The following is a 64,222-nucleotide window of genomic DNA, read 5'->3' as shown; positions in this document are numbered from 1 at the left end:
GCAACAAGCCTCTTGCACTCCAGCCAGCAGCCCCACCCCTCCACCCCTCCTCACATGCAATCCACAGAGGGATGACCTGGGACCACAATGTGCTTCCCGCGTGGCCCCCAGTGTTTACGGTATCTCTGAGGGCACCAGAGATGGGATACATTCTCCTTCGTCTGGGATGTCGGAAAAGTCAGAAGAGTTATTTTCTAACCCTGGAATTGAAAGACTGGAAAATATCTTCCCCCTAGTGATGTCCCCCAAGACTGACAGCTTCTCGTGCCAGTCCCAATGTGGATTGCATCCAGGCATCAAGGTGATCTTCCTTCCACTGTCTCACACCTCAACCATCCCTGCCTCCCTGTGTCCCATTGTAGAACATTTAAAGGCTTGAAATGGACCCCATTTATGGGTGAGGAAACAGGCTTAGGGGTTGGCTTGCCTCCTCAAGTCTAAATTCGACCCAGCTTCCAAGAATGTCTATAATCAGGCCTCATTCTACCTCTCTAGTCATGCGGCCTTCAGAGTAGTAGCCTTCAAAATTTTTTGCCCCTCTACTTAAAAAATATATATATAAGAACCATGCAGCTCCTTGCACATTTTTAAGGTGACATCTAATATTTTTCATCATTAGTTTAAAACTCGATAGTTGCAGAGGATAGGTATAATTCTACTATTTTATACATACTGACATTTTAATAGAAAACTGCTGTATTATCCTTTAAAATGTATTGAATAAGACTCAGATCCCATAGTGATTTGATGCTCACCCTCATTCATCTTAAAAATACATGAACAAGCTCTTCTTTAGCAACCAAAAATTTTACATTGTCTCTTTTCTCCTTGTACTTGTGTTTTCATTCCACTTTCCCCTCAAAAATCTAACCTTAATGTAACATATGTGCTTGAAAGTCTTTTGTTGATCATCCTATCATACATCTGTGCAACCAAAATATGTATATAAGTTGAAATTTAAAAAATTTTTAAGTTTCATGTAACTATAAAGCTTTAAGTGAGACATTTTCTTCTGGTTTGAGTGGTCATTATAAATATTAGTAATATCCAATTGATCAAAACAACATAAATATTGTAATTTTTATAAATTTTTTTGTGTGTGAGGAAGATTAGCCTTGAGCTAACATCTGTTGCCAATCCCCCTGTTTCTGCTGAGGAAGATTGGCCCTGAGTTAACATCCATGCCCATCTTTCTCTACGTTATATGTGGGACGCCTGCCACAGCACGGCTTGATAAGCGATGTGTAGGTCCATGCTGGGGATCCAAACCTGCGAACCCCTGGGCCACTGAAGCAGATGTACGAACTTAACCACTATGCCACTGGGCTGGCCCCGGAAATGTATTTCTTAATGAAATGGACGAGGTACTTTATAGTTGAATATTACTTATTGCTATACTGAGACTGCATTCAGCATCAATTCTAGTCCCATTTTTTCATTTTTAAGCTGAGAAACTTTGTTCACATAAATAAGTAGATGAGAATTGAGAAAGTTTTGATATACAGTAGCAATGGCATGTAACTGAGTTGTTTGCCCAAAAAAATCACAGAGATCTATTATAAAAAAGTATTGTTAATGATTTTTCAGCTGACAATGCCATTCAGTCCTTCCAGCTTTTGAAAGCAAAGATTTGGAAACCTCCTGACTTGAAAACAAAACAAATTTGTTGCCCAGCTTTTGAGCCATTCACTTTCTCAGCACCCACAGTCCTACAGATATGTCCCTGCTTTCAAGGAACTTGAGCATCTAGTTATGGAGGCTGTTACGTGAAGTAAGGTGGAAAGGACAGCCAGTGTGCAGGCCCAGAGGAAGAAAAAGGAGGGAGCTGCTAGTAGATGTCTAGAGCAGAGGAGGCCCCTAGGAGGCCCTCCTGGGCCAGATCATCCTGGGCCTTGTATGCCATATATGGGAATGTGAACTTGACTGTCCAGGGTACCACTGAGAGACTGGAAAGTGGGAAGAGTCAAGAACAGATCTGCATTTTAGAAAACCCATTCAGGCAGCTGTGGAGAGAAGGGTTTAGCAAGTAGATAGGGTTACTGCTCTTATCTAGTCAGGAGTGATGAGGGCCAGAGTAGGGCAGTGGCCACGAGATGTGGCCCCAAAAGGGTGGATTTGAGAGTGACCAAGAAAATCCAATCAATCGGACTTGGAGACTGAGTAGATATGGGCAAGATGGAGAAGGAGTCAAATGTGCACATGCAGGTAGAGGATATAGAGGGCTCAGCCACGGCAGTAGCCATGGGATAGACGAGGGATAGAGATGAGAGTATGAAAGAGAGAGAATCTACTGGATTTGGTGATGATAGGTTTTGCATGAGGGGGATGAGAGGGAGGGAGCAAGTCATCCTACATTCCCAGATCTCCGTCTTAGGTAACAAGATCAGTGAGTCAGGTAATACGGGAAGAAAAGCAAGTTTGGAAGACTCTGAGCAAGTCGCCTGACCTCTCTGAGCCTCAGTTTCTCTGTAAAATGAGAATAATAATAATATCCACTTCTCAGGGTTATCATGAGAATTAAATAACCTGGGAAATTTCAGGGCATAGAATAGATGTTCAATAAACACTTTTGGGTGATACTAATAGTAGTGATTGCGCATATGCCAAGCACTTAATCCTCATAACAATCCTATAAGGTAGGTACTATTATCCCGATTTTACCAACATGGGCACTAAAGCAGAGAGGTGAAGAAACCTGACCAGAGTCACCCAGTTAGTAAGAGGCAGGGTGTCCTTTCCCAGCCACTGCACTACACCTTACGCCTTCTGGGACCCATCACTGGACTTGAGGGAGGAAGAGAGGAAATGACAGGAGAGATGGACAGCAGACTGATCCATAATTCATTCTAAAAGCAGTTTTTATTTGGAAATGTACCTCCACAACTTGGTGGCAGTCTAGGGGCAGATGGCCCCTGGCTTGCTTGTTTACTCTCTTTCCCAGCCTAGGGCATGGGGTCTTTGGAGTTAAAGCAGAGTGTAAGGTTCTTAAGGATCAACATCCCAGACAGCTTCAGTGGTCTGGGGCCTGGGGCTCGTGCAAAAAATGAAGGTTCCTTTCTAGATTGTGTAATGGTTGGAGGGCCTGGGCCCCTGGCCCAGGGCCAGGAACTTTGCTCCCTCTTCTGCAGGGGCCAGCTGTGGCCAGGTCCTGGTGAGCATGAGGTTGGGGAAAAAGGGGCTAGCAAAGGCTAATTTTCTGGTGCTGGGTGCAGTTTATCTTCCAGAGGGGTAGAAGCCAAGATGGGAGCCTCATCCCCACCATTGAGGGACTTCTGCTGTTCACTGCTGCTGGGCGAGGGCTCCTGTTGCCCTGGGATCCCCAGAGGGTGAGGCTCTTTAGGGAGGAGTCATGGGGGGGGTGGGGAGCAAGTAGAGAGGGCTGGGAGCCTGTGAAGGAGCTGCTGGGGCTGGGACATTGGTCTGGCAGAGAAAAGGCAGGCATGAACAAGGAGAAAGGTGCTGCGAAGCCGAGAGGCTGAGGGGCTGTGCCTCAGCCCTTGGGGGAGAGGAGAACCTCCTGACCTTCCATCCTAGGCTGGCTCTGTAGATGTGGAGGGATCCCTCTGTCCTTCCCCCCTCCCTCCCCACTCCAGGGTCCACCCCTTCTCACCTCCAGGCTCAACTGGATGCGTGAGCCGGTTCACCCGGACATCCCAGGGTTTCACATTGATGCTGGCCTGGCGCAACTTCCACTGGGCAGCCTGTGGGGGCAGGGCCAGGGCGAGTGGGTCAGAGCCACCACCCAAGACAGGGTGTCTTAAACTTTTCAGGTTCACAGGCCCTTTAGAATCTGACAAAGGCTATTGATCATTCCCCCAGAAAAACTCACATATGTTCATAAAGAGTTATGTATATGAACAGAATTGGCTTCCAATTTCAGGGGACTCATGGACCCCCAAAGGGTCAAAAATAATCATAATTATGGTTTCCATTCACTAAGCAGCTAAGACGTGCCAAGTATATTTATTTTCTTATTTACCCTCCAGAGCAGAAGTTAACAACAAAGTGCAAAAGAGGGCCAGGGACTTGCCCGGGGACACACACTGGGCTCTGAACCCCTGCACCACACCCCCTCTCCAGGACCAGACGCAAAAACTTCTGCTCCAGTGTCCACCCAGCCAGTAGCAGGGTTGCAGGGTGGGGGAATCACAGAGGAACTTTCCCTGTCTATGTCACCTATTTCTGTGTTTGAATTTTTTGAAATGACCACGTAAGCCAACAAAGCAAAATAAAATAACAATAAAAACAAAACATCAAAAATTAAAAAAAAAAAAGCACCCCTCTTCTGTGGAGATCTGGGCTCCAAGGAGTGGAGCCAAAGTACAGGGACAGAAACATGGGGGCTCGGAAGAGCAGGAGGAAAAATTTTGCCCAGATTAATAATAATGATAAAAATAGCAGCTAATGTTTCTTCAGCGCTTACTACATACTCAATATCACGTATTATCTCGTTTAATCTTCACAACAATGCTATTACCAGTCCCCTTTCCCAGATGAGGGACTTGAAACTCGGAGAGGTTTGGCCATTTGCCCGAGGTCACACAGCCAGGCGCTGACAGAGCCCCAGTGGGAGGGAAGCCTCCAGAGCCTGCGCGTTAACGCGCTCAGCCGCCAGCCTCCCTCCTCTCCTGCCCCAGGCCTCCCCTCCACGCGCTGTGCAGCGCCATCTCCTGCTGCAGCTCCTGCGTCGCAGCTGCGCCCGCTCCATGTCGCGCTCCTGTTCCTCCTTCAGCGGCAGCAGCTACTTCAGCTTCCCCTCCTCCTGCTCCAGCAGTCGGCCGGGCGTGCACCGCGTCGTCTCCAGAGCCAAGGCACCTCGCAGGTGCTCAGCAAGTGGCACGGTAGGGGAGTCAGAGAGGGGAACCAGAAGGGATCCCTCAGTCCTACCCGGTCTGGGCGAGGCGCATGCCCTCCTTGTCGCGCGGAGCTTTCACCTCCAGTTGCAGGGCCTCCTGAAGCCTCTGCTGCATCTCCTCAGCTCCTGGATGCGCTGCCGCTGCCGAGCTGCCTCCTCCTTCTTCAGCTCCGTCTCAGCCGGCCTGGAGGCCCGGGCCTGTGCGGGACGCAGGGCCAGGGCAATGGGGGCACGGGCAAGGGAGGCGGCGGGTATGCTGCCCTTTCCCCGGGACTCTGTTCGGCCGCCCCAACTAGCTATCTCCAGGTGAGGGTCTGGGGAGTTCTTTCATGTCGGGGTTTCCTGATCTGATTCCTATCTGACAGCTTGACTAGGTCAGATAATAATCAGCGAACAGAGGTTACATACGGGAAAGGGGCTCAAGTCATCCCCTTCCTAGCACCAGCCTTAATGATTATTATTATATATTTTAATATATTATAATTGTAGTTAGTGCTAGCAAGGGAGTGACCAATATAATTGTTACAACAACTAAAAGTGTTTCCTCATTTGATCCTCACCATACCTCTGTGAGCAAAGTTCTCTTAGCATCAGCATGTCCCTGATAGGTAACTGAGGCATAGAGAGGCTAAGAAACTTGCGTGAGATCACAGGGCTCTTAAGAGGCAGAGCTAGAATTGAACCCACGTGTCTCTGACTCTAGATCTCTTAATCGTAAATCTAATTGCCTCTGCACACCTAGTCCGCCTCCACATTCGCATCACCTTCCTCCTACCCTGTATTCCCCAAACTGGTTTCATTGTAAACTCAGATCAAGTCTAGTCTAACCCAGTCCAGTGTTGGTCCAAACCCATCCCCAATGCCTCAGTCTTCAGCGGCTCCTATGTCGAAGCCCTGTCCCCAGCTAAGGTCTCGGAGGATTCAGCTCCGGCTCCACCAGTCCGTCGGCTCAGGCCCCGCCCCACACCGGCTCTCATCTCAAGCCATCCTTTGGCCAGGTTCCTGCACCCCCCACTCTCTCCTTATTGCACAGGTCGCGCCACTGGCACAGGCCCGGTCCTATACCCATCTTTCAAGCGGGCGGGCTCTGTCTCTCCAGTCCCTCATTCCGAGCCCCGCCTCCACACCCCTGCCTCAGCCCACAGGCTCCGCCCTCGGCCCAGGCCCCGCCCCCGGCCCTCAGCTCCCAGGCCTCGCCTCCCAACATCGCTCAGCGCCCCGCCTCGGCCCCGGGTGCGGGCCCCACCTGCTCCGCCCCGCGCAATTGGTCTTTGAGCGCCTGCTGCAGCTCGCGGTGCTGGCCGCCGCGCCGCTCCTCCTCCTGCTGCAGCAGCGCCCGGTCTGCCACTGCGCCTGCTGCAGCAGCTCCAGCTCCTGGAGCTTCGGCTCCTCCTCCTCCTGCAGCTGCTGCTGCCGCAGCAGCTCCTCCTGCTTGGCTGCCCGGCGCCGCTCCCGCTGCTCCCGCTACTCGCGCCGCTTCTGCTTCAGGTTCTTGTGCAGCGACGTCTTCCCCTCGGCATGCAGCAGGATCGCCGTCTGGATGGCTGCCGAGGGAGCGGGAGGCGGTCAGCAGGGGGCTAGCCGGTGGCAGAGGGGACCTCGAGGCGGCCCACCGCCGGAAAGGGGCCCTAGGAGTTGCTCGAGTCCAGTCTCCAGCCTCCTGCTGGGCAAAGTGTTATCACCTCCTTCGCACAGACGGGGCGACTGAGGCCCAGCAGGACCCAGGCCACCCAGCCAGCACTCACCAGCCGTGCCCTCCTGGTGCCGGCGCCTGTCTGAGGCGTCGTCTTGTCCGTGCCGGCGGCCGTCTGCACACAGAACATGCCGCGCTTCCCTTCTCTGTGGGGCAGCACCTGGGAGAGAGCAGGCGGCCCCAGACAGGCTGGCTTCACTGGGGTCAGGGCCACACGCGCCCCAGAGCTGCTCCAGCTCGAGCTTCTACCCCTCCTGGCTGACCGTCTTCCCTGGGCACCCCTCCCACTCTGCCAGGAGCCTGCGTGGCCCAGCCTGGAGGTTAGTTATGGGGGTACTTGTGTCCCCGCAACTCTTGTAGCCTTTGCTCTTCGAAGGTGAGGTGGGGCTGTTTTCATCTTGGTATCTTTCGACGGGGGCGGATTTTGTCTTTTTTTAATGGCTGAGTAGTATTCCATTGTATATATACCACATCTTCTTTATCCATTCATCAGTTGATAGCCACTTGGGTTGCTTCCACGTCTTGGGTATTGTGAATAATGCTGCAATGAACATAGGGGTGCACAAGTCTCTTTGAATTGTTGATTTCAAGTTCTTTGGATAAATACCCAGTAGTGGGATAGCTGGGTCGTATGATATTTCTATTTTTAATTTTTTGAGAAATATCAATACTGTTTTCCATAGTGGCTGCACCAGTTTGCAGTTCCACCACCGGTGTATGAGGTTTCCCTTTTCTCCACATCCTTTCCAACATTTGTTGTTTTTTTCTTGGTAACTATAACCATTCTAACAGGTATAAGGTGATATCTCATTGTAGTTTTGATTTGCATTTCCCTAATGATTAGTGATGTTGAACATATTTTCATGTGCCTGTTGGCCCTCTCTATATCTTCTTTGGAAAAACGTCTGTTCACATCCTCTGCGCATTTCTTGATCATGTTGTTTTCTTATTTGTTGTTGAGTTGTATGAGTTCTTTATATATTTTGGAAATTAACCCCTTGTCGGATATATGATTTGCAAATATTTTCTCCCAGTTGGTGGGCTGTCTTTTCGTTTTGTTCCTGATTTCCCTTGTTTTGCAGAAGCTCTTTAGTACGATGTAGTCCCATTTGTTTATTTTTTCTTTTGTTTCCCATGCCTGAGTAGACATAGCATTCAAAAAGATGCTGCTAAGAAGAATGTCAAACAGTGTACTGCCTATATTTTCTTCCAGGAGTTTTATGATTTCAGGTCTTACCTTCAAGTCTTTAATCCATTTTGAGTTAATTTTTGTGTATGGTGTAAGATAAGGGTCTACTTTCATTCTTTTGCATGTGGCTGTCCAGTTTACCCAACACGATTTATTGAAGAGATGTTCCTTTCTCCATTGTATATTCTTGGCTCCTTTGTTGAAGATTAGCTGTCCGTAGATGTGTAGTTTTATTTCTGGGCTTCAATTCTGTTCCATTGATCTGTGTGTCTGTTTTAGTGCCAGTATCATGCTATTTTGATTACTATAGCTATGTAGTATGTTTTGAAATCAGGGATTGTGATGCCTCCAGCTTTGTTCTTTTTTCTCAGCATTGCCTTAGCTATTCGGGGTCTTTTGTTGCCCCATATGAATTTTAGGATTCTTTGTTCTATTTCCGTGAAGAATGTCATTGGGATTCTGATTGGGATTGCATTGAATCTGTAGACTGCGTTAGGTAATATGGACATTTTCACTATGTTTATTCTTCCAATCCGTGTGTATGGATTATTTTTCCATTTCTTTATGTCATCATCGATTTCTTTCAATAATGTCTTACAGTTTTCAGTGTATAGGTCTTTCACTACCTTGGTTAAATTTTTTCCTAGATATTTTATTCTTTTTGTTGTGATTGCAAATGGGATTATATTCTTGAGTTCTCCTTCTGCTAGTTCGTTATTAGAGTACAGAAATGCAACTGATTTTTTTTGTTGTTTCTTTTTTTTTTATTTTGTGAGGAAGATTAGCCCTGAGCTAACATCTGTTGCCAATCCCCCTCTTTTTTTTTTGCTAAGGAAGATTGGCCCTGGGCTAACATCCATGCCCATCTTCTACTTTATATGTGGGATGCCTGCCACAGCATGGCTTGATAAGTGGTGGGTAGGTCCGTGCCTGGGATTCGAACCTGTGAACCCCCGACCGCTGAAGCAGAGCACGGGAACTTAACCACTACGCCACCTGGCCTGCCCTAAATGTAACTGATTTTTGTAAGTTGATTTTGTACCCTGCAACTTTGCTGTAGTTGTTGATTATTTCTAATAGTTTTCTGATGGATTCTTTAGGGTATTCTATATATAAGATCATGTCATCTGCAAACAGTGAGAGTTTCACTTCTTTGTTGCCTATATGTATTCCTTGTATTCCTTTTACTTGCCTAATTGCTCTGGCCAGAACCTCCAGTACTAGGTTGAATAAGAGTGGTGAGAGTGGGCACCCTTGTCTTGTTGCTGTTCTCAGAGGAATGGCTGTCAGTTTTTGACCATTGAGTATGATCTTGGCTGTGAGTTTGTCATATATGGCCTTTATTATGTTGAGGTACATTCCTTCTATACCCATTTTATTGAGAATTTTTATCATAAATGGTTGTTGGATCTTGTCAAATGCTTTCTCTGCATCTATTGAGATGATCACGTGGTTTTTATTCCTCGCTTTGTTAATGTGGTGTATGACATTGATTGATTTGTGGGTGTTGAACCATCCCTGCATCCCTGGTGTAAATCTCACTTGATCATGGTGTATGATCCTTTTAATGTATTGCTGTATTCAGTTGCCAATATTTTGTTGAGGATTTTTGCATCTATGTTCATCAATGATATTGGCCTGTAATTTTCCTTCTTTGTGTTGTCCTTGTCTGGTTTGGGGATCAGGGTCATGTTGGTCTCATAGAATGAGTTAGGAAGCATTCCATCTTCCTCTATTTTTGGAATAATTTGAGAAGGATAGGTATTAAGTCTTCTTTGAATGTTTGGTAGAATTCTCCAGAGAAGCCCTCTGGTCCTGGATTTTTGTTTTTTGGGAGGTTTTTGATGACTGTTTCAATCTCTTTACTTGTGATTGGTCTATTCAGATTCTCTGTTTTTTCTTGATTCAATTTTGGGAGGTTGTGTGAGTCTAAGAACTTATCCATTTCTTCTCGGTTATCCAATTTGTTGGCGTATAGTTTTTCATAGTATTCTCTTATAAATTCTTTGTATTTCTGTGGTATCCTTTGTAATTTCTACTCTTTCATTTCATATTTATTTGTTTGAGACTTCTCTCTTTTTTTCTTAGTGAGTCTGGCTAAGGGTTTGTCAATTTTGTTTATCTTCTCAAAGAGCCAGCTCTTAGTTTCATTGATCCTTTCTACTGTTTTTTTGGTTTCAATTTCATTTATTTCTGCTCTAATTTTTGTTATTTCCCTCCTTCTGCTGATTTGGGCTTTGTTTGTTCTTCTTTTTCTAGTTCTGTTAGGTGTAGTTTAAGATTCCTTATTTGAGATTTTTCTTGTTTGTGGAGGTAGGCTTGTATTAGTATGAATTGCTCTCTTAGGACTGCTTTGGCTGTATCCTGTAAGAGTTGGTATGATGTATTTTAATTTTCATTTGTCTCCAGATATTTTTTGGTTTCTCTTTTGATTTCTTCATTGATCCAGTGGTTGTGCAGTAGCATATTGTTTAGTCTCCTCATATTTTTGACTTTCCCAGCTTTCAATTTCTAGTTTCATAGCATTATGGTTGGGAAAGATGCTTGATATGATTTCAATCTTCTTAAATTTATTGAGGCTTGTCTTGTTTCCCAACATATGGTCTGTTTTGGAGAATGTTCCATGTGCACTTGAGAAGAATATGTATTCTGCTGTTTTTGGATAAAATGTCTGTATATATCTATTAAGTCCATTGGTTTAGTTTTTCATTTAATTCCACTATTTCCTTGTTGACTTTCTCTCTGCATGATCTGTCCATTGATGTAAGTGGGGTGTTGAGGTCCCCTACTATTATTGTGTTGCTGTTAATTTCTCCTTTAGCTCTGTTAATAGTTACTTTATGTAATTTGGTGCTCCTGTGTTAGGTTCATATATATTCCTAAGTGTTACGTCCTCTTGGTGGAATGTCCCTTTTATCATAATATATTGCCCCCTTTGTCTCTCATTACCTGTTTCATCTTGAAGTCTACTTTCTGATATAAGTATGGCAACACCTAGTTTCTTTTGGTTGCCATTTGCTTGGAGTATCGTCTTCCATCCCTTCACTCTGAGCCTGTGTTTGTCTTAAGAGCTGAAGTTTATTTCCTGGAGGCAGCATATTGTTGGGTCTTGTTTTTTAATTCATCCAGTCACTCTATGTCTTTTGATTGGAGAATTCAATCCATTTACATTTAGAGTGATTATTGATATATGAGGACTTAATACTGCCATTTTATCCCTTGTTTTCCGGTTGTTCTGTATTTCTGTTGTTTCTCTTCCTGTGTATTTCTGATTACCATTTCAGAATTTGATGATTTTCTATGATGGTTTTTTCAGTTTTCTCTTTACTTATCATCTGTGTCTCTGGTCGGATTTTTTGTTTAGTGGTTACCATGAGGTTTGTATAAAAGATCTCGTAGATGAGATAGTCCATTTTCTGATAGACTAATCAGGTTCCATCTCTTTCCTCTTCCCCATCTAAGTTATTGTTATCACAAATTATTCTAATTTGTGTCATGAGTTTGTGATTAAAATGACGTTTATAGTTATTTTTGATGCTTTCCTTTCCTTTATCTTTTATGTTATAATTAAGCATTTGCTAACCTGTTCTGATAAAGAGCTGCAATCTTCTGATTTTGCCTATTTATCTCCTTGCTCAAGGCTTTGTGAACATTTCCCTTTTTGTTTCAGGTATGATGGCATTCTTGATCATCTCTTGTGGAGTGTGGGGTGGTCTTGTGCAATGAACTCCCTCAGCTTTTGTTTATCTGGGAAAGTTTTTATTTCTCCATTGTATCTGAAGGATAGTTTCATTTCATAGAGTGTTCTTGGGTGAATGTTTTTGTCTTTCAGTATTTTTTTTCCTTTATTGTGAAATTTTTGTTGAACATTATTGTTTGTCAGTCACCATCTAAAAGCATCCCTTCACCCCTTGTGCCCACCACCCACCCCTCCTTGCCTCTGGTAACCACCAAACAGTTCTCTCTGTCTGTGTGTTAGTTCATCTTCCACTTATGAGTGAAATCATGCGGTGTTTGTCTTTCTCCTTCTGACTTATTTCACTTAACACAATACCCTCCAGGTCCATCTGTGTTGTTGCAAATGGGACGATTTTGTCTTTTTATGGCTGAGTAGTATTCCATTGTACATATATTCCACATCTTCTTTATCCACTGATCAGTCGAGGGACACTTGGATTGCTTCCACTTCTTGGCTATAGTGAATAATGCTGCAATGAACATAGAGGTGCATAAGCTCCTTTGGATTATTGATTTCAGGTTCATTGGGTAGATACCCAGTAGTGGGATAGCTGGATCATAAGATATTTCTATTTTTAATTTTTTGAGGAATCTCCATACTGTTTTCCATAGAGGCTGTGCCAGTTTTCATTCCCACCAGCAGTGAATTAGGGTTCCCGTTTCTCCACAGCCTCTCCAACATTTGTTGTTTTTTGTCTTGGTGATTATAACCATTCTAACGGTTGTAAGGTGATATCTTAGTGTAGTTTGGATTTGCAATTCCCTGATAATTAGTGATGCTGAACATCTTTGCATGTGCCTATTGATCTTCTGTATATCTTCTTTGGAGAAGTGTCTTTTCATTTCCTCTGCCCATTTTTTGATCAGGTTGTTTGTTTTTTTTGTTCAGTTGTGTGAGTTCTTTATATATTATGGAGATTAATCCCTTGTCGGATATATGATTTGCAAGTATTTTTTCCCATCTGGTAGGTTGTCTATTCATTTTGATCCTGGTTTCATTTGCCTTCTAGAAGCTCTTTAATCTGATGAAGTCCCACTTGTTTATTTTTTCTTTTGTTTTCCTTGTCAGAGTAGACATGGAATTCGAAAAGATCCCTTTATGACTGATGACGAATAGTGTACTGCCTATATTTTCTTCTATGAGTTTTATAGTTTCAGGTCTCACCTTCAGGTGTTTGATCTGTTTTGAGTTAATTTTTGTGTATGGGAAAAGAAGATGATCTACGTTCATTCTTTTGCAGGTGGGGCTGTCCAGTTTTCCCAGCACCATCTACTGAAGAAACATTCCTTGATCCATTGTATGTCCTTGGGTCCTTTGTTGAAGATTAGCTGCCTGTAGATGTGAGGCTTTATTTCTGGGCTTTCAATTCTGTTCCATTGATCTGTGTGTCTGTTTTTGTACCAGTACCATGCTGCTTTAATTACTATCACTTTGTAGTATGTTTTGAAGTCAGGGATTGTGATGCCTCCAGCTTTGTTCTTTTTTCTCAGGATTGCTTTAGCTGTTCAGTGTCTTTTGTTGCTCCATATGAATTTTAGTATTCTTTGTTCTATTTCCATGAAGAATGTTATTGGGATTCTGATTGGGATTGCATTGAATCTGTAGATTGCTTTATGTAGTATGGACATTTTCACCATGTTTATTCTTCAATCCTTGTGCATGGAATATTTTTCCATTTCTTTATGTCATCATTGATTTCACTCAGTGATGTCTTATAGTTTTCATTGTATATGTCTTTCACCTCCTTGGTTACATTTATTCTTAGATATTTTATTCTTTTTGTTGCAATTGTAAATGGGATTGTCTTCTTGAGTTCTCTTTCTGTTAGTTCATTATTGGCATGTAGAAATGCAACTGATTTTTGTGAGTTGATTTTGTACCCTGCATCTTAGCTGTAGTTGTTGATTATTTCTAATAGTTTTCTGATGGATTCTTTAGAGTATTCTATATGTAAGATCATGTCATCTGCAAACAGCGAGAGTTTCATTTCTTTGTTGCCTGTGTGTATTCCTTTTACTTGCCTAACTGCTCTGGCCAGAACCTCCAGTACTATGTTAAACAAGAGTGGTGAGAGTGGTCACCATTGTGTTGTTCCTGTTCTCAGAGGGATGGCTGTCAGTTTTTCACCATTGAGTATGATGTTGGCTGTGAGTTTGTCATATATGGCCTTTATTATGTTAAGGTACTTTCTTTCTATCCCCATTTTGTTGAGAGTTTTTATCAAAAATGCATGTTGGATCTTGTCAAATGCTTTCTCTGCATCTATTGAGATGATCACATGGTTTTTATTCCTCGCTTTGTTAATGTGGTGTATGACATTGATTGATTTGTGGGTGTTGAACCTTCCCTGCATCGCTGGTATAAATCCCACTTGATCATGATGTATGGTCTTTTTGATGTATTGCTGTATTCGGTTTGCCAACATTTTGTTGAGTATTTTTGCATCTATGTTCTTCAGGGATATTGGTGTATAGTTTTCCTTCTTAGTATTGTCATTGTCTGGCTTTGGTATCAGGGTGATGTTGGCCTTGTAGAAAGTGTTGGGAAGTGTTCCATCTCCCTCTATTTTTTGGAATAGTTTGAGAAGGATAGGTATTAAATTTTCTTTGATTGTATGGTAGAATTCTCCAGAGAAGCCATCTGGTCCTGGATTTTTATTTTTTGGCAGGTTTTTGATTACTGTTTCACTCTCTTTACTTGTGATTGGTCTATTCAGATCCTCTATTTCTCCTTGATTCAGTTTTGGGAGGTCGTATGAGTCTAAGAATTTATCTATTTCTTCTAGAGTGTCAAATCTGTTCGTTTATCGTTTTTCATAGTATTTTCTTATAATCTGTTGTATTTCTGTGATATCTGTTGTAATTTGTCTTTTCTCATTTCTAATTTTATTTATTTGAGCCTCCTCTCTTTTTTCTCAGTGAGTCTGGCTAACGGTTTGTCAATTTTGTTTATCTTCTCAAAGAGCCAGCTCTTAGTTTCATTGATCCTTTCTACTGTTTTTTTGGCTTCAAGTTCATTTGTTTCTGCTCTAATTTTTATTATTTACCTCCTTCTGCTGACTTTGGGCTTTGTTTGTTCTTCTTTTTCTAATTCTGTTAGGCATAGTTTGAGGTTGCTTATTTGGCATTTTCTTGTTTGTTAAGGTGGGCCTGTATTTCTATGAGTTTCCCTCGCAGGACTGCTTTTGCTGCATCCCATATGAGTTGGTATGGTGTATTTTCATTTTCATTTATCTCCAGATATTTTTTGATTTCTCCTCTAATTTCATGAATGATCCATTGGTTGTTCCGTATTATGTTGTTTATTCTCCACATCTTTGTCACTTTCCTAGTGTTTTTCTTGCAGTTAATTTCTGGCTTCACGGCATCACGGTTGGAAAAGACGCTTGTTATGATTTTAATCTTCTTACCCTTATAGAGGCATGCCTTGTTTTCCAACATATGGTCTAATCTTGAGAATGTTCTGCATGTGCTTGAGAAGAATGTGTAATCTGCTGTGTTTGGATGGAGTGCTCTCTCTATATCTATTAAGTCCGTCTCATCAAGTTTTTCCTTTAAGTCCACTATTTCCTTATTGATTTTCTGTCTGGATGGTTTATCCATTGGTGTAAGTGAGTTGTTAAGATCCCCTAGTATTATTCTGTTGTTGTTAATATCTCCTTTTAGGTTTGTTAATAGTTGCTTTATGTACTTTGGTGCTCCTGTGTTGGGTGCATATATATTTAGAAGTGATATGTCTTCTTGGTGGAGTGTCCCTTTTATCATAATATATTGCTCCTCTTTGTCTCTCATTACCTGTTTCATCTTGAAGTCTGCTTTGTCTGATATAAGTATGGCAACACCTGCTTTCTTTTGTTTGCCATTAGCTTGGAATATTGTCTTCCATCCTTTCACTCTCAGCCTGTGTTTGTCTATAGAACTGAGATGTGTTTCCTGGAGGCAGCATATTTTGGGGTCTTGTTTTTTAATCCATCCCACCACTCTGTGTCTTTTGTATGGTGAGTTGAGTCCATTTACATTTAGGGTAATTACTGATATATAAGGGCTTAATGTTGCTATTTTGTTGCTCATTTTCTGGTTCTTTTGCATTTCGTTTGTTTCTTGTCCCATGTGTTTCAGACTACCAATTCAGTTTGGTAGTTCTGTATGGTGATTCTCGCAGTTTTCTCTTTATTTATCATGTGTGACTGATTATTTGATTAGTTGTTACCATGAGGTTTGTATAAAAAATCTCGTGGATGTGATCGTCCATTTTCTGATGGCCTCTTATTTCCTTAGACTAAATCGATTTGATCCCTTTCCTCTTCCTTTTCTAAGTTATTGTTGTCACAACTCATTCCATCTTGTGTTGCGAGTTTGTGTTTAAAGTGATGAGGTTATATTTATTTATGGTGTTTTCCTTCTCTTCATCTTTGGTTTTATAATTAAGTGTTTGCTAATCTATTCTGATAGAGACCTGCAATTTTTCTGATTTGATCTACCTATTTTTCTCCTTGTTCAAAGCTTTGTATCCCCCTTCTCTTATTTTCTCAGGCATGAGGGCCTTCTTGAGCAATTCTTGTAGTGGGGGTCTTGTGGCAATAAACTCCCTTAGCTTTTGTTTATCAGGGATAGTTATTATTTCTCCATCATATCTGAAGGATATTTTCACTGGATAGAGTATTCTTGACTGGAAGTTTTTGTCTTCAGAATTTTGCATATATCGTTCCACTCTCTCCTAGCCTGTAAAGTTTCTGTATAGACATCGGCTAAGACCCTGATAGGAATTCCTTTCTATGTTTTTTTTTTTTTTTTTTTTGTCTAGCTGCTCTTAATATTTTTTCTTTGTCATTGACTTTTGCCAGTTTTACTACTATAGGCCTTGGAGAGGGTCTTTTCTTGTTGATATATTTAGGAGATTTATTGATTTCATTCACTAGTATTTCTAGTTCCTTCCCCAGGTTTGAGAAGTTCTCAGCTATTATTTCTTTGAACAAATTTTCTGCTCCTTTTTCCCTCTCTTCTCCCTCTGAAATACCTATAATCCTTTTTTTTTTTTTTGTGAGGAAGATCAGCCCTGAGCTAACATCCATGCTCATCCTCCTCTTTTTGCTGAGGAAGACCAGCTCTGAGCTAACATCTATTGCCAATCCTCCTCCTTTTTTTTTTTTTCCCCAAAGCCCCAGTAGATAGTTGTATGTCATAGCTGCACATCCTTCTAGTTGCTGTATGTGGGACGTGGCCCCAGCATGGCTGGAGAAGCAGTGCGTTGGTGTGCACCTGGGATCTGAACCCGGGCCGCCAGTAGCGGAGTGCGCACTTAACCACTAAGCCATGGGGTCGGCCCTGAAATACCTATAATCCTTGTGTTGCATTTCCTACTTGAGTCTGATGTTTCTCAGAGAGTCTCTTCATTTCTTTTTTAGTCTTAGTGCTCTTTCCTCCTCTATCTGGAGCATTTCTGCATTGCTTTCCTTAGTATTGCTAATTGTTTCCTCCATATTGTCAGCTCTGATCCCTAAGGCTTCCAGATTTGTCTTTATCTCCTCCATTGTCTTTTTCATCTCCAAGATTTCTGACTGGTTTTTCTTTATAGTTTCAATCTGTTTTGTGAAGAAATTCCTGATTTCATTGAATTGTCTATATGTATTTTCTTGTATTTTGTTTAGCTTTTGTAAAAAACTTTTTTTTATGGTGAAATTTTTGTTGTACATTATCATTTGTCAGTCACCATATAAATGCATCCCTTCATTCCTTGTGCCCACCCCCACCCCCTTGCCCTGCGTCTTTTAGCTTTTTTATGATAGCTATTTTGAATTCTCTGTCATTAAAGTTATACATTTCTGTGCTTTCAGGGTTGATTTCTGGGTGCTTGACATTTTCCTTCTGGTCTGGATATTTAATATATTTTTTCATAGTGCCTGACAGTGTTGGCTTGTTTTTCCTCATACTGAAATTATCTGGTCGCAGTTTCCTCCTGCTGCCACTGGATGGGGGTCAAGAGTTGTGTATTCTGAGCCTGGCTTGATCCTCCACACTCGGGTGGGCCCACAGCTGAGCTGAAGCACTGCTGAGCTGAAGCATTGCTGAGCAGAGGCTGCTGGGGCTGGAGCTCAGGAACAGCTGGGACTGGAACATGGCTAGGCTAAAGCAGCTGGAGCTTGGGCGTGACTGGTCCGAAGAAGCCAGAGCTGGAGTGCAGCTAAGCCTCAGCACAGCTGAGCAGAAGCAGTTGGAGCTGGAGTCTGGGAACTGCTGGAGCTGGCGCACAGCTGGGTTGACGTAGCTGGTGCTGAAGCAGCTGGAGCCAGGGCACGGTCAAGCCGAAGGAGCTGGGTCTGGGGCGAGGTCAAGCTGATGCAGCTGTGGCCAGGGCACCAGGGAGCCAGTGCCACTGGGGCCAGGGTGTGGGTGCACCTCAGCCACTGGGGCCAGGGCGCCTGGGAGCCACAGCCTCAAGGGTCAGGGTGTGGGCGCTCTGCAGCCGCTGGGGCCATGGTGTTGGGCAGCCGCCGCTGCTGGGGCTGGGGCTGGGGTGCGGGTGCTGGGGGGCCTCTGCCACCGGGGTGGAGGTTCGGGCACACCACCACCACTGGGGCCAGGGCACTGGGGAGCCGCTGCCACTGCCGCTGGGGCTGGGGCCGAGCTGAAGCACTGCTGAGCTGAGGCTGCAGGGCTGCTGTGCTGAAGCGCCAGGCAGGCACATGGGGAGGTGCTTACTTTCACCTCCCTGATCCCAGTGGTTTCTCGCTTCCCTGTCACTCTCTGCTCTCCTGAAGTGCTAGCTTATTGAAGGCATCTCTGCAACAGTCCTGCTCCCTCCATAGGGGACTTCCCCATGGGCTGTGAGGGATTGGAGAGTGATGGTTTTCCCACAGAGAGCTGCCCCTACCCCCTCTCTCTGAGAGCCGTGTGGTCTTGGTCTCAGGGTCGCAGTCCTTAGGGAAGGAGGGAGCTCCTCTTACCCTGTTCCACTTCCCTTGGGGATTCCAGCTCCTCCACCCTCGGATGTATGGCTGTGTGGGTCCCTCAGATGTCCCTTGTGTTGTGTGAATAACTTCTGTTGGTATATGAATGTCCTTTTTGTTGTGTCTTAGAGGGGGAGAGTTCATTGGGGAAAGCTCAGTCTGCCATGATGCTGACATCACTGCCCTGTCTTTCAGTATTTTGAACATATCATTCCACTCTCTCCTGGCCTGTAAGGTTTCTCCTGAGAAGTCTGCTGAAACCCTGATAGTGGTTCCTTTGTAGGTTATTTTCTTCTGCCTTGCTTCCCTTAATATTTTTTCTTTGTCATTGACTTTTGCCAGTTTTACTAATATATGCCTTGGAGAAGATCTTTTTGCATTGATGTAATTAGGAGTTCTATTGGCTTCATTTACTTGTAATTCCAGTTCCTTCCCCAGGTTTGGGAAGTTCTCAGCTATTATTTCTTTGAACAAGCTCTCTGCTCCTTTCTCCCTCTTTTCTCCATCTGGAATGCCTATAATCCTTATGTTGCATTTCCTAATTGAGTTGGATATTTCTTGGAGAATTTCTTCACTTTTTTTTTTTAAGTCTTAGTTCTCTCTCCTCCTCCATCTCAAGTATTTCTATAATTTTCTCCTCTAAATTGCTAACTCTTTTCTCCATAATATCAGCTCTTTTTTTTAAAGGATTCTAGATTTCTTTTTATCTCATTCATTGTGTTTTTCATCTCCCGCATTTCTGGGTTTTTTGTTTTTGTTTTTGTTTTTTAGATTTTTAATCTGTTTTGTGAAGAGCTCCTTGTCCTTAGCAATTTTATTTCTGAGTTTATTGAGCTGTCTTTCTGAATTTTCTTCTAACTTATTGAGTTTCTTTATGATAACTATTTTGAATTCTCTGTCACTCAGATTGTAAATTTCTGTATCTTCAGGATTGGTTTCTGTCTTGTCATCTTCCTTCTAATCTGGATTGTTAATGTGTTTCTTCATGGTATTTGATGAAGTGGATTTTTGCCAGGACATAGTGGTAGTGTCCGGTCACAGATTCCACCTGCCACCACTGGGAGTAGGGCAGGAGCTGTGTTTTCTAAACCCGGTGCATCAGCTGGAATTTGTGCCTGTCTGCTGGAAGCTGTGTTGGTAGGGCTCATCTACATTTGCTGGCTGCTGCTGCTTGGTGGGTCCCACATGCAGGTGCAGGTGCTCTGGTGCAGGTCTGCTGCCCTGGCTGACCAGCTGAGCTGGTGCACTAGGTGGGAGGGGAGGGGTGCTTTCTTGCACATACATGCACCCTCTCTGCACTCACTGGTGGCATGCTTGGGCCGCTGGACTTGGTGGGAGTGCCCATGTGGTGGCCTAGCCACCTTGGTGTAGAGCATTCCTGTGGGCTGGGATGCAACTCCAAAAGCAAAAGTGTCCCCATGGAGGCCTGCCTGTTCCTTCACCTTCTCCCAGAGTCATGCACCAGCTGCTGTGAGAGGTCCTGCACCACAGATTGGTGCCACTGGGGAGGGGGAGGAGATCCGCTTACCTCCTTCCTTTGCTTCCTGGGGATCCAGCACCCCCACCTTCAGATATATGGCTGCATGGATTTCTCAGACGTCGTATTGTGCTGTGTGGGTATCCTCTGTTGGTTAATGAATATCCTTTTGGTTATATCTTAGGGGGAAGGGGCTACAGGAACAGCTCACTCTACCATGATTCTGACGTCACTCCCCTAAACAAGCTGTTTTCTTATAAACTTATGCAGATTTTTCATTCAATGGAGTAGGCTTTTTAAAAACTCTGACACATGGAGAAATATCTTCATTGTTTTGAAGTTGAAATTATTTGTGTAATTTCTGCCAGGTTTATTCTTCTCAGGTTTGTTTTGTTTTTGTTTTCTGTTCGCGTGTAGTTCATGGTTTAGGTGTGATAATCCTCCTCTCACAATGCAAATTAGTTCAGAGCCAAAAACAGGAATAAATAACACTATGAGGAGGCTCCCTACCCACCCCCTTTTTTATGCCCAAAACGTTTCCTCTCCCAACACCACCTGTTTAATTCCCACTCTGGCCGAGAATCTTCTCTGCTGCCCTCTTACTCACCAGATAAGAACACTGAGTTCCAGTATTTAAAAGGAAATCACTTAGAAAGAACTTATAGAGCCAGAGACCACTCCCTTGGCATCGTCTCTCAACTCCCAGGAACCTCCCAAGGAGATCTTTCTGACACTCAGTCTACAGTGGGCCCTCCCAGCTCCTCCCAGATCTTCTTCCACCATTTTATTTTCTTTACAGTACTTGTCACTAACTAAAATTATATTTTTCTTTTCTGTCTTAATAATTTGAAAAATGCAAATTAAATCAAAATGGGAAACCATTTACCACCTACCAAAATAGCCAATATTTATAAGTGTGTCAATATCAAGGAACCTACTGCAGTTCTAGCTGTGGTGGGGGTGTAACTTGGTACTATCTCTTTGGAAAGCACTCTATTATGACCTGGTACAGGCTGAAGAATATAAGCTTCTTGACAGAGTGATTCCACTGCTGGATGTATGGCCTAGAGAAACTCCCACAGTGTGTAATAGCAAAAAATAGGAAACAACCCAGTCCAATCAAGTAGAAAGTAAGTACTCTGTAATATGCTTGAATGTCTTACGCAAGTTAAATGAGCTACAGCTAAATAGCATAAGAGTAAATCACATAGACAGACTATTGAGCAAAAAATTAAAAAATGACAAGTTGCAGAAAAACTGTATAGGATGATTCCATCCAAAGTTCAAAACTACACAAAATGAAATATATTATTTAGCAATGCATTTATTTTGGTAAAAATACAAAGGCAACAATGAGATTAATGAATGGGATTTGGTGGAGGGGACCTATAGATGCCTCCAAAGATGTGGATGATACTGCATTTCTTAGACAGTTTGGGATGCCTATAGTTTTTATTTTATTATTCCTTACATCTTCTACATAACTTATACACATTAATTTGTAACTTTTAAATGCTAAGGCACAATAGTAGTGCAAACAACCTATAGGAAATAAAATTGAACAGAGCAGAAAAAAAAAGGCCAACAGTTAGTCCCATAGAAGGCATGACAAAGAGAAGAGAGAAGCAAATTCTAAAGATAGCTTTGCACTCTAGAGCAGTCTTTGTTCCCAGCACCTTAAAGATTCCAATGTGACTTTCAGTTTTAAAACAGAACTTTGCTGCTGCCTCCCCATTGCCCTGTTTATAACAAGCTAGATTCAAGTGAAATCACTTCGGACAGGTCTGAACCTAAAATACAAAATGCAGATCTGTGATTCTCAGTATATGGTACTTGCTTCCTCTTGGCTAGAGATTTTCACCAGTAAATGAAGGTGTTGGACTGTAGCTGTTTCCCTGGCTGCACTCTGATTGCTCCAGGCAGCAGTACCTGGTCTCTGGCTGGCATACAACCCAGATGCTCGGAGGAGGGCAACCTTGACTAGACAGAAAATGGATCAGGCCAGGCCTCGCACTTGTGCATGAGCCTTTATTAAAGCAAGGAAGAGAAGGTACAAATGAATTTGAATTTAGGCCGGTGACTCTTGAAGGTAATGAGCCCTGAGCTAGTAGTCATGTGATAGGGAGAAAGGTGCTTTTGGGGAGCTAAAATGGGGAGAAAACGTTGGGGAGAAAATTTGAAATATATAGCTGCCTTTATCAAAATTTAGATATGACTTCCATGTTTGGAATATTTTGTTTGTTTCATTGTACACATTGATCTAAAATGTTTATGTGTCATATGTACCTTTTTATAAGAAAAACACAAAGCTTCTACGTGTTTGCTCTGGACAGACATTAGAATTGCAGTGTTGTGGAGCTGGCGTGACGTCCTGCTCCTTACGTGCTTTGTAATGACACTGATGCTCAGGAAGATGGACTCCCTCCCTGTCAATGACTGAGCTGAGACCAGACCCAAGCCCCTAGCACTTGGTCCACATGTTTTCCTCTTCCTTGTGCCTCATCTGAAACATTACAGGATCTGTGCCAACGTAACCATGGGCCTTCCAGGACCGGCTCAACTGATCCCATCCCTTATCAACAGAGTGATTAAGAATTGCCTTTCAGGGGCCGGCCCCGTGGTGCAAGCAGTTAAGCGCATGTGCTCTGCTGCAGCGGCCTGGGGTTTGCCGGTTCGGATCCCGGGCGCGCACCGACACACCACTTGGCAAGCCATGCTGTGGCGGCATCCCATATAAAGTGGAGGAAGATGGGCATGGATGTTAGCCCAGGGCCAGTCTTCCTCAGCAAAAGAAAAAAAAAGGAGGATTGGCAGATGTTAGCACTGGGCTGATCTTCCTCAAAAAAAAAAAAAAAGAATCGCCTTTCAGAAAATTGGCAAAGTTACGTAGCCAAAGCATGCACAAAAGAAGAAATTGTGACCTGACGTAACCTCAGAACTAAAGATCCTTCTTCCTATGGAACCCAGTGGTTGGAACACGACCAGAACTTGAAAATCAGACTCTTATCAGAAGCAATAGGTCCCTCATTCAGGAAGATCTGGTGTTAAAATTCCTTCCCCACCTCATCAAAAATGTTTAGAACTCTATGGGCCAGCCCCAGTGGCCTAGTGGTTACGTTCAGTGCACTTCGCTTCAGCAGCCTGGGTTCAGTCCCTGGGCACAGACCTACACCACTCGCCTGTCAGTGGCCATGCTGTCGCAGCGGCTCACATACAAAAAGAGGAAGATTGGCAACAGATGTTAGCTCAGGGCAAATCTTCCTCAGCAAAAAAAAAAAAGTTTAGAACTCTATCATAAAAGTTTATAATCTCATCATAAATGTTTAGAACCCTACCATAAATGTTTAAAACCTTACCATAAATGCTTGATGCCCATCAATCAAAAGCTGTCCCACCAGCATTTCCATGTGCCAGCCTGTTCCCCCTAACCTCTTAAATTTTGATCGAAATGCTGAATGGGGGAGACAAATCTGAGGGCACATGCCCCCTGTCTCCCTGCAGATCAATCTCACAGAGTAAAGCTGATCTCTTTTCCCAAATGCGGGTGCTGTAATTAATTGGCTTGTTTATGTGTATTGGGCAGAGAACCCCAATTTTGTGCAGTAACACTGAGAGAACACATGGTGTGCCATCTCATCTTTTCTGTAATGAACAATGGGTATGATACATGCTTTACTTGGGAGTAATCACTCGGCAGCCCAGGTTGTAACACTGAGGGCTTTTAGTGCCTCTGTGTCATCTATCCAAAGGTACATTGATGACCTGCACCAAACTCTGGACCAGAGAGACATATGTCCCAGATTGTAGAACATTCCCTGAAATAGACAAGAACTTCCAAATGATTCCACATTTCTCCCAGGCTTGAAATGAAATGCTACCCAAGAACCTAAATTCCTTAATATTCATTTTAGTGTCTAGAGAGTAGTTTTGGTTCCAATAAAAATATTTTTGTCGATAAAGCCAGTTCAGTAAGCTCTGAAGTGTTTTTATTGTCCTTCTTTTCACCACACATAGAATGCTTTTGCTGCAAATAATCTACATCCTTTAGCTTGCTATGCTCGATTAAATTGTATCCAATTTGCCTAACTACCCAAGGATATCATCAACAGAACAAGTTGGACACACTGGATAATATGGTAATGCAGTTTTTAATCATCAGATTGGCCAAACTAAAAAATAATGCTGGTGAAGGTGCAGGATAAGAGGTGCTCTCATTTTGTTGGTGAGATGTGAATGGCTGTCATCTACTCCAGAATATTCAAAGAGTAGCTATCAGATTTTAAAACACGTTTATGTATATGTTTTCAGAGCACCAAAGAAGCATGGAGCACAGCAAAGGAAACCATCAACAAAATGAAAAGGCAACCAAGGGAATGGGAGAAAATATTTGCAAATCATATATCTGATAAGGGGCTAATATCCAAATACATAAAGAACTCACACAAATCACACACCATGATCAAGTGGAATTTATACCAGGGATACAGGGATGGTTCAACTTCCACAAATCAATCAATGTGGTACACCACACTAACAAAATGAGGAATAAAAACAAACCACATGTTCATCTCAATAGACACAGAGAAAGCATTTGACAAGATCCAACATGCATTTTTTTGGGGGGAGGGTCCAAAGTAAGTTTTATTTTATTTATTTATTTATTTATTTATTTATTTTTTTTATTTTAATTTTTTGTTTATTGCAGTAACATTGGTTTATAACATTGTATAAATTTCAGATCTACATCATTATACTTCTATTTCTGCATAGATTACATCATGTTCACCACCCAAATACTAATTACAACCCATCACCACACACACCAACATGCATTTTTGATAAAAACTCTCAACAAAATCGATATAGAAGGAAAGTACCTCAACATAATAAAGGCCATATATGACAAACTCACAGCCAACATCATACTCATTGGGGAAAGGCTGAAAGCCATCCCTCTGAGAACAGGAACAAGACAAAGGTGACCACTCTTGCCACTCTAATTCAACATAGTACTGGAGGTTCTAGCCAGAGCAATTAGGCAAGAAAAAGGAATAAAAGGAATCCAAATAGGCAATGAAGAAGTGAAACTCTTGCTCTTTGCAGACAACATGATTTTATATATAGAAAATGCTAAATAATCAATCTGAAAACTATTAGAAATAATCAACAACTACAGCAAAGTTGCAGGGTACATAATCAACTTAACAGAAGTCAGTTGCATTTCTGTACTGTAATAACAAACTAACAGAAAGAGAACTCAAGGAGACAATCCCACTTACAGTCACAACGAAAAGAAAAAAATATCTAGGAATAAATTTAACCGAGGAGGTGAAAGACCTATACAATGAAAACTCTAAGACATTATTGAAAGAAATTGATGATGACATAAAGAAATGGAAAGATATCCCATGCACATGGATTAGAAGAATAAACATAGTTAAAATGTCCACACTACCTAAAGCAATCTACAGATTCAATGCAATCCCAATCAGAATCCAATGACATTCTTCACAGAAATAGAACAAAGAATCCTAAAATTCATATGGGGCAAGGAAAAGCCCCGAATAGCTAAAGCAATCCTGAGAAAAAAAACAAAGCTGGAGGCATCACAATCCCTGATTTCAAAATATACTACAAAGCTATAATAATCAAAACAGCATTGTACTGGTACAGAAACAGACATACAGATCAACGGAACAGAATTGAAAGCCCAGAAAAAAAAGCCCACATCTACAGACAGCTAATCTTTGACAAAGAGGCTAAGAACATATAATGGAGAAAGGAAAGTCTCTTCAATAAATGGTACCGGAAAACTGGACAGCCACATGCAAAAGAATGAAAGTAGACCATTATCTTTCACCATACACAAAAATTAACTCTAAATGGATCAAAGACTTGAAGGTAATACCTGAAACTATAAAACTCCTAGAAGAAAATATAGGCAATACACTCTTTGACATTGGTCTTAGAGGGATCTTGTTGAATTCCATGTCTACTAGGACAAGGGAAACAAACGAGAAAATAAACAAGTGAGACTTCATCAGACTAAGAGCTTCTGCAGGGCAAAGGAAACCAGGATCAAAATGAAAAGACAACTCACCAACTGGGAGAAAATATTTGCAAATCATATACCCAACAAGGGGTTGATCTCCATAATATAAAGAACTCACAGAACTGAATAACAAAAGCAAACAACCTGATTAAAAGATAGGCAGAGGATATGAACAGATAATTTCCCAAGGAAGATATACAGATGGCCAATAGGCACATGAAAAGATGTTCAACATCACTAGTCATCAGGGAAATACAAATCAAAACTACACTAACATATCACCTTACACCTGTTAGAATGGCTATAATCACCAAGAGAAAAATAACAAATGTTGGAAAGGATGTGGAGAAAAGGGAACCTTCATTCACTGCTGGTGGGAATGCAAACTGGTACAGCCTCTATGGAAAACAGTATGGAGATTCCTCAAAAAATTAAAAATAGAAATACGTTATGATCCACCTATCCCACATCCGAGTATTTATCCAAACAACTTGAAATAAACAATTCAAAGAGGTTTATGCACCCCTATGTTCATTGCAGCATTATTCACTATAGCCAAGAAGTGGAAGCAACCCAAATATCCCTTGACTGATGATTGGATAAAGAAGGTGTGGTATACATATACCATGGAATACTACTCAACCATAAAAAAAAGATAAAATCGTCCCATTTACAACAACATGAATGGACCTGGAGGGTATTATGTTAAGTGAAGTACGCCAGACAGAGAAAGACAAACACCGTTTGACTTCACTCATATGTGGAAGATAAACTAATACATGGACAGAGAGAACAGTTTGGTGGTTACCAGGGGGAAGGGGGTGGGAGGTGGGCACAAGGGGTGAAGGGGTACATTTATACAGTGACTGATAAATAATAACTGACAAATGAAATCTCACAATGTTATAAACTATTATGACATCAATTAAAAAAAAACTCATACAACTCAATAGCAAAAAACCAAACAATCTGATTAAAAAAATGCACAGAGGATCTGAATAGACATTTTTTCAAAGAAGATATACAGATGGCCAACAGGTACATGAAAAGGTGCTCAGCATCATTAATCATCAGGGAAATGCAAATCAAAACCACACTGAGATATCACCTCACACCTGTTAGAATGGCTATTATCAAAAAGACTAGAAATAACAAGTGTTGGCGAGGATGGGGAGAAAAGGGAATGTGCACTGTTGTGCACATATGACTGTGCACTGTTGACTAGAATGTAAATTGGTGCAGCCACTATGGAAAACAGTATGGAATTTCCTCACAAAATTAAAAATAGAATTACCATATGATCCAGAAATTCTACTTCTGGGTATTTATCTGAAGAAATTGAAAACACTAACTCAACAAGATATATGCACCCAATGTTCACTGCTGCATTATTTACAATAAGCAAGATATGGAAACAACTTATCTGTCCATTGATAGATGAATAGATAAAGAAAATATGGTGTATATATACAATGGAATACTATTGAGCCATTAAAAAAGAAAATCCTGCCACTTGTGACAACATGGATGGACATGGAGGGCATTATGCTAAGTGAAATAAGTCAGACAGAGAAAGACAAATACCATATGATCTCACTTACGTGTGACATCAAACAAACAAACAAAAACTCCACAAAAAACCCTGAGTTCGGAGATACAGAGACCAGATGGTTTTCAGAGGCAGGGGATGGAGTGTGGGGGAAATGGGTGGAGGAGGTCAAAAGGCACAAATTTCCAGTTGTGAACTAAACAAATCATGGGGATGTAACGTACAGCATGGTGACTATTGTTAATAATAGTATATTGCATATTTGAAAGTTGCTAGGCGTGTAGATCTTAAAAGTTCTCACCACAAGAAAAAAAATGTGTTACTAGGTATGGTGATGGATGTTAACTAGACTTACTGTTTGTAATATATACAAATATCTAATCGTTATGTTGTACACCTGGAACTAATATAATGTTATATATCAATTATACCTCAATAAAAAGAAAAGGAAAAGTATGGAAATGTGGGTCATTAATATTAGCCACTTCTATGTACCAGGATTGGGAAGGGTTGTCGGAGATAGTTATTTTACATCCATATGTTGTTTAAATTGATAAAACTAGCTGCACTGATGTATTTTTAACCCAATTTTTTAAAAGACACTAAAATAATGGAAAGTAAAATCATGAAATAATAACAATTAGTTGGCTTTCAAAGGGCATTGGAATTATTTCTAATTTAACTCACAATCTACTTTATGTCTCTCCCTGTTTTGAAAAGAAGCAAGAGACCACAAAGAAGAAACCACCAGCGACTCCCCTGACCTGGACGACTCTGCTTCCTCGACCACTCTGTGTCTCCGGCTACTCCCCAGTCTATGTCCCACCCTCCAGTTAGACAAATCTATTCAATATGCCCGCTGGTGTGACCTGTGCTTTTTCATCTAATTATGTATTTTCTTTCTGTCTATTAGTCCAGCTTTCCCCCAAATGTATTCGTAGTATAATAACAAATTTTGTGTGGATAAAAGGCATACTAGGGGCTGGCCCCATGGCATAGTGGTATAGTTTGGCACACTCTGCTTTGGCAGCCCAGGTTTGTGGGTTCAGATCCCAGGCATGGACCTACACCCTCATCTGCCATGCTGTGGTGGCGTCCCACATACAAAATAGAGGAAGGTTGGCACAGATGTTAGCTCAGGGCAAATCTTTCTCAGCAAGAAAAGAAAAAAAGAAAGGAATTCTAATGTAATTAAGTTTGAGAAATGCTTTTAAAAAAATTATATTTTAATATGTCAATTGCTTTACAAATAAGTATATTTTTAAATTTTTTTTATCAGTTAACCCACATTGCAACACAGTAGATGTTGTCTGCTGTATTTTCAAATGTATTTGACCACAAGGACCCTCCTGTGCACTAGCACACCATGCTACACACTGTGTGATCCCTGTATCTACCATCAGTGAGAAGCCCTTGGCCAACTAGGTCTTGCTCAGGTCTGTGATGGGCTGCTGTAGAATTTTAATCATGGCTTCTCATCAACAGTGGGTTTAAGGGATGAGGGTCAGAGCTCAGCCTTCTGAATTGCAACATCCTGAATCTTTCTGACTTGTCCCCCCTGTATAAAAGTATTTTTCTCTTGGTCATCACTGAAGGCATAACAATATTCTGTGTGGGAAAGATGACGAGGATCAAGTGATCAGCCATGACAATAGATGCCTGACAAACTCAGCATACAGAAGAAGCATGGCGGTCAAAGACCAGGAAGCAGCTCTTTTAAAACATTCTGCATTAGACACACTCTTGTTACAACTTATTTTCGTTTTTGACCATGATTTTGTATGAATTCCAAAAATTCCTGAGTGGGTCCCAGGAAGAACAATCAAAATGATTATCAGGATCAAAATAGGATATGTGATGAAAGGTTCAATGATTTGGGGTATTTTAGCCTTTAGGTGACAAAGTAAAGAAGTGATTGTCCCTCATTGTATATGATATTAGGGGATTTTTATGAAAATGATACTAATTAGTCTCTTGCAACCTGAGAGGATCAAGCAAGTTGAAATGGACTTGAAGGAGATTTTACTAGGATATTAGAATATATTGATTATCAGATTGATAAAACCTGTTTTATTAAATCAAGGCATTTATAGATTCTGATTCTGATATTTAAGAGAAAAGAAATGATGCTTGAATTTTTCTTGACAGTGAAGTATTTATTTGTATTTGTTTGGGGCTGGAGCAGGTAAGTGCCCAGGCTCCTTTTTCAGTTTATGCTTCCAGTATGATGTTTATGTTCAATTCCAGCAAATTTCCTTTAAAATGCAGTTTTCTGGAGAAACTCAATGCAGACTAACTCACCTGGCTCTAGTGACTCCAGTCTTGTGACTTGTTTGTCGCATGTTTCCACCTGTACGGTTGATTATGAAATTGTATATGAATTTTGTTTTGTTGTGTTTTATATGATCATAAAGATGTTTGTCCTTTTCTGGAGGACATAGAACACAGGCCAGGAGTTTCCACAGGTTTAATGCAGAAAGTGACAAATCACTATTGTTGCTATATTCTCTGTACCCTTTTTTAAAGTGGGCAATGTGAGTTAGAAAGGGATTGAATCTAATTCCTAATTCTATTTAGCTTAAAAAAAACATTATTATGAGCAAATGCGTGCTGCTCTAGAGCTCCTAGGGTTCTTAGGACTTCACTCAACAACAGACATCTGATCACCCACTGTGCCCTGACAGTGCCAAGTGCCAACTGTCCCCTCAAGTGGCATATAACATCAGAAACTGAAAATAATATTTAGACTCTTCAAAGAAAGCTCTTTTAGATTATTGCTTTAATGGAAAAGAAGTACAATTTATTTAACAATTCTAAGCTATGGGCATCTCCCTAACTGGATTAGAGAAGATGAGCTGTAGCCAGTGACTTTGGCCCCTTAGCCTTGTTGATAAAGGGACAGCCCCCCATGGATGCCATCTTCTGCAGTCACAGCTGCATTGACCTCTGGCCCTGATACCAAGAAACCCTGATGCAGCAGAGGTTGCATTAGTGACACATTCCCGATGCTGTGTTGATTGCTCCTGCCTGTTTTCATATTCATGCTCTGTGTAAAGGCATTCATTATGTACCAGTGGCATGAATGTTCAGAGGGAATCCAATGAGTAGATAAGAGGAGAAGATTTCCTTGCAAATATTTTCCAAGGGAAAATTTTTTAAAGGGGAAAGATTCTTTCCAATGTTTGGCACATTTTGGAGGTTGGATTGTTCTCCATTTTCTTCATTATTATTTTGAGAACTCAAATATCATGATGACTCACTGGCATTTCATGATTATTCTTTTTTTTTTTTATGTATCAGTGAGTCATGAATTGCCATATTTATTTCTTCAATATGTGACTCCACTCTCCTCAGTATAAGTCACTCACTACCCTGAGAATGTTGGTAGTCAGAGCTCCCAATTCCATCCCTTGAACAGGTGACCCCATAGCCATGGCCTGTCCCTGGTGTGAATTCCACTGTAAGGGCTTTGCTGCAGAGCTTCCTGACAGGCTTGTTGTGTCTATGTGATAATATTGTGCCAGCTTGGGGATAAGAGTCATTTGTAATATTAACCATTTTAGTTGACACTGACACTGCTATTCTTTAATGCTCAGGCTTACACTGAGTACGTGATGGATAGTCTATCAATAATTCACCAAAGGAAAGAAAAACACTGATAAGCCCTTTAGCTTGTAGCTGAAGCAAGACTTGGACCCAGGCTGGCTTGCTCAGAGGTTGGAGAAACTGAACATCTTGGCTCCACTTCCTCTAGAAGACACATATTATATTCTCATATTTCTTTTATGTATAGTTATACATTTCCTTCTTATTTCCAGTGTTGTATGTTTTTCGTTTGATTAATTTTATCCTTATTATTACCTTTCCTACTATTTCATTTTATTTAGTTACTGGATTTTCATTTTGTCTTTTTCTAGGTTTTATTTTATAGTATAGTCTTTCTAAACTTTATAGGTGAATTATTATGAATTTACTAGAGATTTTTTGTTAGAAACTTTATAATGTAACTATTAACTTAGGTATATACCAATAATTTCTGAGTAAATATGATTCCCATTTTTCTCATACTTTATTCATCCTTTTTTTCCTTAATTATAAATGTTAGGTACTTTCTCTATTAGGGTTCTAGGATGTGTGTATGTGTGTGTCTGTGTCTCTGTCTCTCTCTCTCTCTATATATATATATATAGAGAGAGAGACACTGACAGAGACAGAGTGACAGACACAGAAAGAGAGATTTATTTTAAAGAATTAGCTCAGTAAGTGGTGGAGCTGGCAAGTTTGAATTCTGCGGGGTGGTGGCAGACTGGTGACCCAGGGAAGAGCTGCATGTTGCAGTTTGAGTCTGAACACTGTCTGGAGGCAGAACTCCTTCCTTGGGGAACCTCAGTCTTTTCTCTTAAGGCCTTCAGCTGATTAGATGAGGCCCATCCACATTATGGAGGGTAATATACTTTACTCAAGGTTTATTGATTTAAATGTTAATTACATATAAAAAATACCTTCACAGCAACATCCAGACAGATATTTGACCAAATATATGGGTACCCTGGCCTAGACAAGTTGTCACATATAATTAACCATCACAGTACAACCCTTGTTGATTTAGCACCCATACACATCTCCTTAAGTTGTGCTTACTCTCCAAATAAAGACAATAACAAGGTCATTCTTCTGCCTAACATGATACAACATAAAATGTACTAATACATTCCCTAGAAGAGGATGCAAAGTCCTTGGAGATGTTCACTCTTCTCCTTGATAGCCTATGACTTAAATACTGTGATGTAAACTGAATACATCTTACGTTATATAAGAGAATAAGAGAGGAAAGAAATCAAAGATACACACAGACATACACAAAAATATTCATAACAAAATAAGGAAGAAATACTCATAACAATTATTGTCCTTATTTCTGTAACTGGTCACGAGGCCATAGCTGGTATTGATAACTACCTCTTCTACTACCCTTTCTATATTTAATTTGCTCTCAGCAAACACCTCAGCTGGTATGGTTCTTTATCTGGTGGAGTGACCCAATCCTTCATTCCTGGATGGTCTGGGCTATTAGTAGTCCTGCTTGGATTGAGTTTTGAAGTTTTTCATTGATTGTAATCACAGGGCATGATGGTACTAAGAGACACCTAAGGGATCTCCCGTATTCCAGTCCTAGTCTTCCTGACCTCCATTGTGGAGTAGCAGTCCAATTTTTCCTTGGAAGTCAGGATCATCAAACACCTTAACTCTCTTGTTTGCGTGTTCACTCGGAGCCATGAGGAGCCCAAGGTGGCCAGGCAGCAGTCTTAACTTCAAGTTCAGTGGAATTATCGTTGTGTCTCCTGGTAGTATCATTCCTCCTTTTGGACTAAGACCTCTGGATCAGCAGATCGTAAGGTCACAGGGACAAGAAGCAAAAATTTGCCAGTGGGTCACTAGGGGTAGTACTGGTGCCACTCCCATTTCACCCTTTGATTCCTGGACCCATGAATCCTGACTAAGGGAGAAACAGCATCATACAGTGGATAATGTATTGATTTAGAGCATACACGGCCCCCTGAAGAATCTTAGCCCAGGACAAGCCTTCCCTGCAAGGTATTGCCACCTAGCCAGCACTGTAACTGAATCTTCAAAAGGCCATTTCACTGTTCTAACAAGCCAGCTGCTTCTAGATGGTGAGGAACATGGTAAGACCATGAATTCCATGACCATGGGTCCATTGCTGCACTTCCTCTTCTATGAAATGCGTTCTTTGATCAGGAGAAGTGCTGTGTGGAATACCATGCCAATGGATAAGGCATTCTGTAAGTCCATGGGTAGTAGTTTTGACAGAAGCATTGTGTGCAGGGAAGGCAAATTTATATCGGAGCAGGTGTCTATTCCAGGAAGGATGAAACTTCCCCTTCCATGATGGAAGTGGTCTAATGTAATCAGCCTGCCACCAGGTAGCAATCCACCCAGGGAATGATGTCCTCTTGGAGACTCAGTGTTGGAGTCTGCTGCTGACAGATTGGGCACTAAGTGGTAGCCATAGCCTAGTGGGCCTTGGTGAGTGGAAATCCATGTTGCTGAGCCCATGCATAACCTCCATCCCTGCCACCGTGGCTGCTTTGTTGATGAGCCCATTGGTGATGATGGGGGTGCTGGGGAAAGAGGAAATCGTATCCACAGAATATGCCATCTTATCCACTTGATTATTACAGTCGTCCTCTGCTGATGTCATCCTTTGGTGAGCATTCACATGTGATACAAATATCTTCATGCTTTTCACCTGTTCAGAGAAGTCCATCCATATACGTCTTCCCCAGTTTTCCTTGTCATCAATTTTCCAATCAGGTTTCTTTCAAGGCCCTGACCACCCAGCCAAACCATTGGCCACAGCTCATGAATGGGTATAAAATTGCATATCTGGCCACGTCTCCTTTCAAGCAAAAGGAACAACCAGGTGTGCTGCTCTAAGTTCTGCCCACTGGGAGATTTCCCTTCAGGAATGTCGCAAAGAACGGCTATAGTGCTGCAGCCGTCTGCTTTCAGGTGATGCTTGTATATCGTGCAGAACCATCTGTAATCCAGGCACAAGTTTTCTCTTCCTCTGTCAAATGATTATAGGTAACTCTCCCTGAGGAGGCCATAGGTGCAGGCTGAGAGAGAGAAGGGAGTGTAGCAGGAGTGGAGACCATGCACATTTGGGCCACTTCCTTATGCAACTTACCTGTGTCTTCTGGGCCTGCCCGGGCCCAATCGAGTATATACCACTTCGATTTGATGATAGAGTGCTGCTGTGCATGTCCTACTTTAGGGCTTGGTAGGCCAGATAACATCTAGTTTATGTTGGACAGCTCAGGTCACATGGTAACTTGGAGGCCGAAGGTTAAGCATTCATTCTCTACTAAGGCTCTCTAACAGATCAAGAGCTGTTTCTCAAAAGGAGAGTAGTTATCTGAGAATATGGCAGGGCTTTGCTCCAAAATCCTAAGGAGCTGCACTGTGATTCACCTATAGGGGCCTGCCAAAGCTCCAAATAGCAACCCTATCTGCCACCGCCACTTCAAGCCCCGTTGAAACTACTGGGTCACATGGCCCGAGTGGCAGAGCAGCTTGCACAGCAGCCTAGACTGTCGCAGAGCCTTCTCTTGTTCTCAGCCTCACTCAAGACTAGCAGCTTATTGGGTCACTCAGTAAGTAGGCCAGAGTAACACACCCGAATGAGGAATATGTTGCCTCCAAAACTCAAAGAGGGCCCCTAGGCATTGTGCCTCTTTCTTGGTTGTAGGAGGGGTCAGATGCAACAACTTATCCTTTATCTTAGAAGGGATATCTCATTATGCCTCACGCTACTGAATCCCTAGAAATTTCACTGATGTAGAAGGCCCCTGAATTTTGTCTGATCTATTTCCCACCCTCTGACACACAAATGTCTCACCGATAAGTCTAGAGTAGTTGCTATCTCTTGCTCACCATGTCCCGTCAGCATAACATCATCAATGTAATGCACCAGTGTGATGTCTTGTGGAAGGGAAAGTTAGTCAAGATCCCTGTGAACTAGATTATGACGTAGGGCTGGAGAGTTGATATACCCCTGAGGTAGAACAGGGAGGGTGTGTTGTTGGCCTTGCCAACTGAAAGAAAACTGCTTCTAGTGGTTTTTACCAACAGATGTGGAGAAGAAAGCATTTGTCAGATAATAGCTGCATGCTAGTTACCAGGGGATGTGTCAATTTGTTCAAGCAATGAAACCACATCTGGTTTCTAATTACAGGAGCTGTAATTAGAGTCATCACTTGGTTAAGCTTATGATAACCCATTGTCATTCTTGAAGATCCATCTGTTTTCTGCACAGACCACATAGGCGAGTTGAGTGGGGATGTGGGAATCCTCACCCCCGCATCCTTCAAGTCATTGATGGTGGCATAATCTCTGTAATCCCTCCAGGAATGTGGTATTACTTTTGGTTTTCTATTTTCCTAGGTAGAGGCAATTCTAGTGGCTCCCACTTGGCCTTTCTCACCATAATAATACTCACTCCATATATCAGGGAACCAATGTGGGGATTCTGCCAGTTGCTGAGATTATCTTTCCAAGTGTGCATTCCAGACCTGGGAAAAGAACCACAATGTGGATTGAGGGACCCACTGGGCCCACTCTGAGATGAACCTGAGATAAGCTCCATTGATCACCTCATCTCCATAAGCCTCTACTCTGACTGTGGACCACAGTGTAGCTTTGAGTCTTCTGAAATTAATGTCAGTTCAGAGCCAGTTGTCCCATATTCCCTGAAAAGATTTTCTTTTCTGCAGTGCACAGTAACCCTGTCAAAGGCCAGAGGTCCCTTTGGGAAAGACTAGGTGAAAGATTAACAGTAAAAATTTTTGGAGTGTAGCAGAGGCATTCCTCCTGGCTTCCCTTCATTCAAGGGGTTTTGGGTCTGTAAACTGGCTCAAGTCGGAATTGATTGAGGGGCTGTGACTCTCTGTTTTTATGACTCAAGTTAGAATTTTGTTAACTTGACCTAGCACTCTTCTGTTCATATAGGTAAAGTCAGAATTTATTTGACTTCCCATCTATTTCTAGAAACACAATGATCAAGTGGCTAGTGCCATAAGTCTCTGTAAGTCACACTGTTCTGATTGCTGCTTTGGTTCTGCTGGCCACTACGGTCACCGTGTCCACATTGCTTTTGGTGTTGAATGCTGCCACCTTGGGATCCAATTACTCCCATTGCATTTAGGTTTCCCACTTCTGTACCCACAGTTTCCACTGTAAGGTCAGGCCTACAGAGAAGAGGAATCAAGGAGTATCTCAAGGATTTGGGGTTCCCCTCACAAATTTACTTCTCACGGTCCTGGTGAAAGGTGGGTCTTCTGGTGTCTTCCATGGTGGGTAAGTGTGTCTTAAATGACAAATCCACTCCAACTTTCCCATCTCTCTGGAATGGACTGAATGTCCCCTAAAATCCATATGTTGAAATCCTAATCCCCAACGTGATGGTATTAGGAGGAGTTCCCTGGGGAGATAATTAGATCATGAGGGTGGAGCCCTCATGGATGGGATTAGTGCCTTTATCAAAGAGACTCCAGAGATCTCCCTTCACCCTTCTGCCATATGAGGTCATGAAGAGAAATCAGCATTCTGCAACCTGGGAAAGGGTCCTCAGGAGAACCTGACCATGCCGGCACCCTGACCTCAGGCTTCTAGCCTCCAAAACCATGAGAAATAAACGTCTGTTGTTTACAAGCCACCCAGTCTATGATACTTTGTCGTAGCAGCCTGGACTGACCTGAGAGACTCCCTAAGCCTTCAAATCCCCCGCAGCAGTGCAGCAAGGCGAGTCTTGCTTCTTGACTTCGTTTAGTGTCGGCCGCTTTTTGGTTTCTGCTTCAAGCCAACCAACCAACCAACCAAACTCTTAGAGCACATTCTAACCCCAGCCTGCAACGTTAAATGCAGAATCTCTGCTTAGTGGGTCCATAGCACAAATTTGGCTTAATCTACTTTTTGTTCCTTCTACCATTTTTTCACACTTTTAACATCCATCCCACACACATTTCCTTTTTTTTTGGTCTGTATATATTGGAAAATCACATAGTCCTTTTGCGGTTTAGCACACCTCCTCATGGGTCACACTTTGTACTTCACCTTTTGGAGTCTGCTGGGACTTGAGTCTGGTTACAGGTTGAGAATCAAAGAGGAGAGAAGAGGTGGGTCCTGAAGAGAATCAGCAGTGTCTTGCTAAGCAACTACCTCAGAGGAGGCCATCACAGTTTGATAAGGCAAAGCAGAATTAATCTCTTCAGATGGGAGTGGAGCAACTCCTTCTACTGGCAAAGCAGACTCGTCAGAATTTAGGGGGTTTGATGTCCCCAACTTCATCAAGATCTTCCCTCCGTTCCTATTTCAATTTTCAGGATCCCATTCCTTCCCAATCAGTGCTCTCACAGAGACACGCTGCAGGACTGGGAATTCAATTCGCACAGTAATCCAACCATTCACAGGATGAGCTTCTGGGTTTTGTTTTCAGCGATCTCAGCTCTGCTGCTGCGGGAGACAAGGGTTTCTTTCAGGGCAGACGTAGACACTTTCTGCCCATTTAGGTTGCACTTGAGCTGAGAATTCCAATCCCTGAGCTCATTCTTTTCTTTCCTCACTCTGTCCAGCACAATTAGGAGCAACCAGCCAATCTCATTATACTTGTTAGTTTGACAAAAATATTCTAACGCATCAAATGCACAGTCACCAAGAATCTTGCTTCTTATAAGAACTTGAGTAGGAGTATCCAATATTTTGCATATTTCCATTGCCACATAATAAACTTTCAGTGCTCTCTTTACTACTGGAAATAGTCATCAGTGCCTTTAAATCTAATCAGATTAGAGAACACATTGAGAAAACTCTTCCTTAAGATTCTGGTCCTCTAGAACCACGCTCAGTACCAAAATCTGTATTAGTCAGGGCTCTCTAGAGAAACACAACCTCTGTGTGTGTGTGTGTGTGTGTGTGTGTATGAAGTGGCTCATGCAATTGTGGGGACTAAGTCCATAATCTGCAGGGCAGGCTGGAGACCCAGGGAAGAGTTAATGTTGCAGTTTGAGTCTGAATGCTGTCTGGAGGCAGATTCCCACTTCTTTGGAGGACTTCAGTCCTTTCTCTTAAGGTCTTCAACTGACTGAATGAGGCCCACCCACATTTTGGAGGAAACTTTGGTTTACTCAGTGTCTACTGATTTATATGTTAATCATATATATATAAAAAATACCTTCACAGAAACCTCTATCTAGACTGGTGTTTGATCAAAAACTGGGTACCATGGCTTAGTTAAGTCGACAAAAATTAATCCTCATGCTCTCATTTTTAAAAGCTTCGGATAACATATAACTATATAACAAAATCTTGACTGTTTCCCCCAATCCCTCACTCCACCCAGAGGTGGCACTGTATCCATACATCGTGGCATCCTTCTAGGTCACCCTCTTTCCTCTTCTTTTTAGGAAATGCATCATGGTGGTCCATTGGATACCCGCACCACACTCTACAGCAATTACTATAAAAATTTAGTTTATTTACATTTTCCCTTTTATGGTGAGATAGATGTATCTTTAGTTAATTGTTATTAATTGACTTTCTAGCTCTTCTTGAACCTACTCATTAAGGTCATTTGTTCATCTCTCAGGGTTTTTAAAATTCTCGCTTTTTCATTCCTGTAGAGATGAGGAATTTATATATCCCATATCTACTCTTCAGGTGACTGGTGCTACACACAAATTCATTTCCTCTTGTGTTTTTCTGTCTGGTCCAGGGTTAGTGAGCACCAGCATCCTCCACCTGAACAAGACAGGGACCTCCGTACACTGCCACCTCCTCCTCCTCTCCCTGCCTCACAGACACCTGCCAAGCTGAGGACAGCTAAAAGTCGATATTCAGATTGTCACTTTAAAATTAGTTGTAGATATTATATGTTGGTGAATATTTACACTTAATATTAATTTCATTGTTTGCTTTGCTTACTGTGATGCCCCCCAGATGGAGCCAGCCAGCCAGGGTGGAGGCTCAATGACCCAAGGTGAAAATGGAAAACCAGTGAACCCATGGATGCCGCCCTTTTAGGAAAGCGCAACATTTGCATAGCACTGGTAAGTTTGTGTAACTGGATAGCCTATAGGGGAAGAGAGGGAAGAGCAGGATTTATCCCCTAGACAAAAAATAAATGTAAATACATATTGTACAGTAGTGGCCTTAATGCCCAGGAAAATATGGCATTTATTCTCTGAGCTCTCAGGATGAAATCCCAAGCACAAAAATTAAACGTATTGAGGAATTACTGTGTATCAAGGCCGCACTGTAGGTGATTGTGACAAAGGCTCCATTAGAAATGTCCCCAGAATGTCTGCTGTTCTCCGCCTGGGCGTCTGCCCGCAGACAGCCTTTCCTCTAAACCACGCCTGGAGGTGGAAGCCTTGGCTCTCCTTGGTGTGACTTTTCTACACCCTTCTTTTAGAATGCATCAACTTACCTACCAGCTTGGTGTACATTGGAAGTACCAGTGAAGTTTTAAAATTCGTGATCTCCAGCAGAGAGTGGGCTTGAATTGGTCCAGGGTGGGCTGGGCATCAGGACTTTTGAAAATCCCCTGGTGATTCTAATCTAGTGATTCTCATCTCAGTGCGGGTTCACACTACAGTATCAAAATGGGTGAGGCACTAACCTTCCACATGTCGGTAAATTACAGTGCACAACTTAATTACAGCATCATTTGTGGTCAGGTTAGTGCATCAGCCTAATTTGGGTTCAAATCTATTTCACACCCTGGGTATCTTGGCCCTGTCTTGGCTATCACACCCTTCTCCAGACAGGCCCCTGGGCTCGTGTCTGCTGTCTGTGTTGCTGCATCTGCAGCTCTTCAACCTGAAGACTGCTAAGAGATTAGAACTTAAAAGCTCTCATCAGAAGAAAAAAAAATTGTAACTATGTGAGGTGATGGATGTTAACTAAACATACTGTGGTAATCATTTTGCAATATAAACGTATGTCAAATCATTATGTTGTACACCTTAAACTAATATGATGTTATATGTCAATTACATCTCAATAAAACTGGGGGGGAGGGGGTGGAAAACAACTGTTGCCCTTTGGAGGCCACTGCCTCCCAATGACACACCCGGAGCCCAGTGCTTTACTGCTTGAGGATTATTTTTGATACTTACTATACAGACTGCTGGACCCTGCCCCTAGAGATTCTGATTCATTAAGTCTGGGATGAGGGCGGGAAATCTATATTTTTACATCTCCCAGTGATTCTGATGTAAGGTCAGTATTGAGAGCCACTGGGGCAGATGACCTTTGCAAGTTCCTGTCACTGAGACCGCGGGACTAGGAGCATTGGGTGGGCAGGTGCTGCCCTCTAGTGCCTCCGGCTGCGTCCTACACTTCCACATCCTGAGGAACCTGCCGCCTGAGCGCTGGTGGTCTCGTGCCTGACACCACTCTGGAGCCTCCTGCCCAACTCCCTGGAAATCTTAGCTCTTGGGCATTAATAAAAATGTTGCTGCTGAATAACAGCAACTATGCTGCTCTGTGCCCAGCACCGGACACGTCTAAGGTGTTCAGTAAGACTCGCTGAGAATGAGGCACAGCACGACCCCTTCGTAAGGCTCGTACCGAGGGGCAAACACATCAGGGGCATGTGTGTCGGGATTTTTCTTTGGGGGCTATGAGGTGACCCATGGTACATACGAATCAGGAACTGTGAACAGTTTCCTGAAGAAATTCTATCACACTAAGAGTGGCGCTGTAGCGTTGTCATGGAAGCAGGGTCTGGCGTTAGCAAGCTTTCTAGAAACAAATGAATATGAATCCCTGGCAGTTGTGTAGCCCTCTAGAGTCCACAGAGGCTTGCAGGTCCTTCATCTCCCTTTTTGCTGTTCACTGTAAACGATGAGTCAGGAAGGGCAAATGTGAGGATCTGTGCCCACAGGATTAATATGACAGACAGTGTGTTCACGACCAGAATGTGCCCTTGTTAGGAAGACGCTGATCCCCCGGTCCCGTCCACACAACCCTCCGACGATGAGTACCTAACCCATAAATAAGCCTGTACTAAAGGCCCGCTCTGCAGAAGGGCATAAGATCGTCCCTGGCTCGAACTCCTCCGCTCTGAGACAGCGGAGCAAAGGCTGGGCGAGTGCCTGGGGAGGAGTTTGCAGCAGGAGGTTCTAAGGGCTTCCTGTCCTCCACTGAATGGACGACGGTGGCTGTGGGTACCTGTAAGGTAAAGAGTGCAGTGGCTGGAGCAGGCGTGCGGTGTGCAGACTCTGATGGTTTGGCCTGGGCAGGAGGTCAGGCTAAGGGGAGACTGTGAGCGGCCGCAGCGGCACAGGGGGCAGCAGCAGCTGCAGGAAGCAGGAGCTGGTTGGGTAGGAGACACGGTGTTCTGCTCACCTCCTCCTCATCCCATTGGTGAGGGAGAGAGTCCCAGCCTAAGGTTCTGGGGATGGCCGAACGCTCAGCGCCTGACGCCGGACCCATGAGATTGGCAGTTTATTAAACACATACGTCACAGCCGAGGGGCGGAGGACAGCAAAACCCGTGCAGGTGGCACTGGCTCAGGTTCGTGGGAGACAGAAGTGCTGCAGCGGCACGGAGGGCAGCAGCAGCTGCAGGAAGCAGGGGCGGGGAGGGCGGGCGTAGTAAAAGTAATAAAAGGTTCAAGCTACTTTGTAGGTATCTTGACCTGCTACTAAAACGCTGATGCAAGCTGCTTTTTCATTGATTTTTGTTAACTTGTCATTCAGTACTCTTTGGTTGAAAGTCTTCTCATTCCTGTATTACAGAATTTGCAAGTTCAGGAAACGGCTCCAATTGAAATGGCTCCAATTCATCCCATCTTCAGGACGAGACCCTTCTTAAACGATCTTAAATGTAAGGATCTGTTTTGTTTTTATTTTTTTCTATATAAAAAGGACACGTAAGAAAAACATTCACAAATCCATTTCTTTGTCAAATCATTTTCAGAATCTTCTTTGTAGCTAGTAAAAAAATCCCTCATGCTAATGACTGGGTTTTTTGCCTTTTGTTTTTAAAATTGTGGTAAAATATACTTAACATAAAATTTACTATTTTAACCATTTTTAAGCATACATTTCAGTGTCATTAAGTACTTTCACAATGTTGTGCAACCATCACCACTATCCATTTTCAGAACTTTTTCATCATCCCAAGAGAAACTCTCTACCCATTAAATAATAACTCCCTACTCCCCTCTTCCCCACCCCTGGTAAGGTTGGTTCTTGATTTGTGTGAATTTTTGTGTGAATTAGTCTTGTCTTTGAAACTAGATTTTTAAGTGTCTTGAGAGCAGGCAGATAACATGACTCAAATGTCTTTGTACCTTTGACCCTGCCCAGCTCAGAGAGGAGCACAGACTGAGTGCTCACCACGCCTGTTCAGTGGTGGACTGGATGCTGGGGGAAGGACAAAATAGCCTCTTCAGAGATTTTGAGCCTAAGAATTTTTGGGCTGTGGGACCACTCTCATCAGGGCAAGAACTTCTTAAGGAAAATCCCAAGTCCTGGAGTGTTGGAGGTATTGTTGACAGGGGCCATGAAATTAACATTAATATGTGAATCGGTGGACACAGGAGTGGTGGGTACTGAGGTTGAACAGAAGAAAGCTTGCCCTGCCTAAAAGTGTTCAAATTCAGATTTTCATAAAACACTCAGCCAAACATTCTAACCATGGTGGCTTCAACCCAAGAGCCACGAGTTTGTGATCCTTAATCAAAAGTCTCACCAATAACCCATCTCCATGAAGAGGCAAGATGCTGTAAGATCTCTAGGGGCTGTTCTGGAAAATCAAGCCTCAGAAGTGAGCCTCATGCACGTGCCTCCATGGAAGGCACTGTTGACGGTTTCTTCTCACCCGTCTCAAGCTTGACAACAGGCTGGCAGGAGTCCTTGTTGAACTCTCAGGAAGTTATTTAAAAGGACAGCACTGTGTCCTTTCCTTGCCACGTCAGACGTGGTCCTCTTCCTGGACCTCTCGACACAGACCACCTCATTACCTGTGACACCAAAACCCTCACTTTCCAAGACTTAACAGGACAACGTGTGCCCTATCCTCTTGGGTGTGTTTTAATTACCTTCCCAGCATAAGTGATGTAGTTCACGGGGTTTCTCTGGCCTAGCCACTCCCTCTCGTATAGGGCACGCAGTGATCCTAAAGATCCAGTTATCTGGGGATAGACGCCAGACTATTGTCTTAAGGAGACAGCTGAGCCATCAGGGTAAAGGGGCTAGAGAGACACGAAAGAGTATATGCTGCCTGTGACCTTGGCACCTTTAGGCCCAGGCTCTGCTACCCACACGGACAACCAGACACCCTCATCTGAACACTGAGTCACGTGAGCTTCCCTAGACAGATAAAGGTCTGTGATGCTGTGCATGCCTTGGGACACAGGAGGGCTTTATGATCAGTCTGGTACTCTGGTTCCATCCTCTGTGAGGCAGAGATGACAAGGTCTAGAATTTGGAGGCATTAGGTTCCAAAACCCTGAAAGCCTAGGAAGAAGGATGGCTAGTGAGGTTTAGATTATGTTGAGCCCTACCTTTGTTCTGTGGGATGTTGGATATCCCTTATACACTTATGGCTCCATCATCATTATTGCATTAATTATTTGGCAAGTGAAAAAGAGCCGCCAAAGATTAAGGTTGGGACCTAACAGGAGCTGTTGCCGGGTAGGGAAACACTATGATCGTGACTGACCTGATTAAGCCTCAAACGAGATTTATCCCCTCACTTTCTCTTGTTACCCTTACTCCCTTCCTCACTGGATCCCAGGACAGCTCCAAATTTGGGTGATCCTTCTGGTTGGTAGACATTTGGGGCCTTGGATGGCTAATGTTCTTTGGCTACTAGACCACCCATCCTTCCATCTGTTCCCCTTTTTCTCCCGTCTCATTCTGATCTCCCTGCAGAACTTGTTCAGGGAATGGGGGTGGAGGTAGGGAGTATGGAAGAGCCTCGAAATGAATCAGAAATAAGAAGAGAAAGGAAATGATGGGGTGGAAAAGGTAGAGTAGGGAAAAGAAAGGTAGGAGAACGTATAAAATTGGAACACAGAAAAACTTTGGGAAATATGTGCAGGTCATGTCTCATTTTAGACACGAAAAGAAAAGGGTGTTCCAGCTTCACATTCTAACTTTTTTGTGTTCAAGTGTCACTGGAGAGTCAGACAAAGGGCTACAGAAAGAACATCGAGAGGTAAAGTCCCAGTCTCTCTCCTGACTCCCTTGCCTGTGGGCGAGGTTTTGTGGATCCCATCCCTCTATGACCCCTGGTGCCAGGAGCCCAGTGCTCTCGCCACTGAAGGCTTCAATTCCCCAAGTTGACAAATTCTCCTAGAAGACTTTCTTCAGTGGGAAATCAGAGGCCTAGAATGTTCCCAAATTCTCTACCTTACCCCCCAAGGATGAGAAATTAGGAAGTAGGGAGAAATCTTTAACTGTTGTCATTCACTCATTTTATGACCCCGTGAAAGTCACTTCATCTCTCGGTCTTGTTATCCATGAAATGGGCATCTGATGATCCTGCCTCACTCACAGTGTGGTTGTGAAGATCAGATGAGATTAGGTCTGGGACAGCGCATCGTAACCGGTTAAGTTGTACACAGACGACCTTAGAGCACTGACTGTTGGGGTTTCCAGTCTCCTCTCATTCAAAGGCCTTCAGCTTCCTACAGGATGTCCCTGAGTCCTCTCCTGTTCCACATAACACAGTCTCCTGATTTCTCAGATAGGAGATGTTCCCAGGAAGAAGCTGAGAAGCCGAGGGAGCTGCTCTCTTTCATGAAAAGGTAATCTCTTGCTCCTTGCAGTCTCCCAACTCCCAGCCTGGCCTGTGATGATTTCTCTGCTTGGTCTGGAGCAAGGATGAGGAGAAGGATAATGGCTGGGAGAGAGCCAGACACAGCGGAGGCTGGAGCACTAGTTGAGAGGGTCCCAGAGCAGAGGGGGGATAAGACGTTTCAAGAGGGAAGAGTCTCCAGTTCTGTCCTGGACTAGGGTCACTGTGGTTCAGAAATTCAGGATTTGACTAGTGTGTAATTCCTAAAAGACTCTACGTGGGTTTGCACTCAGCCATAAGACAAGTTCTCCAGTCCAGAGAATGGATAAATAAGTGCATAAATAAGTCATCACTGTCATGTTCTCTGTGAAGCTATACCCTTTCAAGAGCAGACCCCCTGGAATCTGGCTGGACTCTGCTGACATTGCCTCCTCTGGTCTGGCTTCAGGGAGGCTAGTTCCCAGGACAGCCCTCAGACAGGAGCCTGTTATCTTATCCTCTTCTTAAGATCCCTAGAGAACAGCAGCAGGGCCACCCCATAGTCCCTAGAATACAAAGTTCCCAGAAGGACCTCATATTCTAGTTTGAAAATACTGAACACCAGGCTGCGGCCTTCTTAGCCCCAAACAAGAGTGACTGCAGGTTCTACCTGGTGATATACCTGGTGATGCCCCAAGAGCTAACCACTGTCCCCCCACCCCCATCTGCCTTGTTTCCTTCTCCTGGTTCAGCTTCTCAGCACAGGTCAAGCAGAGAACTCACCCCACCTCCCAGTCTCTTGTGGTCCTGTGCTCCCAGGGATTGTCAGAGACCTTGCCCAGTGAGCCCCAGAACCTCTGCCCAGCCCACCATAACTTCCCAAATGGCATTTTCCTAGGAAGAAAAGTACACGGGTAAACACCCAGGGGTGCAGACCCCAGAGTTTACAGGACTAGGGGAGGGCAGGGCCAATCTCCAGGCCACACACTTCCAAAGAGGCCGATGTCACTCCATCAGTAACAAATGGTTGCCATGTCTCCCTTCCCAGCCAGGGCTGGCTGCCTCAGGAGGGAAGCGTGCGGCGGCTCCTGTGTGCAGATCCCTCGTGCCCCATCTGCAATGCTGTGGCTCTGGAGATCCGGCAGTTGCTGGTGGGTGAGAACACCCTGAACCCCACCCCGTCATCGGGGCCATCGCAGGGCTCCTCTTGCCCAGAGGTTTTGTCCACGTCTCATCTCTCTTTTGAGCAGAGCCAGGGCTCCCCACCCTGGGACCTCGGGCAGGGATTTCAAGTGCCAGACGTGTCCTGGGACATGGGAGGTCTGTCTTCTTCAAGCCTCGAGGAGCCTGGGACTCCTGTGAAGCAGCAGGACAAGAGGAAGAGCGGCTCTGGATGTGTCCTGGAGAGACGAAGTCAGCGGCCCTGAACCCCTGACTCCCTTTCTTCCCCTGAACCCAGCTCGAGAGCCTCAACACACCCCCGCCCCGACCTCGCACTCCCCTCACTGCTGGTCCTAGGTCCCCAAGGCCTGAGGTCTCTTTAGGGACATGTATATAAACGCACGCATTTCTACACCTGCGGGCTCCCAAGACCTGTGGAGGAGTTCCTATGGCAGCTTATATCACACGGCCCCAAGCGTTTTCCAAGCCTGGGGTAAAATCGCCATTTCTTTCATCACGAATGCTACCTCTAAGGCCTCTGTTGAAAAGATGGGCTTTTATCTCCCCGACCTGGGCTCGTGGGAGGTCAGCCAGTCCCCTCAAACTGTCTGGGTTTCTGAAGGATCCACTATGACCCGGAGCAAATACCACCACAAATCCCAAACTCCATGGCTCTGGCTCCACCCTCCACCACCATTCAGTTTCTAAGTGGCCTCTGTCCATTGCCTGGGGGACCTGCTGGGCCTCGGTGTGCTATCTGCAACAGAAACACAGCAACTTTTCTATGGTCCCTCTCTTCTGCGCAATGAATCCCTGCTCCGCCCCTGGAGATCTCTGCATACAGGGGAGCCCCAGTCCCTTTTCCTTCAGTGATTTCTTCTTAATCTCCATACTGTCTAAAATTTCCTCCACCTCTCTTAGCCCCACCTTCTTCCCGCCTTCCTGAATTTGGGCTTCTCCAGCTGACTCTCAACAAGTCCGTATCAATGTCCCATTTCCGACTCTGACCCAGGGGGAAGGCTTGGAGTGTTACCTGCTGCAAAGGCAGCTCCAGCTTCTGTGGGGCTTGCCAGCTGTTGCCCCGAGATCTCTAGATGCAGAGAACCATACAACTTCTCTGTAGATGCAGGGAGCCATGAGACATGTTGCAGCCTGTCCCCTGGGACCCAGGGGCCTACCTGTTTGGCGAAGCCCATTTCAGTCCTCAAGAGGGCAGTTGTGTCTCCCTGGAGCATGCCCAGAGCTGCTGGAGTTCCACCCGCAGAAGGGGTTGATTAGCAGGTTGATTCACCATGCTGGGGCTGCCCCAGGAGACCCAGCAGTCCATCCAGTTCCTCCTGTCCCCTGCTGACCAGCAGCCTCTGCCCCAGGGCGGCACACTGACCAGTGTGACTGACCCTAGCCTGCAGGCCTAGAGGCCAGTGGGATAGACCTGTTCTGATCCATGGTGGCAGCAGGGCCGGTCCACAGTTGCTTGCCTGGGCCATGGCAATGTTGTAGAGCCACATCAACTACAAATGTGGGAAGATCTGCTAGGGCATTGTCCCTGCCCACATCTGCAGCTGTTGGGAGGCAAATCACTGGGTCTGCAGCATTCCAGGGGCCCTTGCAGCAGCTCGGGTCCCTTGCACCCTGGAAAGTAAGCCCCCAGATGTGGAGGCAGCAATTACCCCTGCATGGATCAGGAAGTGAGGCCCTGAACACTGACAGGCCTTGAGCAGCAGCAGGAGGCCTCATCAGACGCTGTCACTGCTCACCTGATCAGCACCTGCCTGGGTGCCCTCCCAAGGCGTCACTGAGAAACTGGAGACAGGTTTTGGCCTTCCTGTGAGGGCTGCTGGCTCTTTACTATGTGGCTCTTTCCAAGGCCATGGCCCCGGCAATCACTAGGCAATCTGCAATCATAGAGATGGTGCCTGGGCCTGTTGGGGGCCCAACAGAGCCCCTGGCTCAATCTCCTCTAAGCAGCAACGTCTATGTCGTGGGCCAGGCTTTCAAGATTCCAATGAGACTTGTGCGGACAGTGCACCGGTGCTGCAGACTGAAGTACAGGTGAATGGAGATGGTGCCTCTAGAGAGCCAGATCCTGTTACCCCATACGCACTCAAGACACTCATCTTGGCCAAATTAAATTTTTACCTGAAAAAGAAATTCCTAGGGATACATTTGGAAAGTCTCATAAAGACGGAGTCCAGGGAACAAGCTATGGCTGTCCCAAGGAATATCTGTGCCCAGGAGTCCTTTAGGAATCCAAACAACCAGGGGAAAACATTACTGCAGGAACTCCCCATCCTACCAGGCATTCCATGTGCCCCAGCATGGTTCACCTTAAAGAAGAGCTTGCAATTAAACTAAGGCAGTGCAGCAGAACCCAAAGGAAGCTAGTCCCAGAGCAGTCCTTATGGTTCTTCCCCCTGGGCCTTCAAGGTCTCACGACCCAGTGGGGACATGACAGAGGCCCAAGTGCTTTGTGTTCAGCTGGAGACCAGAATCCCAGCCTGGAGGAGCCCTGGACCCCTGAGTCCCAGGCCTCTGCAAGGGTGAGGACAACCCCCTACCCCAGCAGAGAAAACAGAGAACCCGGGGAAACTCAGAGCAGCAGAGGATCCCAGAGATGGGGATGCTGTGCTGAGGCTCTTCCCGACCAGAGAGCATCTACTCTGCTGAGGTTCAGGGGCCAGGAGGGACACCTCTAAGCAGAACCCCCAGAGCCCCTGACTTCCCAAAGGTATCTCCAGGATCTTTTCCAGGTAGGCTTTTAGTTTGGCCAAGATGGTTGCCTTGAGCGAGTAGGGAGAGCAAGGATCTGTCTGGATCTATAGAGCCACCATCTCCATCCTCTCAGCTTCCTGCTCACTGTCAGCACCGTCACCAGCTTCTCCCTCACTTTGAGCTCCTAGATCCTGCAGGATTCCTTGGGACAAAAGGACCACATAAGAATGGTCTGCAAGGCTGTCAGAGCAAGCTGAATGACCTCACCCAAACAACGATTCCTGAGAATGCCAAATCGGGAGTGTCTAGAGCTTAAAGGGCCAGACCTTACAGGACCAACTTATGGCACCATCATTTGCTGGGCCAAATTTTGCAAGTCCATCATTTGAAGGGGTCACATTTTTCAGATCCAAATTTTGCAGGACCAAAATTTGTAGGGCCACACTTTCTAGGGCTAAGAGTTGCAGGGTCTGGTAAAGGCAGCCCATACTCACAAGAGCCCTACCCTTCCAGAAGCTGCAGAAGCTGGCTTGGGAAATAAGATGAAGCACTTTCCACACTGGATTAACCCTGAGTTGAAAGGTCAAGGGCATAAGGAATCCATTCTCCTCTTGAAGGATGAGACGGTGGCGAAAACCATGACAAAAAAGGTTGAGAAGAATCCATCCCCCACCAAAGACCTGGTGAGGAGAGCTAAGTTGGCGAAGACAACAGCGGAGGAGGGCCTGACCTTCTTTGATGCCCCCCAGTGCCGAGACAATGAGCTACAGCAACATTTCCTTCAGTCCAGCCACTCTCGGTCCCTGTGCCTTTCCCGCAACAGCTCCAAGCACTGTCCTCAGCTGACTTGTGCCGCTCAACCAGAAGATCCATCCCAGGTCTCAACTCTCACCTCAGCAGAAGGAATTGACCTATACAAGGAGAATTCTCATTCCAGGAAAAGGGAGTTCAGAGGTTCTCAAACCTCTGCATCCCCCTGAAAAAGGCTGTCATCATTCTTTCCATTAATGTGCAGATGCAGGACCCTCTCCAAATATACTTTATACCTCTAAGCAAAGAACCACCTGTTTGCGCCTCCTTATTTTCAATGTGGTATGTGATGGAGAGGGTAGAGGAGGTAGGTAGCACTCCTCATATGGTATAGGAGGTTAAACCCATGTCTCGGAAGGGTCGGCATTCCACACAGCTCTTTCAGTGCCCCCCTGGACTGTGGATAAAGGGACTTGAGCAGAGAAAGAAGACTGTCGTCCCAGGTGCATCGAAGGTAAAGATCAGGCTTGAATTCTTTCATGGCTTCCCATGGTGTCTTCGGCCTCAGATGAGCAATGTGGGCCTGATGATAGTACAGAGGTAGCAGCCAGGAACCGAGTGCATTCTTCGCCCACAGGCACAATCCATCGATGACTTCTTTATATGCCCACAATCTTGAGGGAAGGTTTTAGAGGAGGGTCACAGTGCTCCATCCTTGAGGAGATGCTTTGTGTTTATCCAAAGCACACAGAGAATATGACAGATATTAGAAGCAAAGGAGGGAATCTCCCCTCTCTGTGCCCTGTTGTTACTGATTAGATCTTTAAGGGGTAACCCATCTGGGAGCCTGCTGCAGCCCTGCTGCCTGTTCCACCCCTATTGCCTTTCAGCTGCGTGGAATAAATGCCTCCCTCAATTAAGATCAGTTGACGGGAAGGTCTCCAAAAGGGTCACAATAAAAGTGACTGAGCTGAGTCTTGCATTCAACAATTCAAATGTTCAAGTGTTCCAGGAATTATGCCAGACACAACAGTCACTAAGACCCAGGCCTTGCCTCCATGGAGATCATGATCTCATGGGGTAGAAAGTCTCAGGTGCCCAAATTGTCTAATCAAAATAAACACTTAGATGTCCAATATTCATCTAAAAAGTGAACTCCTGATTCCCTGCACACCCCTTCCCCAATCACACATACCAAACCTGCTCCAATCCCAGTATTTCCCATATTAGTTGATGATCTCTCTCTCTCCAGTTGTTCAGGCCAAAAAATTCACGTCATCCTTGATTTTTGTTTCTAACAGTCCACTTCCAATCCATCAGTAAATCCTGTTGTCTACCTTCAAAATGAATCCATAATATGACCTCTTCTCGCCTCCTCTGCTGCTCTAATTACTGCAATAGTATCATAACTGATCTCCTCACTTCTTCCTGAGATCATACCTCCAACAGTCTATTCTCAACACAGAAGCCTGGTAGTGGTCAGGGAAGGTCTTAACTGTAGATGATTGATAGATAGATAGATAGATAGATAGATAGATAGATAGATGGAGAGACACAGAGAGAGAGAGAGAGATGATAGATGTTGATAGATAGATAAATTGATAGATAGATGATAGATAGATATAAAACCATGACACTGATAAGATCATCAAGGGAATAAGTGTAAATGAAGGAGAGATCTAAGGACAGGGCTCTGGGACTCTTCAGTGTTAAGAAATTGGGAGGAAAAGGAGGAACCAATAGGCAGAGGAGACTGAGAAGTAGTAGCCAGTGAGGTAGGAGGAAAACCAGAAGAGTGTCGTATACTGGAAGACAAGAAAGGAAAGTATTGCAAGGAGAAAGTGAACAACTGCATGAAAAGTTATGAATTGATCAAGTATGATGAGGACTCACAGTTGACCATTAGATTTAGCAACACAGAGATCACACAAGGCCTTGAGAAGAACAGACTCAGGTGAATGATGGAGGTGAAGGTGTGACTGGAGCGGATTCAAGAGAGAATGGCAGGAGAGCAATTGGTGAGAGCAAGTATAATTAATTCCTTCAAGGAGTTTTGGTCCACAGAGATGCAAAAAAATGAGGAAATAGCTGGAGGAGGAAGGGGGATCCAGAGGGTTTTTTAAAGAAAAGATGAGAGACATGGCATGTTGGATGTCGATGGAAAAGATCCAGTCGAGAGGGATAAACGATAATGTAGAAGGGCACGTGAGAACTGCTGGAGCAATGTGGTGGTGTAGGGGTGAGGGAATGGGAGTGAAGGCCAAGTGGTTGGCCTTGGAAAATGCACAGACACTTTGCTGGTGGTAAATAGAGAAGGAAGTGTTAAGGAGGTAAGGCTATGTGTATCAGGAGAAGAAAGGTTTCTCGCATATGTAAGAGTGTGGGCAAAGACCCAGATGGGTGAGTGAGGAGCTGAGAAGGGACCATAGTTATGGGGTGGGGGAAAGGGTATGGAGAACCAAAGCCAGAAAGCCAGAGGAAGAGATCAATTCTGGAAGTTACCATGGCAAGTTTCTTTCTTTCTTTTTTAAGATTAGGATTTTATTTATTTATTTATTTTACAAGTGAAAATGAGTGTTTTATTTATTTATTTATTTATTTATTTATTTATTTATTTATTTTTATTGTGGTAACATTCATTTATAACATTATATAAATTTCAGGTGTACATCATTATATTTCAATTTCTGAATAGATTACATCATGTTCACCACCAAAAGGCTAATTACAATCCATCACCACACCCATGTGCCCAATCATCCTTTTTGGCCTCCTCCCTCCCCGCTTCCCCTCTGGTAACCACCAATCCAATCTCTGTCTCTATGTGATTATTTGTTGTTGTTTTAATCTTCTACTTATGAGTGAGATCATATGGTATTTGACCTTCTCCTTCTGACTTATTTCCCTTAGCATAATACCCTCAAGGTCCATCCATGTTGTCACAAATGGCCGAATTTCATTGTTTCTTATGGCTGAGTAGTATTTCAGTCTGTATATATACCACATCTTCTTTATCCATTCATCCTTTGATGGGCACTTAGGTTGCTTCCAAGTCTTGGCTGTTGTGAGTAATGCTGCAATGAACATAGGGGTGCATATATCTTTACTCATTCGTGTTTCACGTTCTTTGGATAAATACCCAGCAGTGGAATAGCTGGATCATATGATAGTTCTATTCTTAACTTTTTGGGGAATCTCCATACTGTTTTCCATAGTGGCTGCACCAGTTTGCATTCCCACTAGCAGTGTATAAGGGTTCCCTTTTCTCCACATCCTCTCCAACATTTGTTATTTTTCGTCTTGGTGATTATAGCCATTCTAACAGGTATAAGGTGATATCTCATTGTAGTTTTGATTTGCATTTCCCTAATAATTAGTGATGTTGACCATCTTTTCATGTGCCTGTTTGCCATCTGTATATCTTCTTTGGAAAAATGTCTGTTCATATCCTCTGCCCATTTTTTGATCGGATTGTTTTCTTTGGTGGTTGTTGTTGTTGAGTTGTATGAATTCTTTATATATTTTGGAGATTAACCCCATGTTAGATAAATGATTTGAAAATATTTTCTCCCAGTTTGTGGGTTGTCTTTTCATTTTGTTCCTGATTTCCGTTGCCTTACAGGAGCGCTTTAGTCTGAAGTCCCATTTGTTTATTTTTTCTTTTGTTTCCCTTGCCTGAGTAGACATGGTGTTTGAAAAGATCCTTCTAAGGCTGATGTAAAAGAGTGTACTGCCTATATTTTCTTCTAGGAGTTTTATGGTTTCAGGTCTTACCTTCAAGTCTTTAATCCATTTAGAGTTAATTTTTACATAATGATCTACTTTCGTTCTTTTGCATGTGGCTGTCCAGTTTTCCCAACACCGTTTATTGAAGAGACTTTCTTTCTCCATTTTATGTTCTTGGCTCCTTTGTCGAAGGTTAGCTGTCCATAGATGTGTGGTTTTATTTGTGGGCTTTCAATTCTGTTCCATTGATCTGTGTGTCTGCTTTTGTACCAGTACCATGCTATTTTGAGTACTATAGCTTTGTAGTATATTTTGAAGTCAGGGATTGTGATGCCTCCAGCTTTGTTCTTTTTTCTCAGGATTGCTTTAGCTATTTGGGGTCTTTTGTTGCCCCATATGAATTTTAGGATTTTTTGTTCTATTTCCATGAAGCATGTCATTGGGATTCAGAGTGGATTGTATTGAATCTGTATATTGCTACAAATAATATGGACATTTTAACTCTGTTTATTCTTTCAATCCATGTGCATGCATGGAAAATCTTTCCATTTCTTTATGTCGTCATTGATTTCTTTCAATAATGTCTTATAGTTTTCATTGTTTAGGTCTTTGACCTCCATTGTTAAGTTTATTCCTAGATATTTTATTCTTTTTGTTGCAATTGTAAATGGGATTGTATTCTTGAGTTCTCTTTCTGTTAGTTCGTTTTTAGAGTATAGAAATGCAACTGATTTTTGTAAGTTGATTATGTACCCTGCAACTTTGCTGCAGTTGTTGACTATTTCTAACATTTTCCAATGGATTCTTTAGGGTTTTCTCTATGTAGAATCACGTCATCTGCAACAGTGATAGTTTCACTTCTGCATTGCCAATTTGGATACCTATTATTTCTTTTTCTTTCCTAATTGCTCTGGTCGAAACCTCTAGTACTATGTTGAATGAGAGTGGGCACCCTTCTCTTGTTCCTGTTCTCAGAGGGATGGTTTTCAGTTTTTCCTCGTTGAGTATGATGTTTGCTGTGGGTTTGTCTTATATGGCCTTTACTATGTTGAGGTACTTTCCTTCTATACCCATTTTGTTGAGAGTTTTTATCATAAATGGATGTTGGACCTTGTCAAATGCTTTCTCTGCATCTATTGAGATGATCGTGTGATTTTTATTTCTCATTTTGTTTATGTGGTGAATGACATTGATTGATTTGCAGATGTTGAACCATCCCTGCACCCCTGGTATAGATCCCACTTGATCATGGTGTATGATCCTTTTAATGTATTGCTGTATTCGGTTTACCAATATTTTGTTGAGGATTTTTTCATCTATTTTCATCAGTGATATTGGCCTGTAATTTTCCTTCTTTGTGTTGTCCTTGTCTGCCTTTGGTATTAGGGTGATGTTGGCCTCGTAAAATGTGTTAGGAAATATTCTGTCTTCTTCAATTTTTTGGAATAGTTTGAGAAAGATAAGTAGTAAATCTTCTTTGAATGTTTGGTAGAATTCTCCAGAGAATCCATCTGGTCCTGGACTTTTATATTATGGGGAGGTTTTTTGATTACTGTTTCAATCTCTTTACTTTTGATTGGTCTAATCAGATTCTCTATTTCTTCTTGATTCAGTTTTGGGAGGTTGTATGAGTCTAAAGAATTTATCCACGTCTTCTAGATTCTCCAATTTGTTGGCATATAGTTTTTCATACTATTCTTGTATAATCCTTTGTATTTCTGTGGTATCAGTTGTAATTTCTCCTCTTTCATTTCTAACTTTAATTATTTGATCCTTTTCTCGTTTTTTCTTAGTGAGTCTGGCTAAGGGTTTGTCAATTTTGTTTATTTTCTCAAAGACCCAGCTCTTAGTTTCATTGGTCCTTTCTACTGTCTTTTGGTTTCAATTTCATTTATTTCTGCTCTAATTTTTATTATTTCCCTCCTTCTGCTGACTTTGGGTTTTGTTTGTCCTTTTTCTAGTTCTGTTAGGTGTAATTTAAGATTGCTTATTTGAGATTTTTCTTGTTTGTTAAGGTAGGCATGTATTGCTATGAATTTCCCTCTTAAGACTGCTTTTGCTGCATCCCATATGAGCTGGTATGATGTATTTTCATTTTCATTTGTCTCCAGATATTTTTTGATTTCTCCTTTAATTTCTTCAATGATCCATTGGTTGTTCAGTAGCATGTTGTTTAGTCTTCACATCTTTGTCATTTTCCCAGCTTTTTCTTGTTGTTGATTTCTAGTCAACATTATGGTCATAAAAGTTGCTTGATATGATTTCAATCTTCTTAAATTTATTGACTCTTGCCTTGTTTCCCAACATATGGCCTATCTTTGAGAATGTTCTATATGCACTTGAGGAAAATGTGTATTCTGCTGTTTGTGGATGGAGTGTTTTTTATAGATCTATTAAGTCCATCTGGTCTCATTTTTCATTCAATTCTACTGTTTGCTTGTTCATTTTCTTTCTGGATGATCCATCCATTGATGTAAGTGGGGTGTTGAGGTCCCTACTATTATTTTGTTCTTGTTAATGTCTCCTTTTAGGTCTGTTAATAGTGGCTTTATGTACTTTGGTGGTCCTGTGTTAGGTGCATATACATTTATAAGTATTATATTCTCTTGATGGAGTGTCCCTTTTATCATTATATACTACCCCTCTTTGTCTCTCATTGCCTTTTTAATCTTGAAGTCTACTTTGTCTTATATAAGTATGGCAACACCTGCGTTCTTTTATTTGCCATTAGCTTGGAGTATTGTCTTCCATCCCTTCACTCTGAGACTGTGTTTGTCTTTAGAGCTGAGATGTGTTTCCTGGAGGCAGCATATTGTTGGGTCTTGTTTTTTAATCCATCCCACCACTCTGTGTCTTTTGATTGGAGAATTCAATCTATTTACATTTAGAGGGATTATTGATATATGAGGACTTAATGCTGCCATTTTATCACTTGTTTTCCAGTTGTTCTGTATTTCCCTTCTTTCCCGTCCCACGTATTTCCAACTGCTAATTCAGTTTGGTTATTCTCTATGGTAGTTTTCTCTTTATTTATCATTTGTGTCTCTGTTCTGATTTTTTGTTTAGTGGTTACTGTGAGGTTTGTATGATAAATATCATAGATGAGATAGTCCATTTTCTGATAGCCTCTTATCTCCTTAGTCTAAGCAATTTCCATCCCTTTCCTCTTCCCCATCTAAGTTATTGTCAAAACTCATTCCATTTTGTGTTGTGAGTTTGTGATTAAAATGAAGTGATTATAGTTATTTTTGATGCTTTCCTTCCATTTATCTTTAATGTTACAATTAAGTATTTGCTAACCTGTTCTGATAGACAGCTGCAACTTTCTGTTTTTTTCTGTCTATTTATTTCCTTGCTCAAGGCTTTGTAAACCCTTTTTTTTTTTTTTTCAGGTATGAGGGCATCTTGAACATTTCTTATTGGGGGGGTGTCTTATGACAATGAACTCCCTCAGTTTTTGTTTATCTGGGAAAGGTTTTATTTCTCCATCACATCTGAAGGATAGTTTCGTTGGCTAAAGTATAATTTTTCTGAAAGTTTTTGTCTTTCAGTATTTTGAATATATCATTCCATACTCTCCTAGCCTGTCAGTTTTCTGCTGAGAAATCTGCTGAAAGCCTGATAGGAGTTGCTTTGTAGGTTATTTTCTTCTGCTTTGCTGATCTTAATATTTTTTCTTTGTCATTGACTTTTGCCAGTTTTACTAACATATGCCTTGGAGAAGGTCTTTTTACATTGATGTAATTAGGAGTTCTATTACCTTCATTTACATGTAATTCCAGCTCGTTCTCCAGGTTTAGGAAGTTCTCAGCTATTATTTCTTTGAACAAAGTCTGCTTCTTTCCCCCGCTCTTCTCCCTCTGGAATACCTATAATCTTTATGTTACATTTCCTAATTAAGTCAGATATTTATTGGAGAATTTCTTCATTTCTTTTTAGTCTTAGTTCTCTCCTCCTCCACCCAAAACATTTCTATATTTCTGTCTTCTAAATTAATAAGTCTCTTCTCCATAATATCAGCTCTGTTTTTTAAAGATTCCAGTTTTTTTTATCATTCATTGTGTTCCTCATCTCCAACATTTCTGATTGTTTTTTTCTAATAGTTTCAATCTCTTTTTTGAACAATTCCCTCTGATCATTAATTTTATTCTTGAGTTCATTGAACCTTCTTTCTGAGGATTCTTGTTAACTCGTTGATTTTCTTTATGATAACTATTTTGAATTGTCTATCATTTAGGTTGTAAATTTCTGTGACTTCAAGATTGGTTTCTGGGTGCTTGTCTTTTTCCTTCTGGTCTGGAGTGTTAATACATTTCTTCATACTGTTTGGTGGGGTGGGCTTTTGCTGTCACATAGTGGTAGCATCTGGTTGCAGATTCCACTTGCCACCACTGGGAGCGGCAGGAATTGTGTTTTCTGAGCCCACTGTGACCCCTGGCTGTTGTGCCTGTCCATTGGAAGCTGTGCTGCTTTCACTCTCTGCATCTGGCTGGTGCTGCTTTACACACATAGGCGCAGGTATTCTGGCAGGGATCCCCTGCCCTGGCTGACTGGCTGAGCTGATGCATCAGATGGGTTGAGTGGAGGGAGCTCCTTCTTTCCCACCTGTGCTCCTGCTCTTTACTAACTGGCTGCTCACCTGGTCTGCTCAGCGTGGTGAGGGAGCCCCTGCAATTACTTAGCCACCTTGGTGTGCAGCATTCCTGTGGGCTGGGAGGCAACTCTGAGAGCAAAGTGTTCCTGTGGAGGCCTGCCTTCTCCCTCTTCTCCTCTGAGTCACGTGCTGGCTTCTGTGCGAGGTCCCATGCCCTAGATCATTGATGCTGGGGAGGGGAGGAGATCCAATTCCTTCCTTCCTCTGCCTCCCAGGGGGTCCACCACTCCCACTTTCAGATGTACGGCTGTGTGGATTTCTCAGACGTCTATTGTGTTATGTGAATGTCCTCTGTTGTTTATGAATGTGCTTTTCATTGTATCTTAGTGGGGAGAGAATAAGGAAAGAGCTCACTCTGCCGTGAAGCTGACGTTGCTCTTTTATCTGATGTTTTTGATGTCATCTTTTACCTCTTTTATTTTTGTGTATCTCTTAAACTCTTATCATAGATATAGATGATTTTAGTACTTTTGACTTTCATACCGGTTTATAGGTTGTTGATCCACTAACTTTCCTGTATATTTGCCTTTACCAGTAATATCTTTTCTTTGATAGTTTTCTTTTTGTGGTCTTTTCTTTTCCACTCAATAATTCCCTTTAATATTTCTTGTAAGGCTAGTTTAGTGGTGATGAACTCCTTTAGTTTTTGCTTGTTTGAAACACTCTTTATCTCTCCTTCCATTCTGAATCATAACCTTGGTGGGTAGAGTATTCTTGGCTATAGATTTTTTCCTTTCAGCACTGTGAGTTTACTGTGCCACTCCCTTCTAACTTGTAAGGTTTCTGCTGAAAAGTCAACTGATAGCCTTATGGGATTTCCTTTGTATGTAACTTGTTGCTTTTCTCTAGCAGCTTTTAGGATCCTCTCTTAATCTTCAACTCTTGACATTTTAATTATAATATGTTTTGGTGTGGGCCTCTTTGGATTCATCTTGTTTGGTACTCTCTGTGCTTCCTGTACCTGGATGTCTGTTTCTTTCACCAGGTTAGGAAAGTTTCAGTTATTGTTTCTTCAGATAAGTTCTCTGTGCTTTTGTCTCTCTTTTCTCCTTCTGGAGCACCTATGATGTGGATGTTAGTATGCCTAATGTTGTCCCAGAGGTCCTTTAGGCTGTTCTTGTCCTTTTAAATTCTTTTTTCTTTTTTCTGTTCAGCTTGGGTGATTTCCGCTATTCTTTTGTCCAGCTTGCAGATCCGTTTTTCTGTGTTATCTACTTTGCTGTTGATTCCCTCTAGTGAATTTTTCATTTCCATTATTGTATTCTTCAGCTCTGATTCTTTTTTATATTTTCTAATTCTGTATTGAATTTTTCACTGTGCTTATCTATTCTGCTCCCAAGATCAGTGAGCATCCTTATGACTATGATTTTTTACTCTTTATCGGGTAGATTGTTTATCTCTGTTTCATTTAGTTCTTTTTCTGAGGATTTGTCCTATCCTTTATTTGGAACATGTTCCTTTGTCTCCTCACTTTGCCTACTTCTCTGTGTTTATTTCTATGTATTAGGTATATCAGCTATGTCTCCCAATCTTGGAAATGTGGCCTTACATAAGAGATGCCTTATGGGGCCCAGCAGCATGTTCCCCTATCATCACCCATATCATGTGCTCCAGGGGTGGGAGCACCCCTGTGTGGGCTGCATGTGCCCTTCTTTTGTAGCAGGGTTGCTATTGCTGCAGGCACAGGTAGGCTAGGCTGACCCCTGGGCCAGCTGGTGGTGAGCCTTGGCTGCATGCAGCTGCTACAGGCACTTTATTGGAGGGGGTAAGTCCCTGGCATGGCTGCAAGATCTGGTAGCACTCAATTACTGCAGTTTTGCTGGTAAGTGAGTCAGACCCCCAGTGTGTGGTTTCTAGGGGGGCACACAATTGATGCAGGCCCCTGTTGTGGCTCCCTGGGGTGCAAGGCTGCCTCTGTTGGTGGGTGGGGCAGGCTTCAGGTGAGGCTAGCTGTGTGGTGCACAGCTGTTGTCAGCTCCTTTTTGGGCAGAGCACGCCTCTAGCAAGAACTGGGTAGGCTGCCCAGTGGTTCACAGCTGCCTCAGGAGCACTGATGAGTGGGGCAAGCCCCAGGTGTGGCACTGTACAACCATTTTGAGCATTGGAAGGTAAAGCTGATCCCCTGTGTGGCTGTTTGCAATGCCCAGCAGCACAAGTTGGCTGTGGGCTCACAACTTTGCTGCTGGCTCATTTGTGGGTGGGGCCAGTCCCTGCGGTGGGTCCCCTGCTGCCTGGCTCTGCACTTGATTGCCTCAGATGCTCTAATGGGCAGGGCAGACTCCTGGGCTAACAGGCTAGAGGAAAGATTCCAATGGTGCCTACCAGCATCTGTCAGCACGACTGAACTAGGTCACAATAACGGCTGCTGCCAGTGTCTCAGTCCCTGGTGGTGGGCTCAGCCACCTCCTGCCTCTCTGGGATGCACTCTGAGCTTAGTAAGTGAGTCTCTTTTAACAATGGACTGTGCTGGTTTCCAGGTTGTGAGTCAGTGTGTGGGCCCTTCAAGAGTAGGTTTTTCTTTCCCTGAAGTTCTACAGTTTTCCTGGGTGTATTCCCCACTGGTTTTCAAAGCCAACAAAGCCCAGTGTTATGGGATCTCATCTCTCTTGTGCGGGATCTAAGGGCTGGATTGCCTAACATGGAGGTCAAATCCCCTGGACCTAAAAGAAAAGCTCTGTAGCTTTGAGATCACTCTCGGTTGTGAAGCTATGTGGCTAAGGCATGTTTTTTCCCTCAGCAGGGCTGTATCTCTGCATCTTCCATCCCTGTCTGTGTTGTCCTTTATTGTGGAGGATCTTTTTATCCAATTCCAGATCTCTCTCAGAGGAAATTGTTCCACAGGTAGTTGTGGGGTTGTTGTGTTGTTGGGAGGAGGTGAATTCAGGATCCTCCTATGCCACCATCTTCCAAACTCTAGAGTTCACTCTTGGTGTTGTATATTCTATGTGTTTGGACAAATGTATGACATGTATACATCATGAAGGTATCACACAGAGTATTTTCTCTGACCTAAATTTCCTCTGTATTCCACTTATTCATCCTTCCCCTTCCCTAACACATGAAAACAGAATGTCATACAATTGGAATCATACAGTGTGTAGCCTTTTCAGATTGGTTCTTTCACTTAGTAATATGCATTTGATTTCTCCCATGTCTTTTCATGACTTGAATACTCATTTTATTTTTGTCTGTGTGAGTGCTGAATAACATTCAATTGTCTAGATGTACCACAGTTTATTTATCCATGCACCTACTGAAGAATATCTTGGTTGCTTCCAAGTTTTACCAATTATGAAAAAATATCTTTGTGCAGGTTTTGTGTGAATGCAGGTTTTCAACCAATCTGGGTAAATACTGAAATGTGTGCAATTTCTGGAGTGTATTGTAAGAGTATGTTTAGGAGGGCTGGCCTGGTGGCGTAATGGTTAAGTTTGCACACTCTGCTTCAGTGGCCCGGGGTTCACAGGTTCGGATCCTGGGTGCAGACCAACGCAGCACTCATCAAGCCATGCTGTGGCAGCATCCTATGGGCACAGATGTTAGCTCAGAGCTAATCTTCCTCAGCAAAAAGAGGAGGATTGGCAATGGATATTAGCTCAGAGCCAGTCTTCCTCACACATACACAAAAGAGTATGTTTACCTTTGTAAGAAACCACCAAAGTGTCTTCCAAAGTGGCTGTACGATTTTTTACTCCCACCAGCAATGAATAAGAGTTGTTGTTGCTCCTCATCCTAACCTACATTCGGTGTTCTCAGTGTTTTGGATTTTTGCCATTCTAATAGGTGTGTAGTGATATCTCATTGCTGTTTGAATTTCCATATCCCTGATGATATATGATGTGGAGTAATTTTTCATATGCTTATTTGCCATCTCAATATTTTCTTTGATGAGATGTCTGTTAAGGTCTTGGAATATTTTTAAATAGAGTTATTTGTTTTCTCATCATTGAGTTTTAAGTATTCTTTGTATATTTTGGAAAACAGTCCATTTTCATATGTGTTCTTTGCAAATATTTTCTCCAAGTCTATGGCTTGTCTTCTCATTCTCTTGCATTGTTTTCCAAAGAGCAGAAGTTTTTCATTTTCATGAAGTCCAGCTTATTGGTGACTTATTTTGTGGATTGTGCCTTAGGCGTTCTATCTAAAAGTCACCACCATACCCAAAGTCATCTAGGTTTTCTCCTATGTTATCTTGGAGAGTTATCTTGTTTTGAGTTTTCCATTTTGGTCTGTGATCCAGTTTGAGTTAATTTTTGTGGAAGGTGTTAAGTCTGTGTCTAGATTCATTTTTTTGCATGTGGTTGTCCAGTTGTTGCAGCACCATTTGATGGAAGAGTATCTTTGCTCCGTTGCATTGCCTTTTCTCTGTTGTCACAGATCAGTAAACTACATTTATGTGGGTCTTCTGTCCTTCCTTGTCTCTCCTTTCCTCTCTTGCTCTCTTCTTTTTTGCTCTTTTATTTTTGTTATGACATGCTTTGATTCTATTCTCATTTTCTTTTGTGTACCTTCTATGACTATTTTCTTTGTGATTACGTGGGGCTTACCTACAACATCAAATAGTTATAGCAATCTATTTTAAGCTGATAACAAGTAAGTTCAATCACATACAAAAAACTCTAAACTTTTACTTTCACTCCACACTTTGTTACTGTTGTCACAAATTACATCTTTTTATATTATGTATCTAGTAACATATTTTTATAGTTATAGTTATGTTTTACTTTTGTACTTTAACTTCTATACCAGAATCAAATGTGGTTTATGTACTACCATTGCAGAATTATAGTATTCTGTATTTGTCTATATGTTTGATTTTACCAATGAGATTTATACTATCATGTGCTTTTGGGTTGCTGTTTAGCATCCTTTAATTTGAACTTGAAGGATACCCTTTAGGATTTCATGTAAGGCAGGTCTAGGGTTGGTTAATTCCCTCAGCTTTTGTTTCTCTGGGAAAGTCTTCTTCTTCTTCTTCTTCTTCTTCTTCTCCTCCTTCTCCTTCTCCTCCTCCTCCTCCTCCCCCCTCTCCTCCCCCCTCTCCTCTCCCCTCTCCTCCTCCCTCTTCCCCTTCCTCTCCTCCTCCCTCTTCCCCTTCCTCTTCTTCCTCTTCCTCTTCTTCCTCTTCCTCCTCCTCCTCTTCCTCCTCCTCTTCCTCCTCCTCCTCTTCCTCCTCCTCCTCTTCCTCTTCCTCCTCCTCCTCTTCCTCCTCCTCCTCCTCCTCCTCCTCCTCTTCCTCCTCCTCTTCCTCCTCCTCCTCCTCCCTTCCTCCTCCTCCTCCTCCCTTCCTCCTCCTCTTCCTCTTCTTCTTCCTCCTTCCTCTTCTTCTTCTTCTTCCTCTTCTTCCCCTCCCCCTCCCCTTCCCCCTCCCCCCCTTCTTTTCTTCCTTCTTCTTTTTTTTTTGGTGAGGAAGATTGGCCCTGAGCTACCATCTGTTGCCAATCTTCCTCTCTTTGCTTGAGGAAGATGGAAGATGGTCCCTGAGCTGATATCTGTGCCAATCTTCCTCTACTTTGTATATGGGATGCTGCCACAGCATGGCTTGATGAGCAGTGTGCAGGTCTGCGCCCAGGATCCGAACCCACAAACCCCGGGTCGCTGAAGCAGAGAATGCAAACCCAACCACCACGCCACCAGGCTGGCCCCTAGACTTTATTTTTAAGAGCACTTTTAGGTTTTAAAAAAATCAACTGGAAAGTACAGATACTTCCCACTACCCCTCTGCCTCCCACACACATTATTATTATTAACACCTTGCATTAGTGTGATACATTCCGTACAATTGATGAGTTAGTATTGACATTTTATTATCAGCTAAAGCCCATAGTTTACAGTAGGGTTCATTCCTTGTACTCTACAGTTCAGTGAGTTTTGGAAAAAGCATAATGTCTTTATCCATCATGACACCGTCATACACAATATTTTCTCTGCCTGGATAATGCCCTGTGCTCCAGCTCTTCATCCATCCCTCCCTTCCCCTGAACCCCTGAGACTTTCCTTGTCTGAAGTCTGCTCTGTCTGATGGTAATACAGCTACTGCAGGTTTTTCTTGAGTAGTGTTGACATGGCATAGTTTTCTCCATCCTTTTACTTTTTTTATTTGTTTGGTTTTTGTTTTTTTGTGAGGAAGATTAGCCCTGAGCTAACACCTGTTGCCAATCCTCCTCTTTTTTGCTGAGGAAGATTGACCCTGGGCTAACATCCATGCCCATCTTCCTCTACTTTATGTGGGACGCCTGCACAGTGTGGCTTGATGAGCGGCACGTAGGTCCGCGTCTGGGATCCAAACCTGTGAACCCCAGGCCGCCAGAAGCAGAGTGCATGAACTTAACCACTACGCCACCAGGCTGGCCCCTCCATCCTTTTACTTTTAACCCAACTGTGTCTTTATATTTAAAGTGGGTTT

General features: G+C 43.1%; 1 protein-coding gene and 1 pseudogene across 1 annotated transcript; one reads left to right on the top strand and one right to left on the bottom strand.

Moving 5' to 3' along the window:
* Positions 1-6,038: 6,038 nt before the first annotated feature.
* LOC131393776 (differentially expressed in FDCP 6-like) lies at positions 6,039-6,678 on the bottom strand (annotated as a pseudogene).
* Positions 6,679-39,082: 32,404 nt separating this feature from the next.
* LOC131393775 (protein SPATA31F3-like) lies at positions 39,083-49,674 on the top strand. The gene is made up of 7 exons (XM_058524810.1): positions 39,083-39,127; positions 42,441-42,575; positions 44,207-44,252; positions 44,784-44,844; positions 45,862-45,964; positions 46,064-46,226; positions 49,200-49,674. The coding sequence occupies exons 1-7, from the start codon at positions 39,083-39,085 to the stop codon at positions 49,664-49,666; spliced, it is 1,020 nt and encodes a 339-aa protein (XP_058380793.1). The 3' UTR covers positions 49,667-49,674.
* The last annotated feature ends 14,548 nt before the right edge of the window (positions 49,675-64,222 follow it).

The sequence above is a fragment of the Diceros bicornis genome, chromosome 28 (genome assembly GCF_020826845.1).
Source record: "Diceros bicornis minor isolate mBicDic1 chromosome 28, mDicBic1.mat.cur, whole genome shotgun sequence".
Taxonomy (NCBI): Eukaryota; Metazoa; Chordata; class Mammalia; order Perissodactyla; family Rhinocerotidae; genus Diceros; species Diceros bicornis.
Note: the sequence above shows the minus strand (reverse complement) of the source record. Positions and strands in the feature narration are given on the sequence as shown.

Excerpts from the sequence above, each read along its gene's own strand:
- LOC131393775 (XM_058524810.1), top strand. The coding sequence starts at position 39,083 with ATGGATGCCGCCCTTTTAGGAAAGCGCAACATTTGCATAGCACTG. Across the intron at positions 42,576-44,206 it reads CAAGTCCTGGAGTGTTGGAG|TGTCACTGGAGAGTCAGACA; the intron begins GTATTGTTGACA and ends TTTGTGTTCAAG. Across the intron at positions 44,253-44,783 it reads TACAGAAAGAACATCGAGAG|ATAGGAGATGTTCCCAGGAA; the intron begins GTAAAGTCCCAG and ends CTGATTTCTCAG.